This window comes from Podarcis gaigeae, assembly GCF_964106915.1.
Source record: "Podarcis gaigeae genome assembly, chromosome: 6".
Classification (NCBI taxonomy): Eukaryota; Metazoa; Chordata; class Lepidosauria; order Squamata; family Lacertidae; genus Podarcis; species Podarcis gaigeae.
Window position 1 is genome coordinate 84,247,505 of NC_139682.1, and position 72,089 is coordinate 84,319,593.

At 43.1% G+C, this 72,089-nt stretch overlaps 1 long non-coding RNA gene across 2 annotated transcripts; it reads right to left on the reverse strand.

The window, feature by feature from the left end:
- Positions 1-20,229: 20,229 nt before the first annotated feature.
- On the reverse strand, positions 20,230-57,222 carry LOC310847539. 2 transcript variants are annotated; one of them, XR_014565879.1, is made up of 4 exons: positions 57,144-57,222; positions 53,183-53,342; positions 39,816-39,986; positions 20,230-20,477 (listed from the first exon to the last, which is right to left on the reverse strand). It is a non-coding gene; the product is annotated as an uncharacterized lncRNA (long non-coding RNA). The 2 variants fall into 2 exon arrangements; XR_014565880.1 differs by lacking the exon at positions 20,230-20,477 and having other exon boundaries at positions 39,657-39,986.
- Between the last annotated feature and the right edge of the window lie 14,867 nt (positions 57,223-72,089).

Genomic DNA, 72,089 nt, shown 5'->3' on the forward strand with positions numbered 1-72,089 from the left:
TTTATAATGTTCAGATTTATTGGTATTTACACAGTAGCTCAATGCCAGCACACAGTTCAGCCTTCCGCGCTCAATGGGTCAGTTGAGCCCTCTGGAGGGCGGGCTCTTTTCCAACAGGAAATATGCCATTGGCTCCTCCTCCTTTTGTGGTCTTGATGCCAAGCCTGAACTCTGCCCAACCTCCTAGAATGGGGGGATTCCGGAGCAGATAGTCTAGTTTGCCCCTCCTTCCTTGAAAGCGAGTCTGAAAACTGAGTCCCCTCTGCCTGCTTCACGATGTCCTGTGAATTTACAACTTGCATTCCAGGACTGGAGAGGCTCGCTTCACTCTATGCATGTGAAGAAAGCAAACCTCCATCTCTTTCTGCCTGCTCCTCCCCTTGGTCCTTGGAGCACCCGCTGTCACTCTGGGAAGGAACGTTCCTGACAATCAGTAACTGTGACCACTTGCAGTGCCCTGGTGAATTCTAATTATTTGTCAAGTCCCAATCAATGTACAGAAGATTGTACAACGGCACAGACTGTTAAGTTGTGGGCGAACATATCAGACGACACAGTGATTCTTCAAACAGCTCTTGTTTATTCACAGGCCAGAACAGAACTGAACTGAAGGGTTCAGTCAGCCTGCTTATATAGAGCTCCAGTACAACGTTACTGTAACAACTTTCTAAAACTATCCAATCACTGAACGTCACTTTCGATCCCTTATTTGCATAACTATCTACAGTATCCCCCTGCTGGCCCAGGGTGAGAACTTCAGTACATAACACAGACTACTTTGTATTACACAAATGCATGTGTAGTCTGAGAGAAAGCTCATTATTTCATCCATGGGTTCCTTGTTGTAATGGTGGCCAACCAGATGGCAAATGGACTATAAGCAAATAACGTAACAAACATTCATGTCAATTTTTGTTCTCTCTCTCTCTCTCTCTCTCTCTCTCTCTCTCTCTCTGTGCAATTCCTAAGCACCCTGCCCATTCTTTTAGTCTGAGTACTATTTCAGAGGAATGGACATGGCAATCTCAAATTATGCTTCTAAATCCTGGAGCCCCCAACAGCCTGTGAATATCTGCGAAATGGAAGAGGGCCATGGAAAAATACTGAGAAAGAAAGAGATTTGCAGGTTGTCATGAGCACATTCATCAGGGTGCAGATAAGTAAGGATGACAAGAAGGATGGTGAGACAGATTGCTAGTGGTGAGAAATATTAATCAAACAGGACAGCATGGATTCTGTAAGTAATAGTTCTCTTAGAGAATGCTGTGCCTGTCCTCTTTCTCTGTTGGACTTTGCTAAGATGAACCATAGTGGATCAAACCAGTGGCTCTTTGCTGTAGAATCTTCTCTCTGACAAAGTCCTCAAGGGTTATTGGGAGAGCTGAGGAGACCATAGGGCCTTAGACCCATTGAGAGATTTCTTCCTGCCTTCCCTTTGGTATAAAAGTCATATTTAAGCTGATTGTACCCCCAAACTCTCTATCATTCTCCGAAAAATTTGAGTGGGTCATTTTTTTCCCTTCAGCAGAAAGTCCAGGTCTCTTTCCACCACAGGGCATCCAGACTTATCAATTATTATGTTTTTCTGTCCCTTCCTAGTTACAGAACCTTGAACAATTCTGTCCTCTGTTTATGGAATTCCCTTCACTCCTGTTAGCTGTAAATTCTCCCCTTATCTTGTAATCAATTTGTGAGTCTGTCCTGTTTCACCCTCTTACCTTTTCCTTTTGAAGTCAATTGTTCTCAGTTGTACACTGTCTTGCTCTCCCTTGCCCAGCTGTACCCTTCCCTTATATATAGCCTCTAACATTTATCAGATGAAAATAGGGACGTCCTAGTCAATAGAACACTAAGTGATGCATTAGACCAGAAGTATGGCTATGTTCCAACCTGCATATCAGTCTGGGAAATGTGCATCTGATCAGTTCATAACATATTATTTTTGCTTCTTGCTTTGGAGGGAACTGACTCTTCTTAAATAGTCTGAAACCGTGGTTAGGTGTCTGCCTTCCCCACTCTATTCAGCTTTTATATTTTCTAATAATAATAATAATAATACACTCATACAATATTCCTTCCTCTCTAACAATTCAGCCATGTAAAAAGACTGTTTCCCAATATTCAGAGACGTGAGGGGCACAAAACAATATTAACAATGTATTCGTCACCAGGTAATAGGCTTTTCATTTCTCATTAGTTTAAAGCTTTATTTACATCCCATTAACAGTGAGCTTTATTTACTTCATTTGTTTTAATTGCCTATTTTATCATTCTTTAGGACAAAAATCCCTTCCGAGAACAGCCCAAAATGAGGATATGCAAATAGTGGTGTGCCGTGTGTACTTATTTCACACAGATTCATATATAAATAAATGGTGCACTAGAGCAGCTCTGCATGGCACAGTGACAGTAATGCCTTCATTATGAAAGTCTAGAATCCTAAAAGCCACACTTACACAAACGCAATTGCTGTTCAAATTCAGCCAGGGCCTTGGATAAATAAAGGGCCACTAGACATAATCTAGCCTGGGTTTAGATTGGATTTGTTTATCTTTATAGCTTGGCAGATGGTAATTCTCTTGGAAACATCATTAATAATTGCCAGAAGTTCTATTTGGAAAGAGACATTTGTGCACAAGGGTTTGCCTTAATGAGGTTCCACTTGAAAATGAGCTAACATCTATTGAGTTGATGCAAAGGACTTTTTAATTAGTCCTCTTGGAGTGTGTTAGTGTGGTGGCATTTTTTTAAAATGTGCTGTTCTTGACCTCACATATAAATGATCAAATGATGTACACATTCAAGGAAAAAGTTATTTCTTCCCCATCAATATGACTTAGTTGTAGTGCAGACCTGCCCATCTGCCATAAACAGAGCAAATACCCTATGCTGCAGAATCCTAGGATAGTCATCGTTGATACTCTGTTCACCGGACAGTTGTCTGGGCTCCCAACAAGCACATTTTGCCTCTTTTTGCATGGCCAAATTCTGTAATAGGAACAAAGAAATATTGTCTCATACCAAGTGCCATCTAGCTCAGAATTGTCAACATGGCGGTATCTCTACGGGGTTCTGTGGGAATGTTTAGGATAGTAGGAGAGGATATATTGATTAAATATTATCCTTCCTCACTCACGCTAGTGAGTTAGTAGCAGAGCACATTCCCTTCTACAGTGGTACCTTAGGTTAAGTACTTAATTCATTCCGTTCTTAACCCAAAACTGTTCTCAACCTGAAGCAAAGTTCTTAACCCGAGGTACTATTTCTGGGTTAGCAGAGTCTGTAACCTGAAACGTCTGTAACCCGAGATACCACTGTACATAGCGGGAAGCTAGTTGATGGATTTGTGATAATCGTTTGAGTTAAGCAATCCAGTCTGGTTTGAGTTTGAGTTAAGCAATCCAGATTGGATTGTTCCTGGTAAACCTCCTTTAAGTAAAGGGACCCCTGACCATTAGGTCCAGTCGTGGCCGACTCTAGGGTTGCGGCGCTCATCTTGCTTTATTGGCCGAAGGAGCCAGTGTTTGTCATCAGACAGCTTCCGGGTTATGTGGCCAGCATGACTAAGCCGCTTCTGGCGAACCAGAGCAGCGCACGGAAATGCCGTTTACCTTCCCGCCGGAGCGGTACCTATTTATCTACTTGCACTTTGATGTGCTTTCGAACTGCTAGGTTGGCAGGAGCTGGGACCGAGCAACAGGAGCTCACCCCGTCGCAGGGATTTGAACCACCGACCTTCTGATTGGCAAGTCCTAGGATCTGTGGTTTAACCCACAGCACCACCCGTGTCCCTAAATCCCCTTTAGTTCCCTCTTAAAAACAATAATGACACAACAGTCTTCTTTTAAAAGTAATAGTAAAGTTTACTTACATTCAGTTCACAGTACGGTCCTGAAGGCAGGCTATGTCTTGTAGTTAGAGTTACAGAGAAAAGTGTGGGTTCATCCTCTGTGAGGGATGAGCCCATGTGCTGCTGGCTGAAAAAGGCAAAATGTAACAAGGCGAAAAAGGGGAAAGGGAAGGTGGCTGCGTGACCAGCTCTTTTGCCAGGGTCACACCCATCTACCTGGTCTCACACAGGGGGAGGATGTTCCACACCAGGTGTGACAGGAAGTCCTCCTGGCTGGAGCAACATTAGCCTGTGTGTCCACTCTGGGCAAACAGGAAGTGTTGTTTTTGACTGCTTCAGTGACGTTACATCCCAAAGGTTCCAGACCTGGAGATGCTGGGGATTGAACCTGGCACCTTCTACGTTCATGGCAGATGTCCTACCACTGAGCTGCTAGATAGTGCTAACTTATGGAGAATGGGTGCTTTGGAACTAAGCTTCACTTTTGCTTGGGCATAGCTGAAGCATGACAGACCAATTCCAGAGAGGGATGCTGTATGATGTTGAGAAGGATGCCATAATAAATTAAAACAAAAATTATAGGACATTTTCATAGCCTCCATTACTTTGCTCACATGAATTATTTTACAGCCGTCCTTTTAAACTCGAAAAGTGTTGAGTTACGTAACATTTTTAAAAAATCATCACCTGTTGAGATCTTCTCTTTCTTGTTTCTGCTAGCCTTCAAGAAGAGAAGTCTCACATCAGATCAAGAGTGGTGTTTGTGGAGTGATAATAGAACTCTAGGGTGGCACTATGGTCTGAACCACTGAGCCTCCTGGGCTTGCCGATCAGAAGGTCGGCGGTTCGAATGCCTGCGATGGGGTGAGCTCCCGTTGCTCGGTCCCAGTCCCTGCCCACTTAGCAGTTCAAAAGCACATAAAGTGCAAGTAGATAAATAGGTACCACTCCAGCAGGAAGGTAAACAGCATTTCCCTGTGCTGCTCTGGTTCCCAGAAGTGGCTTAGTCATGCTGGTCACATGACCTGAAAACTGTACGTCTGCTCCCCAGCTAGTAAAGCGAGATGAGCGCTGCAACCCCAGAGTCATCTGTGACTGGACCTAATGGCCCTTTACTTTTTAATAGAACTCTGGGGTGGCACTATGGTCTGAACCACTGAGCTTCCTGGGCTTGCCGATCAGAAGGTCGGCGGTTCGAATCCCTGAGATGGGATGAGCTCCCCTTGCTCTGTCCCAGATCCTGCCAACCTAGCAGGTTGAAAGCATGCCAGTGCAAGCAGATAAATAGGTACCGCTGCCATGGGAAGGTAAACAGTGTTTCCATGTGCTCTGGTTTCCGTCACGGTGTTCCATTGCACCAGAAGCGGTTTAGTCATGTTGGCCACATGACTCGGAAAGCTGTCTGTGGACAAACACTGGCTCCCTCGGCTTGAAAGCGAGATGAGCACCGCAACCCCATAGTTGCCTTTGACTGGGCTTAACTGTCCAGGGGTCCTTTACCTTTACCTTTAATAGAACTCTGAAGTTTAACAGTTCCTAGTTTGTTGAATGACCTAACAAAAGAAGGAAGTTTCCAGGTTGTCCTCTGATCCCTGCTTAAGATCAGGGTAGTGTGTGCCTCTTCTTTAGTCTTAACTTCCTGCTGAAATCCTGCAACTATTTATAGCAGAAGTATTCCAGGGTGTTGTTGTTGTTGTTTTCCTCCCTTGTTTTTGTGCACTATAGTGCAAGAGTGCCCCCACTGCCAAGGGCAAAAAATGCAATAATCTTGGGGATATACCACATAAGAATTAATAAAGCAGAATGATGAGTGACTGATCCAGTAAAAATCCACAACAAATATGCTATTGCATTTAATGGCATGTGGGAGAATACATCCTCCCCCCCAAAAAAAAACCCACCAACAACAACCCCACCATGAATCTGGAGAGGTATGAAGTAAAGCTGCAAAGGTATCCTTTACAACATAAATCAAGATCACCCAATATTTGTGATATACAACTCTCACCACCATCAATGACCATACTAGCTGGGACTTATGGGAGTTAAATCCACTAAGATTTGGAGGGGTATAGGTTAGCCATCCCTGGTGAGGGAGAAAGCAGAGGAAGGAAGGCCCAAAAAGGAACCATAGAGGAGTTGTGCCAAAGTTTTGGCCTTGTATAATTTTAGAGCTGAAGGGACGAAGAAGCCCCCTTGTGCCTTGAAGAATTTGAGGATACAATTTGCGGGTTTCCCCCGCTGAACTCCCGATGGAGTTCATGTATAGTTTGTTGGTTCCTGAGGCCTGTACCACCATTCCTAGATACTTGTAGTTTGTAACTTGTTCTAATTTATGGCCTTGGAGTTCCCAGCTTCTAAGCTTTGGTTTTTCCCCAAAAGCAAGTATCTTGGTCTTTTGATAGTTGATTTTGAGACATTCAGATTCACAGTATGTTGCGAGCTTTCTTAGTGCTCTTTTGAGTCCAATGGGGGTTCTGGATAGAATTACCGCATCATCGGCATATAGCAGGACCGAAATATGCCGATTTGCAAGCTTCGGCGGGTGGAGTTCTGAGTCACTGAGTGCAGATACTAAGTTATTTAGATAGAAATTAAATAGTAGAGGGGCCAATAGGCACCCTTGCCTGACTCCTTTGAAGACATCCCTGGTGTAAATGCTCCAGGAGTTTTCATTTCTTTTAGTGTCACAAAATTTGGGTCTTAGATCCAATTCCCTCAAATGGTCCGTACAAGGTAGGCTTGTATGTTTTAGGGCTGCTAAACCCTAAACTGCTGCCACCCACCTGCCACACCAATGCCCAGTGTGCTTCTTTTATTGCTTGCCCCCAGTCACACCTATTGTTTCTGTCATTTAAAATAATAATAATTGTGTTTTCTTCAGCTATTTCTGAACAGCTTTGATAGAGAAGCAGGTGCTTTATAGAAAGGTCTTTCCATAAATCCGATTACAAAGCCTGCGAGTAAGAAGCTTAGTTTCTAGATCAGTCTGTTTGCCAGTTACTTGGTGGAAGCCATTTTGAATGGTAAGTATAAAGGAAGCATACCTCTGACTACCAAATGTTCTGGGACACACAACAGGGAAAGGGGTGTATCCTTTAATTCCTGCTTACGGAAGCAGATTTAGGGAAGCATGACCATTTCAGTCACACTGGACACAAAGCTGGAAATTGAGATCCCAGGGGCCACCACTGCTGCCTGTGAGAAGAAGAAGAAGAATTTCAATTTGATATCTGCTTTATCACTACCCTGAGGAGTCTCAAAGTGGCTAACACTCTCCTTTTCCTTCCTCCCCCACAACAAACACTCTGTGAGGTGAGTGGGGCTGAGAGACTTCAAAGAAGTGTGACTAGCCCAAGGTCACCAAGCAGCTGCATATGGAGGAGCGGGGAATCGAACCCAGTTCACCAGATTACAAGTCCACCACTCTTAACCACTACACCACACTGTGAGCTTCACAGCGGGATAGTGCTGGCTGGATACAGATATTTGGGCAAGATGGACTGAGAGTCCCAAACCAGCGAAGCGATTGTAATGATCTCCAATATCTCCTGTCTCCAATTAAGATCTGCAGGCAAGGCTGTGCTCTGCTTCTACCTTGAAGGCATGAGAGCTTTTTTGCTTCTTACAAAGCAGCAGAATGGAGCCTTAGTATTTAGGCATCCTGACAAATGGGACAGAGAGACGCTCCTTGAGGCCGAGATAGAATTCTTTTGGTCTAGACAGCTGCCAAAATTAGAGCCTGGAAATCTCTCCCGAAAGCTGTCAAATCTTTCTTGGCTTGGGTTAGCTTTCAGTGATCAGAATGAAACTGCTACATGGAGAGCTGAGCTTGATATTTTATCTTTCATTGTGCTGTTACATTGGGTGATAGCTGGTTTAATAGAAATATCTAGGTGACATGGAAATCACAGAGCATGTCTTCTTTGCCTGAAAGTTAGGGTGATGTGCATTTGAAGCCCAATAACTACTCTGCCAAGATTTTAGTGTCCACACCCTGCCTATTCATGGGCCTCACATGCTCATGGTGGACCACAGAGGACCATGTGCACAGATTTCAACCACATGATGCATATTCTCTAATTTTATAGTATCCCTGAAAAAGCAGGGCTCTCACTGCGGGTGGGATAGATGCAGCAGGGACAGGATTGGAAACTGTGCTCTCAATTCCCTCAACCACACATAGATATAAACATCTGCAGAGGGCTAGATGTCTGAAATCATGCAGAGCAAACCCTTTTAGGCATTAAAGGAATGCATTGAGGAGCAAGGCGGGGGGAGATTGCAGCAGCAGTCGCTACCCCAACTCAAATGCTTTCTCTTCGAAGAAATAAATAGATCCCCCACATTTACAACTGCATACAGTGGTACCTTGGGTTAAGAACTTAATTCGTTCTAGAAGTCCATTCTTAACCTGAAACTGTTCTTAACCTGAGGTACCACTTTAGCTAATGGGCCTCCTGCTGCCGCCACGCCACCATCATGCGATTTCTGTTCTCATCCTGAAGCCCAGGATGCATAGGACTTGTTGCAAGGAGAGCTTGGTGTCAACAGCTGTTTTTTTATGCTTCCAGAATCTCACTATACAGTGGTACCTCATGTTAAGTACTTAATTCGTTCCGGAGGTCCGTACTTAACCTGAAACTGTTCTTAACCTGAAGCACCACTTTAGCTAATGGGGCCTCCTGCTGCCGCCATGCCACCATCATGCGATTTCTGTTCTCATCCTGAAGTACAGTTCTTAACCCGAGGTACTATTTCTGGGTTAGCGGAGTTTGTAACCTGAAGCATATGTAACCTGAAGTGTCTGTAACCCAAGGTACCTATAAGCCTAAATCTCAGTGAACAAAAACTCCCTTTTCAATGGCTCCTGAACGTGCAGAGAGAAACGTATGCACCTACAGATGTACACATGGTGGTTCTCCTATTCATACTTTCACAATGAAATGTTGTCATGATCCTACTCCTCCACTCTTACACATTTTCATGCATAAAAAAGGCTAAAGAGGACGATCACACGATGGTATACACACCAAGTGGAGAATTAATCTGCTTCTAGAAGGTACTCAGTATTAGAACATTCCTAAAATTATGAAGGATTCTATAAATACATTTCAGTTCAAAGACAGAATGCATATGTAAACATAGGTAAGTATTTGTTTCAAAAGCATTTAGCCCAATAGCTTTTTACTAAATTTCACAGGGTAAAATGGATGGTAAAGTAACCATCATTAAAAATTGAATGGTCATCAGCTATAAAGGGGAAAACTTAAAATAGCATTGAGCAATTATTAAGCAAAGTTTCAAAAGTGCATTAAAAATGTCAACAGCCTCAGAATTTATTTTGAATCTTCAAAATTCTTAACTGTTCTCCAAAAAATGAAAGCAACCGTTGAACATCCTCTCACCCAGCTTCATTTATTCCTTCATGTTGCTCAGATTTACAACCCCCCTAAAACCAATTTCCAGTGGAGTAATTTTCTTCCAAGTTTAATTGCCAGCTTCCTTAGTGTTGCCGTTTTTAGAAATGTTTTTGGAGATGGCAGAATTCAGGGAGACAATGCAACAAATGACTGAGCCCTTAAGTGATCACAGGAAGAGCAGATGAAAAGTTTCAGCTTTGCAAAGCAGCAAGCATGCAAATGACGACCCAGGTATTTCCAAGTGTGTTCAGTTCTAATTGATTTTTCACTGCATGATCTCAGAAAGTGGCATTCTAAAGTCTTTATCCAGGAATCAATCCAGGTAGTTCATTTGCAAATATATTTCAGAACAAACACATCAAGCCCAGCTCCATTTTTAAAACGGGTTGAGAAACAACATAAATAAAGGTCGCATGGTCCCTAGGGCAGAGGTAGGGTACTGGATCTGGGAGTGAACCAGATCCTTATGTCCCCAAACCCCCACAAACCAAGCTTGAAAGGTGAAGTGGATTTTTTTAATCTTGGAAGAGCAATCCTAACTACAGGAAGCTGACAGAAGTTATACCAGTTTAAAGTGTAGCCAACATAAGTTACCCTTTCTTCATGTGCCTCCTCTACAAGAGGTCTGGTAGATGGCAACACCGGAAAACGCGTTCTCCCTAGCAGAGAGCACGTGTTGCAGTGGGGGATACAAGCCACCTCATTGTTGCTGGGCGGATTTATGGAGGGACCTAGGCAGTGAATTGGTTAATTGGGTCGCTGGGGAGAACTGCTTGTTGCCAATTTTGAAGGAGGGGTCAGAGGTTTTAAATATTGGATGCCCAACTTTGAGCGTTCTCTTGGCTGCTTGCACCGGATCACCCTCCCACCCTCCCTGTATTGGGGGGGGGGTTGTTCGCTTGACCTTGCTATGCCTGTCATGGGGTCGTCTGCTTTGAGGCAGGGGCCTGGTAGGAATTTGTCCATCTGGCTGATTGGCTGGTGCCATTTGGTTTTGCCTACTGCGTAGCAAATCGTCACAACTTGTAAGGTCGGCGGTTAGGCATTGGTTCAAATTGGTTGGTGGAGGGGTAAGTGCCTACCCCTCCAATGGTGTGCGGAAAGGGAATTCTGTTAAAGGAATCCAGGGGCTTGCCATTCTTTTCGTTCTTGTCCCTGGGATCGGACTTGGGCCATGCAAGCACCAGGAGCATGAGGGGAGAAGTGAGGGACTGAGGCCCAGCTTCATTTTCTCCCCAAAATTTGTTTCCCGCACTGGCTTCCACTGGGATCCGGAAGTCAGTTCTGTCCCCTGGGCAAGGACAGATAGTCTGAACCAATGCCTAAGCAACCACTCACTTGGATGTATTTAAATAAAGTTGTGGCCAAAACCGTGCCAAAAACCCAAACCAAAATTGATGTGTGATGTGTGAGTTATTGGGGGGTGGCTTGTGGACCTCGACACACAACAAGCCCTTTTTGCAATGACTCCCCGTTTGTGAAATGCACACCCCAGTGAGGCTCGCCTGGTGCCATCATTATACAGTGGTACCTCGGGTTAAGTACTTAATTCATTCCGGAGGTCCATTCTTAACCTGAAACTTTTCTTAACCTGAAGCACCACTTTAGCTAACAGGGCCTCCTGCTACCGCCGCATCGCATCTGCGCAATTTCTGTTCTCATCCTGAAGCAAAGTTCTTAACCTGAGGTACTATTTCTGGGTTAGCGGATCTGTAACCTGAAGCATCTGTAACCTGAAGCACATGTAACCTGAGGTACCACTGTATATCCAGGCAAAAACTTTCCTTGGTAGGTCTTTGGCCTTTGACTAACTGCAGCCTTTTAAAAGCTGGTAGGATATTTTTGATGCATTTTTCTTTCCTCTTGGTTTTAATATATCTATGTGGGATTTATTGCCTATTTATTTGGTTGCAAGTTGCTTTTGACAAATGCAATAAAACAAACAAATAAATAAATAAATAGCCCCTAGGTTAGACTACTGCTATACATGGTAAATGGGGCTGCTTTTGATGATGGTTCGGAAACTACAGCTTTTGAGGGATAGGCCGGCTCAGCTGTTAACTGAGACACATTAACACCAGTTCTGGCCAAATTGCATTGGCTGCATATTTGTTTCTGGGTTCAGTTCACGTTGCTGGTTATTTATTTATTTATTTGAAGGGGGTGGTAATTTACAGTGGGAAAGCATCAGGCAGACAAAAGGTAATAGTCCCCCCACACTTCTCCATGCCACCTCCCTCTGAATGTGGCATTTCTCTTTTTCAAACAAACCAGGAATGGGGAACCTTTGCCCCACCAGATGCTGCTAAACTACAACCTACAATCCCTGGCCATTTATTATGCTGGTTGGGGCTTATGGGAGGTGTAGTTTAGCAACATCTACAGGACCAACTGTTGGCTGTTTTTCTGAGTCATACAGAGTGATGCAGCGGTTTCATTCTCGAATCCCTAGTGATGAAGACACAAGACTTTGGAGATGACTTCTTATGTGCAGGATGGCAACTATTAGCAAGCAGTATTATTTCTGCAATACAATGCACCTCTCTTCCTTGAGGCCAAGGCTTCTTGCTCCTTCTAAAACTCCTTCGAAGCAGTCCATAATTTATAGCTTTGGACACAGCAAAACAACAGTGAAAAAACCAACCAATCTCAGCAAAACAATGGTGAAAAATAAGAGAGTCTGTGTACTGGTCCAGTAAACGCTTCCGCTGCGCAACCAGCAACAGTTCTCTTTGCAGAGCATTAATTAAGTCCAGTGCAGAGATTCTTGTTGCAGTACAAGCTTCAGAGTCTCAGTAGCAAAGGAATAACGACACAGGGAAGCCTGTCTTTCCAAAGACAGGTTTATTGCAGACAGATAACAGAAACACCTCCGGAGCTTTCAGACATTTTTGCTTCACGCCCCACAGGCAGAGAAAACAAACACTCTTTATATACTGAGCAACTTAACAACTTAACGAGCTTGACTACTTAAAGTCACATGACATTGCTAACTTGCCAGCGTCTTAGGTTTCACACCCTAACACCCCCTCTCGCTGGCAATACAAAAACAAAATTACTTCAGACCCATTTCTTCACAAAAGTTTTCATGCCGCTGAAACCCAAGCGGTTTTGTAAAACCATCAGCTTGATTTTCATGACTGGGACAGTAATTTAATTTAACAATTCCTGCTTTTACCGTTTGACAAACATTTTGAAAGCGGATATCCAAATGTTTTGTACGACCTTTAAACTGCCCATTTTGTGCTAACTTAAGACACGGTTGATTATCACCCCATACAGTGATTGGAGTGATGGCCTTTTCATACATCTCTTGTGCCAAGCATTTGTAAAATTCTAGATCTCTACATAACTCAGATAAGGCACAGAACTCAGCTTCTGTTGACGACAAAGCAATCAGGTTCTGTTTCTTGGATCTCCACCCAATCAGAGAGTTACCAAATTTTATTACACAGCCAGACACTGATTTTCTATCCTTTAAATTTCCCCAATCACTATCTGCCCAACAAGTAATCTGTGCTTGTCCTTCAGCAGATAATTCAAGGCAAAAATCTTTGGTGTATTGTAAATATCTTAACACTCTTTGAATTCCTTTCCATGCATTTACACTAGGTTTTGCAGCTTCTCTGCTGAGTAAGTTAACAGCGTAAGCAATATCTGGTCTACTCCATTGCGAAAGATGAAGTAAGCTTCCCAGTGCTGACTGAAAGATTTCAGCACTCTTGAATTCAGCACTATCCTTGAACTCATTGTCTTTTACAAAACCCATTTCCATTGGTGTTCTAACACCTGCACACTCTGTCATGCCAAACTTTTTCAACATTTGCAATATCTTGCCTTTTTGATTCAGTAGAAAACTGCCATTTTTGGTCCTATCTATCTGAACACCAAGATAGACCTTTACATCACCAAGATTCTTAACTTTGAAGTGTTTATTTAACTCTTTGGCTAGTTTTTTTACTTGTTCTTGTGTCTTTGAAGTATAAATCAGGTCATCTACATAAACAAGCAAAGATTCTTGAGCATCTCCTGAACCTCTGAAATATAAGCAATTGTCAGCCTTGCTCCTGCTAAAACCAATGCCTACCAAAACGTCATTCAAACACTCATTCCAATTATGAGCAGATTGCTTGAGTCCATAAATAGATTTATGTAGTTTCCATACCTGATTTGATTTACCAACTTTCAATCCTGGCGGAAGCTCCATATAGAGCTCTTCAGCCAAGTCTGAATGAAGATAAGCTGTAGAGACATCAAATTGATTCACTTTGAACCCTTTCTGAGCAGCAACTGCTAATAGTGCCCGTAGGGTTTCACTCCTTGAAGTGGGTGCATAGACTTCAGAATAATGTAACCCCTCTCTTTGCGTAAAACCTCGAGCTACAAGCCTTGCTTTGTACTCTGGTTTCCCCATCGCTGTTGTCTTTATCCTGTACACCCACCTACAACTTACTGCCTTGGTACCTTCTGGCAGTTTGGTGATGGAAAACACACCCAGTTCTTTCATAGAATTCAACTCTTTTTGCATGGCCTCACGCCACCTACTGGCCTCCTCCTGGGGTAATTGCTCAATCTCCTCAAAACTTTCAGGTTCGCAATTTGCCAAACCAGCCCAAACACTAATAGCTTGGTACCTTTCAGGAGGTACACCTTTGTTGGCACGCTTGGAACGCCTTAACAGTTCCTGTGATGTTCCTTCAGTTTCCCCCTCTGACCCAGAATCACTAGTCGTCACCTGTTTGTCACTAGTAGTTGAAGAACTTTCTGATTCTGACTTTACACTCTCTTGCTGTACAGGTGAACTTTTAGAGCTAGAAGATTCTGACTTTACAGGTCTCTCTTGCTGTACAGGTGAACGAGAAGAGCTAGAAGATTCTGACTTTACAGACTTGGGTGAACTAAACGATTTCTCACCCTTGTCCTCAGACTCAAATTCCTCAGCCTGTTCTGGAACTAATACCTGCCCTGGGGCCTGAGTTTCGTTGTTACTGTTCACCACGTCAAATAGTATGTCAGGATTTCCATGAATTTTATTCCAACCATCCTGTTCACAAAATTCTGCACTTCTGCTGATTGTGATTTTCGTTTGATTGCCTTCTACATTCACAAATCTCCAACCTTTTGTGTTTGCTTGATAACCACAGAAAAGCATTTCTTTAGATCTAGGATCACCTTTCCTACGTTGTGCCCTAGGCACCAGCACATAAGCACGACATCCAAAAACTCTTAGATGATCAATTTTTGGTTTTTTTCCAAATAGCATGAAGTAAGGAGTGTTGCCTACTGTGCTATTGTACACTCTGTTAAAAGTATAATTCGCATACAGTGCAGCCTCAGCCCAAAACCGCTGTGGAAGTCCAGAATCAAACAGCAAAGCAGCAATGGCTTCCTGTAATGTTCGAAATTTTCTTTCAGCAACTGCATTCTCCTGTGGTGAATAGGGATTGGTAAGTCTATGAACTATACCTTTCCTTTTTAACCACGTCTCCAGCGTGTGGTTCACATATTCCCCACCACGATCTGATTGTATTTTACGCACCCTGGTGTCAAATTTACATTCGACTTCTTCAATCCAATCCATCAGGATGGAAGCTGCTTGCGATTTTTCTTTCAGAAAGAAAACCCAACTGGCCCTTGAAAAATCATCCACCAAAATTTGCATAAATCTCGCACCTCCAAGCGATTTGACTGGCATAGGGCCACACACGTCTGTGTGCACAAGTTCAAAGGGTTTCTTGCTTACTCTGTCAGATCTAGGATAGTTACATGTCTTAACCTTAGCATGTTTACAAGCACAACAATCCAGAAAATTTGGACAGGGTTTAATGTTACACTCCTCAGCTAAATCTGGCATCTTGCTTACATACTTAAAGCATATATGAGCTAACCTTCTGTGTAGTAGATGTGCACAACCTGTATGAGGAGCCTTATTTACACACTTAGCTTGCGCTTCACCTGTTGAACATCTACCTGCTGCTAACTGCTCTTCATCCAAAACAAAAAGCCCATCTTCACAGGGAATTTTAACTAGCTCCTTCCCCTGTTTCGAAATGGTGCACACATCATTTTCAAACTCAACCTTAAAACCACTTTTTACCAGGCATGACACACTCAAAAGTCCATTCTTCATTCCTGGAAGAACAAAAACAGGAAGGTTAGTTTGCAAACAATTAACATAAATTGTGCCTTTAAGGCTCATTTCTCGTTTACTATTGTCTGCTATAGTCACAGTTTTTGCAACTGGCAATGTCTTGCAGTTCTTCAAGCTGCCACTAGATGTCGCTGGAACTAAACTGTGACTGGCTCCACTGTCAATTATCCACTTCAAGGTTTGTTGGCTCCTTTTAGGACTCTGTTGTGCTGCCATTGCAGATAGTCCCTTATCAGCACCTGCTCCCCCTCTGGATCGTTGATTCTTGTAGCTCTCACTTCGTCTTCCCCTGTAGCTCCGGAAACTGACCTTGGACTGTTGAAATTCCTGTTGCTTTTCAGGACACTTTGCTATCAAATGAAACCTGCTGCCACATCGAAAACATGACTTGCAGGCCATAGCAGACACTTGTGAGGCTTCCTTACAGCTCTGCCTGCTAGTTCCCCCACGCTGGGAATTATCTGAACATCCAACCCTTGGGGTATTTGAATTATCAATACGTTTTCGATGATGTTGATATTCTTGCTCACACAATCTACCAGTCACATAATTCATATTCAGCTGCTCCTCTGGCAAAACTTGTAAAGTTAGTACTAAGTTTTCAAACCCTGCATGCAGGCTGCTAAGCAGAGTATAAACTTTAATATTTTCAGGAAAATTCACACCTAGAGATGACAGTTGGTTGAAATACTCAGTCATCTGTGACGTGTGTTCAACCACACTATCCCCTGGCTTCAGTTTCAACTCATACAAAGCACGTATAATGTTCACCTTCTCTCCGGGCGTGGCTCTATGGTGAATTCGCCTAAGAGCTTCCCAAATTTCAAATGCAGACCTTAAATTTTCCACATGAGGTAATTGGGAATCGTCTATCGATACCATCAACATGCATCTAGCTTTAGTGTCCATTTTATCATGTTCCCTGTTCTGAGCATGTGCAGCAGCCTCTTGCTCTGCTGTGGCATCTGCTGCAACAGCCACAAACGGCTTTCGCCTCTGGACATAGTCAGCCCACACTTCTTTGGCTTCCAACCAGACTTGAGCCCTCTTAGACCACTGCACGTAATTAGCAGAGTTCAACTTTGTAAAGGGAACCTGGAAATTTTCCACTGCCATTCTTGGGGTCTGCTGCTACTCCCTCTGTGTGCCCTTGCTTCTCTTTCCCCTTGGGATTTGTTTTACTCACTTTTCAGACGCCTCCAGCCTCCTCTGAAGCCTTTTAAACTTTTTTTCCCTCCGTCTCTTCACTAGCAACCTACCACCGTCCTCTGTTTTTATTAACAAAACAAAAACACAACGGGAGGTCAAGCTAGCCTTTTGCAGCTAATGAAGCTGTAAATCTTCACTTACGCAGCTCTGTCAACTTTCTGCAGCCTCTCAGTTCCTTTAAGAGCTGGATTTACAACCAAGCCGGTCTTCTCTCATCCGAAAGCTGCTTTCACTTTCTCTGCACACAATACAGCTGTAGAAACGTAGAAGGAGCCATAACCTAAGAGAGTCTGTGTACTGGTCCAGTAAACGCTTCCGCTGCGCAACCAGCAACAGTTCTCTTTGCAGAGCATTAATTAAGTCCAGTGCAGAGATTCTTGTTGCAGTACAAGCTTCAGAGTCTCAGTAGCAAAGGAATAACGACACAGGGAAGCCTGTCTTTCCAAAGACAGGTTTATTGCAGACAGATAACAGAAACACCTCCGGAGCTTTCAGACATTTTTGCTTCACGCCCCACAGGCAGAGAAAACAAACACTCTTTATATACTGAGCAACTTAACAACTTAACGAGCTTGACTACTTAAAGTCACATGACATTGCTAACTTGCCAGCGTCTTAGGTTTCACACCCTAACAAAAAAAACCAATGGTATCACTACCTAAAATACAACCATTCTCACTTTTAAATGGAGTTAAATTGACAATTCAGCATTTCTGTGACCTTAATAGGACTCACAAGATTTTGCAGCTGTTACATTACATTACAAATTTCTTTCTCTCTCCCCAATTCAATTTATTCTTTGTAAAATACATTTCCTAACAAATACAGTGAGCACTCACACTTTAAAATGTGGGTGCCCTTTGCGGCATCGCGTACAGTGCTACAGTTCCCATGAAACTTATTAGTAAAGAGGGGGCTGGCTTGCCTCTCAGTGTTATTATTTGGAGGTTTATGCCCAGCCTCAGTAATCAAGTTTCTTGCTGGGAGGTGGGGCCAGCCCCATTTATAAATAGGGGGCGGAGCCAACAATAGCCAGGCAGCCGCTCTGGAAATTCACCCTCCCTTTGTTTAATGTTTTCTTGTTTGCAGGTTAACTTTTTCTTCCTGTTTTGCGGGCGCTTCTGTGTTCTTTGACTGGTTGCTGTTGAAGGACCAGGATTGGCAGATTTTGTCTTCCCTGTAGCAATTCATCACGACTTTGGCAGTTATGGCCTTGGGTGGAATCCTTTAGTCTTTTCTTCCCTATATTGGAGGGGGGGCGTGAAGTGGTGATTCACCCCCCTCCGGCGGTGATTCCAGGGTCCCCTCTTAAAGGGGTTATATATATGGCTGTCACTGGCCATACACTGAAAGGTTGTCAGTGAACTACCCTGCGTGCAGGGATATGGGGTGGGCTGCCTGCTACACTTACGTCTCGCAGAGCACCCCCATATCCCTGATGTGGCTGATGTGCCCCAGTTCCCGCAGCTGGGGGGAGGGAGGGATACACGCCCAAGGCCTAAGCCAAAGTCTTCCTACATTCAGAAGTTTACTAAAGTTGTGGCCTAATTTTAATTCCATATAACGTGGTCAGAGTCTTTATTCCTTTCTTATGATCCCTGGGGGCTGGGGCTGTTGCCGCCTGGTCACACAATTCAAATACTAACACCAACAGTTTCCCACACTTGGTTAAGAAGAATCAGACTGAAATATATTCTAATATCAAACTTCTGTGTAGGATGGCGGGATTCAAACCTGTTCAAGATGAGACATGCTCATTTAACTATGTATATGTGGTTTGCAGTGAACAGCTCACGGGAGAGAACATGATTGAGGAGCTGATTCGGCAAGAATGGCATAAAAATGAAATGAATATTCAAAAGGTAGCAAAAGTTTCACCGGTGTGGAAGTATGTTTGTGCTTTTCTGCAGCTGTTAACTATAGTTCAAGTCTATCACTCCGCTTCATTTTTGAATTAGCATCTTTTAATGCTGCTGATGAAGGGGACGCAGGTGGCGCTGTGGGTTAAAGCCTCAGCGCCTAGGACTTGCCGATCGAAAGGTCGGCGGTTCGAATCCCTGCAGCGGGGTGCGCTCCCGCTGCTCGGTCCCAGCGCCTGCCAACCTAGCAGTTCGAAAGCACCTCCGGGTGCAAGTAGATAAATAGGGACCGCTTACCAGCGGGAAGGTAAACGGCGTTTCCGTGTGCGGCTCTGGCTCGCCAGATGCAGCTTTGTCACGCTGGCCACGTGACCCGGAAGTGTCTCCGGACAGCGCTGGCCCCTGGCCTCTTGAGTGAGATGGGCGCACAACCCCAGAGTCTGTCAAGACTGGCCCGTACGGGCAGGGGTACCTTTACCTTTACCTTTAATGCTGCTGATAAATGTGCCTCAGTGCAGGTGTGACAAGTTATCTCCTATTGTCTCCCAAAAGAAAAAAACCTGGAAAATCCTGAGGTCAGGTACCTGCAGACGGCGTGATTAATTTTCACTCAAAGTCTTGCAAATCCTAAAAGAATCTAGTTCCAATGAAGCCAGTTGTGAGGCAGGTTGTATTCAAATCAGTTCAACAGATGGGTAGCACGCTCAGAAGAAATGCTCACCCCCTACTGACATGTATTGCCATCAGTGTGGATGATGGTTGTGGCGATCACACAGGGTCTCCAGATGTTTGACGGTCTATTGATCCCTGTGCCACCACTGTGATTGCCTCTCCGCTGCCACCAACCCGTTTCCCTCAGGTATACACGGAGACCAGACAGTTGTTAACATTAACAAATAATCAAGTTTATTTTATAGGCATGAACAAGTTTATGGTTCCAGTTAATTTTTCTTGGCAGTTTCTTAATCTTAGTTTATTTACTGTCCTATACGTTCCTAACAACTTCAAACTGATTATCCCAACTATCTGTCTGACTCCACCTAACAGTTTCTCTTACTCTCTCACCACACAACTCGACCAACCCACAGACTTATCCTCCCTCTTCCTTCTCCAATTCCCAACTCTCAACTGACTTCCACACAACTCCAACTCTAACTCTAACTCCTCCCCTTGGGTTCTCACTGGCCAATCACTTCACACTCATTTAACCCTTTCCTTATGACCCACCAAGGAGGCAAATGCCACAATGGAGCACCAGGACCAGTTTCTGCCCCGAGGAGCTTAAAATCTAACTATTATCCCAGGTGAAACAACAGAGCCTTGTTTCTAAAAGCCCTTGACCCAGCTATCATGCTTGACCCCTGCTACAGGGCAAGGAATGGAAAGGCGTTCTCCTGATATCTTACTTAATCACTTCCATATTAAGAATTCATCCATGGCAATGAAAGGACTGTTGCCTCTATTCCTGTTTTATAGATTGCACCACTGGGAAATTATTCAGTCTAGTTATTTTTTTGATCTGTTCCATCTCCCTTTCCCTAACTTAAACCCCTTTATAGTGTCCCAAGCAATTTGTCTCTAACGTGGTGTTACACTTAAATCTTAGTCATCATGCAGACAAAAAGGGTTTGCTTTAGTTCTTTAAACCCATTTGTAATCCCCCCACTCCCCACCCCGGTCTCAAATTCCCCAGATTCATTTTGCGCTACTACAATCCCACGAGTACTGTGTGTTTATGGAAGCTGTGGAACAAAGCTCAGCATGAGAATGACAAAACTAACAATTTTATTCACAAAAGGGAGCCCCAAAGGCAGAAATTATTCACTGCCACCCCTTTCTCACTCTCTCCCGTTTCCAAATTCCTTTTAAGCTGTTTTATCCTTGCTTTGAAGTGAGCATTTTATTCTCTTGGCTATGTCTTCAGATGAAGTCAGCATCATGCTAATGACGGCCCTCAAGCAGGGTCAACTTCCACCAGCTGTCCCCTAAATGTGTTAGCCAGAAATAAGAGAATTGTCATCACTTGGGGCACTGGCTTGCAGGTTGTTGTGACATTGTTTAAAATGACATTGTTTAATGGCATGGCTTAAGCATTTCTCTGAGGTCGGGGCCCTGCCCACTACTGCAATGTTCCATCTAACTGCTCTCCAACACTGGAAGGGCATGTTGGATTTTTCAACTATCGAATTAGAAAATGAAAGGTGCCAACATGACAGGAATTCAAAAGATATTTTGGATAGATTAATATAATTTAGTTTTGCTTGTTAAATAAGATGTGTGTCAAATTGGATAGAAATCATTAGAAATGTTTGCTAAGTACTTGTAGTTATATTATTAATTATTATTATTATTAACTACTACTACAACTACTATTAGCATTACCTGACATTTTCAGAAGGTAAAATTAAAATTCCTTGGATTTCTGAAAACAGTTTATGTGCTTCATCAAATGTCAACTTAACAAGCTAAATGTTGCCCAGTCACAAAAATAATAACAGATTTGAATTCTTCATACAGAAAACATTATTTTTAAGACTCCCTTAATTAATAAATGTGCAAAAAAATAACCCCCCTAATATGACACACCTTACCCAACAGAGAACTGTGACCCTAGGCTTTCTTACCACTATGGTTTACATATGAACAGTTATGATAGGCTACAATGGTGATACCACAACCATCTTTTGGAGACTGGAGAGGGGAGATTAACAGGGAGAGAGACAGAAAGAGAGAAGGACAAAAAATGAGAGCTGCTAAAGATGGCTGGATAAAAAAAGATGGATTCTTTGTATTCACGATGGAGAACCATGACATTCTTGCTGTTCCTTTTCCAGGGCTGTGACACCATGACAGAGAAAAAGAATAGCGAAAATGTTGCACCTAGGCAGGAGGTTGGTTCCAAAGTTGTAAGCATAATGTTATTTTTGTGAGCATGTAAAGTTATCTTTTAGTTATTTGAGGGCACTAATCTGAGGTTTTGCCTCTCCTCTGTGTCTTTCAATTATAAAACACCGCTGGGAAGAAAAAGAAAGGGAATGGGAAGGACCAAAAGGGGAAGACCTTGAAGCAGAAGATCTTCATGGTCTCCAACCTCATCCATGCCATCAGAGGACTAATGATTGTTTGCCAGCCACTAATGCAACACACAATGCAAATGAGTTTTTTGACATCACATGTTCATTTATTGCCCATGATGTGACAGTGTAGTCCAACAGGTAACCTGCTGTTGAGTATTCACTGTAGAACATTTCTCAGATTCCTTGGTAACATTCATCAGTTGCTTGGCAGATACTCATGGAGTTCCACAGTTGACAAAAAGATGAAGAAAGTACTCTTCTTACCAAAGTGATTTTCTTTCTGTTTTTTAATCTCTTTTCCAATTTCTAAAATTTTTCACTCAAGCAGAAAGTTCCAAATTCTTTCAGATGTTGCTCTATGTGAAATTCAGCTACAGCACATAGAAAAATGGGTTGGCCTGTAAATTATGCTAAAACTTTGGGTGAAAGGTTATAAACTGTGCCAAATCTGGATGTTTTCCATACTCAACTCCGTGTTTCACAACTGTTAAAGACTGATAATAGTTTGAGCATAAAAATAGTTACTTGGAATAATTAGATTGCAGAAAATTAAGGTAATAAAAGTACCTGAGTTTTATTTTTATTTTAATCAGAAAGCAAACAGTTTCTGCCAATGCAATGGGAATTAAGTGTTAGTTAAATGCTGCTATCACTTGTTAATAGCCTGTGGTGCAATAAGACCAACTGTGAACAGGTGATGATTACTGTACTTAGCACTTCAGGAGAATGAAAAAAGAATGACGGTAATCATTATCAAAATTACTCCTTAAGTGTCGTGCTGTTAATTACTGTTCAAAGAATTAGCATCTGGTTGAAATTTTGTGTTTTGGAGCTAGGCAGATTTGATATGACAGGGAATGCATTTAAAGAAACCTTAATCATGACATAAACCGTGTTGGGGCTAGATTGGCATTCCAAATTAACTACTCAGTGACTCCCACGCAACCCGGTCTACAACGATATAATAGGAAAACCCAACTCACTGAGATAAACCTGACTGGAACTGTTATAGATAAGGAGGCACAGATCCAGAAATATGGTTAAGAGAGTTTCCACACATCCCAAAGTTGTCACCAGAGTGCACTTGAAGTAGAAGTAGAAGCAAGTCTTCAAGTTCTGGAGAAATGTCAACAGAAGGTAAAATAAGGCATTAAGCCACTGAATATATATTTTAGGAAGGAAGAAAGCATCATTACTATTTGAAAGCACAGTTTAAAAAAAAATGTGCTTGGAGATCATTGCCTTAAGGTTTAAACTATGTACAGTTTAATTTCTATTTTACTAAATTGGAACGGTGGAGGCAGACATATGTGGACAAGCTGTTGTGCAGCAGCTCTTCTTGTATTCATTGCTAAATGTACCATTAATTGAAGGACACAATGGAATGAGTTGAAATTTAGAGAGGCATTCAGCAGAGCCGGATCGAAATACCTATTTCCCATTTCAGTGTAGCTCATGTTTAAATCAGCTCAGTGTAGGGGATATCCTTTGGGGGATGCCTCATCATATAGTTCTCATCTTTAATTTATACACAGCAAATGTTCACATGTGTGTTTCCATTTGCTGCCTTTGATTTACTGCTTCATCATTGTACAATTTAGCTCCCCCTCATTTAGCATGTTAATCTTAATGTATGCGGCTTGAATTTTTTTTTTTTACAGTTTCTCGTTGAATAACATTCACAGGCGGGATGTTCTTAAGAGAAGCTTATCAGCTGTGTTAAGCAATATTGTTCAAAAGAACCTAGCGGCGCAATGCAGATCAAACAACAGTCCCATTCAGGCATTCAGACTGTGTGTTCGATCAAATTACATAAGAAGAGCATTGCTCTATCAGACCAAATGCCTATCTCATCCTCCATGCTGTTTGCACAGGGGCCAATAAGATGCCTCTGGAAAGCCCAGAGGATATGAGCACAAAAGCTTTCTCCTGGTTGTACTAGGAGGAATATCTAATCAGCATGAGACATAGAGAGCTTTATCCTCCAGGGATTTGCCTAATTTCCCTCTAAAGCTTTGATTGCATGGACAGAGCCCACCATGCATGCAACTGTATCATACCTTCCAACATTTCTCCAATTAAAATAGAGACATCCTATTCAACAACAGCAGCAGCAACAACACTCTGGGTGGCTTTCAGCACATATATAAAACATAATGAAACATTAAACATTCAAAAAAATCCTTCAGATGTCTTCTAAAGATTGCATAGTTACTTATCTCATTGGCTCAGGGGTTGCATAACTCCATACTCTCCAAAATTTCTCTGATGAAATTAGGGACATCCTGGCGCTGTGGTCTAAACCACTGAGCCTAGGGCTTGCCAATCAGAAGGTTGGTGGCTCGAATCCCCGTGACGGGGTGAGCTCCCATTGCTTGGTCCCAGCTCCTGCCAACCTAGCAGTTCAAAAGCATGTCAAAGTGCAAGTAGATAAATAGGTACCGCTCTGGCGGGAAGGTAAATGGCATTTCTGTGTGCTGCTCTGGGGTCGCCAGAAGCGGCTAAGTCATGCTGGCCACATGACCCGAAAAAACTGTCTGTGGACAAACGCTGGCTCCCTCGGCCAGTAAAGCGAGATGAGAGCCACAACCCCAGAGTTGTTCGTGACTGGACTTAACTGTCAGGGGCCCTTTACCTTTACATTTAAGGATAAACAGGACATTCTGTGATTGAATCAGAAACCATGATGGCTTCTGTAAATCTGGGGCTGTTCCTCAAAAATAGGGACACTTGGAGGGTCTACTGTATGAGTGAAGGCTTCATTCATATAATTAATAAGTGCATGGATGCAGAATTTGGGGGCCTGCCATGTTCTCCTTTTATGTGCTGATTTCAGCAAGTGGGCTGCCCTGAAGAATACAGATAACCATTTGTTGTTGTTTACTCGTTTAGTCGTGTCCGACTCTTCGTGACCCCATGGACCAGAGCACGCCAGGCACTCCTGTCTTCCACTGCCTCGTGCAGTTTGGTCAGACTCATGTTTGTAGCTTTGAGAACATTGTCCAACCATCTCGTCCTCTGTCGTCCCCTTCTCATTGTGCCCTCCATCCTTCCCAACTTCAGGGTCTTTTCCAGGGAATCTTCTCTTCTCATGAGGTGGCCAAAGTATTGGAGCCTCAGCTTCACAATCTGTCCTTCCAGTGAGCACTCAGGGCTGATTTCCTTAAGAATGGATACGTTTGATCTTCATGGGACTCTCAAGAGTCTCCTCCAGCACCATAATTCAAAAGCATCAATTCTTCAGTGATCAGCCTTCTTTATGGTCCAGCTCTCACTTCCATACATCACTACTGGGAAAACCATGGCTTTAACTATACGGACCTTTGTTGGCAAGGTGATGTCTCTGCTCCATGGACAAACTCCATGGACAAAGGCAACAGACTCCATGGACAAAGGCCATAAATCCCATACCTGCCAAATTGGGTCCTGCATTTCCTGGGCCCTTCTGATAGACCTGCCAGTAGGAGTGGCCCTGTGTTCAGTAGCATGAAATGGGGAATCCCTCTCATGAATTATATTTGAGAGTTTGAGAGGAGTTCCCTACCAGGACAGACTTGTGTGCTCAAGACATTGATTCCATAAATCATATTTTGTTGCATTGTGCGAAGTATGAGCAGGCCAGGGCTGAATTGATACTACCCTTGCTGGTACCTTTCCCGGGAAAATCAGAGGCTCACTATGTCAGGTTCCTACTGGAAGACCGGACAAAAGCTAGAACGTTGGCTGTGGCAAAGTTTTTATCGGTGGTTGCAAGAACAAATGAGCCCTATATTCTAAACAAAATGTTTGATTAACCTGGAGGTAGGCTGTATGAACTGTGTATTGATTTGTAATGTTTTGTTGGGTCTATGGACTGTAATAAAGATTGTTGTTGTTGTATATTTGAAGGCAGCTGAAAACACATTTCTTCATGCAGCCTTTTGGTGGAAGACTGCAGGATCTTTGGGCTTATTTTAAACTGCCGCTGAATTGTTTTAATCATGGAACAGGTTTTTGTTTTGTTTTTTGTTATTGGTGTTTGATTTTATTTGTTATTTCATGGTATTGCCAGCAGTCTCATACCCCGGCATTGTTCAGGAACTCTTAAGAAACACACACAAAATGTGTAGTTTTGAAAAATTCAGTCTGCCATCTTGATTCAAAATGTTGTCCAGTTGTATCAAAACATAAATGAAACCCTGCTCCATGATCTCAGAAACAATCATGAAAAATTTGGCCACATAAGTAGAATGTGCAGAATGTACAAAAAAACTTTCCAAACATATAGTACATGTGCACTACCCTGAGATCCTTTTGGATGAAAGGCAGTCTGTCAAGCAAGCAAACAAACAAACAAACAAATGTACATGGTACCTCGGGTCAAGTACTTAATTCGTTCCGCAGGTCCTTAACCTGAAACTGTTCTTAACCTGAAGCACCACTTTAGCTAATGGGGCCTCCTGCTGCTGCCACGCCGCCGGAGCACGATTTCTGTTCTCATCCTGAAGCAAAGTTCTTAACCTGAAGCACTATTTCTGGGTTAGCGGAGTCCGTAACCTGAAGCGTATGTAACCTGAAGCATATGTAACCCGAGGTACCACTGTACTACATTCCAGAAGTTGCCCCTTGCTCAAGTAATCATCTGTTTGCAGGTGAGATAAGGCTCACTTCAAGAGGAATATCATAGAGCTGGAAAACACATCAAAAGAATAATAAAAATGATCAAGGGCTCAGAGAAATTTCCCCACAATGATAGATTAATGTAGCTGGTGTTGTGTTTTGTTAGTTTAGGAAATAGCCTACTAAAACAAGCTGGCATGATTAGAGTTTTATGTATATACAGGGTGGCGAATAGCAGATTGTTCTCCCTTTCTCATAAGGCTAAGACACAGGGTCGACCAATGAAGCTGACTTGAAGAAGGTTCAGGACTGACCATAGGAGCTACTTTGTCACACAAGCACTGATTAACTTGCACCCTTCCATATTACTCTACAACAGCAAAGGAGAATGTGTGGCTCTCTAGATTTTGCTGGACTTCAACATCCCAGATGTCTAACCACGATGGCTGTAGGTGATGGACATTGGAATCCAACATCATTGTGGGTGATACACCTTCCACATCCACAACAAGATGCAAATGGTAGCCATTGGCTTATATGTCTTTAAAAGGAAATCCAACAAAATCATGGAGGAACGGTCTTATCCACAATTACTAAATAAAACATAATTGAGCAGAGTCAACATACCTCAAAATACAAGGAAAGCTTCCTAGACAAACAGTCATACCTCGGGTTACAGACGCTTCAGGTTGTGCGTTTTTGGGTTGTGCACCGTGCTGAACCCGGAGGTACCAGAACGGGTTACTTCCAGGTTTTGGCACTCGCACATGTCCAGAAACACTAAATCGTGCTTTGCTCATGCGCAGAAGTGCTGAATCGCAATCCTCGCATGCACAGACACGGCACCGCAGGTTGTGAATGCTGTGGGTTGCGAACGTGGCTCCCGCACGGATCACGTTCACAACCCAAGCGTCCACTGTATCTGGCTGGCAGCTGGTAAAAACAGAACGTTGGACAAGGCAAAGTGAAACCGACATCACAGGCACCAGTTCCTAAAGGGCGAGGTGAAACCCTCTTACTCCTAATCTTTTTCACCTTGCGCTCCCTAAGCTAGCCTGATACTGTCAGGTGCAATGAAGGATGTTGTCCCATCAACAGTGTTTGGAGTAAGAGAAGGGCAACCAAGATGATCAAGGGTCTGGAAACCAAACATTATGAGGAGCAGTTGAAGGAGCTGGGGCATGTTTAGTCTGGAAAAGAGGAAACTGAGAGGAGATATGATAGCCATCTTCAAATATCTCAAGGGCTGTCACATGGAAGAGGGAACAAGCTTGTTTTCCCCTGCTTTGGAGATTCTGACTAAATATATGGCAAAAGTTTCTGACAGTAAGAGTTGTTGGACAGTGGAACGGTCTCCCTCAGGAGTCTGTGGACTCTCCTTCTTGAAGGTTTATAAGCAGAGGTTGGATGGCCATTTGTCATGGATGATTTGGCTGCTATTCCTGCATCAAAGATGACCTATGTGTCCCTTCCAACTCTCCAATTCTATGTCTTGTCATTTTCTGTATGTGGAATGGAGCAGGACTACCATCTTGTCCTTTGCATCCTGCATTAAAATGTTGACCTGGCCCTGGCTGCAGTGGCTGGGCCTTTGAGCAAATCACCAAGGCAATTCCTTATGTCCTTAAGACAGAGGTGAACACTAGAGACTGGACTAGCACAGCAGTGGAGTTGACATGACTGCAGATTAACAGATACAACTTAAACAGACTCTAGCCTCTGTAGACGTTTTGCAAAGATGTTCATATTTTCCTTTGAAGTGATATTGAGCAGACCATGTATAATGTGTTTCTTCTACAAGCTGGTGCTATCTAGATCAATGAATACACCAGGGGAAGAATTGGTTAGCCTTAGCTGCTTCGCACAAAATTGCTATTTTTTCTCCTTCCCTGAACAGATCTTTCCCCCTGTAACAAGTTGAAAGCATGCTTGAGACATACGCAGCTCCAAAAAGACTGACAATGTCACTTTCAGATAAATCAGAATTATGAAACCACCATTTAAAAAGAGTTTAACCTGGTGTATTTCCTTGAAAGTAGATTTCCTGCATAAATCATTGGCGAAGGGGCTATTTCACAAATTTCTCTGTGCTAATGGGGTCTACAAATGATGAAATATTGCTTCATATGGTGTATCAATCAAGGCTATTTGAAAATATAAAGCATTACCACCTCCTTCCTTTGTAATTCTTCAGTAGATGTTTGAAGTCAGATCCCCTTTGGCTTCTGTCCCATATTTTCATTCAATCCCTTGGTGTCTGTGGCTTTTTTTTCTTCTTTTTTTTTTGAAGTGTGCAATTGCTTTTGCCAGCTCTCATGCATTTATGTATATGGATCTTATCAAGGGACTGCAATCCCCTTGTCTTCATCATGATTTGCGTTAATGAAATGTTTCCTCTGAAGATGACAACTTCATACACTGCATTTTTAAAAAGAACTGATTGGTATGGGACCGAGATGCCTCACCGGCTACTAAGTACTTGAAGAACTCTTGTACTCAAGCCTTCCAGAAGCCTGTCTATCAAGATTCAGATGTGGTGATCAGAAAGCCACAAGGGGATTGCATGGACTCGGCGCTGATGCCTTAACGAAATCCACAGGAATGTTACAGCTACAGCTACAAACCACTTAAGAGCAAGTCGTTAGTCCATCTAAAATGTCATTGACTTTACTTTGCTGGGGAGTCACGACTGGGGAAAGAAAGAGAGGGAGAGAGAATCCAACTATTGGCTGCCCTTGCTGCTTTCTCATGAGGAGCCTTGCTTGTGTTGTAAAGGATTTCTATAGTTGTCCTCTGGCTTCAGAGGGAAATACTTCACCGGAAAGGAACATGGGAACAGAGTATATTCTGTTATTGCTGTAAGAGGATTCGTTGGCCACTGCAACAGACACACAACACAACACCAGCTACCCCATCCAAGGAAGGCAGCTGGCACGGAAATTGCCCACTCACAACAACAAAAACCAAAACACAATATACAGGATTCTTCCAAGATCCTGTAATTAGAATGAGTGCACTTCATATCATTTAATGAAGATCTGTTGGAGGGCAAGCCTGGTGGCAGCTGCCGTGGTAATTCCAGTGTGGTGTAGTGGTTAAGAGCAGTAGTCTCGTAATCTGGGGAACTGGGTTCATGTCCCCGCTTCTCCACATGCAGCTGCTGGGTGACCTTGTGTGACACTTCTTCTTTGAAGCCTCACTCACTTCACAGAGTGTTTGTTGTGGAGGAGGAAGGGAAAGGAGAATGTTAGCCGCTTTGAGACCCCTTACGGTAGTGATAAAGCGGGATATAAAATCCAAACTACTCCTCCTCCTCCTCTTCTTCTTATTCTTCAGTAGTGTGCATTAAATTTGCTGCAGTCAAGAAAACCTCGTTGTTGGATCTTGGGATCAAGTTGGTGGTCCAGTCCACCATGAGGTGATCTACCACCTATCTCAGCCCCTCAACCTGATAACCATATATTTAAGGAGGAAGACCATGTGAGCGATCTCCACTACGGATTTTTGAAGAATGTGGCCTTTGTGAATTCCTATATGAACTGATCTAAGCTGTGGCTCCAGAATTAACAGGCATATCATAACTGGCTTTCACACATTCTTGACTCAAAAAGAAAGACAGAAAAGAAAGCATTTTAAAATATGCATTTTGAAGTTTAAGTGCCCATTTTCATGCAAATTATACAGAAAATTCGGATTATCAGAGAGATTGGATTTGCAAATAAACACATGGGAACCTGTCAAATGATTCATCCATTTTTTAAATGGAGAGGTGCTCGTGTGGGGGAAGTGGTGTTTTCTCTTTCGTATCTTGCAGTGGTATATACCTTCTTTCCTGAATATAGGGATTTAAAGTTGCATCAAAAGCAGCATTATTTCATGATTCCATCAGCACTAGGATTTTTGGTTGTGCAGCACCACTTTATTTATTCCATTTATTATTATTATTATTATTATTATTATTATTAATAGTAATAATAATAATAGTAATAATAAATTTTATTTATATCCCGCCCTCTCCAGCCGAGGCCGGGCTCAGGGCGGCTAACAACAATAAAATAATACAACATTCTAAAATCGTTTCATTAAAAAATTACTTCAAATCAAATTGGTGGCAGCCATTGGGCTAGAGTTCTGTGAAGATTGCCAAAGGAGGGAGTCAGGCTGTGCTCTGGCCAAAGGCCTGGTGGAACAGCTCTGTTTTGCAGGCCCTGCAGAAAGCTGTCAAGTCCCGCAGGTCCCTAGTCTCTTGTGACAGAGCGTTCCACCAGATCGGATCTGTGAGGTTGTCTTGAAGTGTTCCAACGTCGCTTCCAGGTCCTCCGTCTTGTTGCGCAGATGGTCCAGGTTCTCTCCCTTTGCCAGCATACACTCCATGTTCTGCGTCATGATGTTCTTGACACCCTCCACCTCATTCTGGAGGTTCTTCACCTTGTCGCTTGCCATCCCGGGGGCACTTCCACCCTCCATGAGCCCGTTGAGTGGGTTCCCCAAGCAGGCGCTTCCCGGTCCTCGGCGAGCTCCCCAAAACTTCCTGCTTCTCTCTCACTCCCCGCCAGCGGCCGCCTTTCCCTCCAAGGAGCCCTCTGCTCTCCATTTTATCCTTACAACAGCTCTATGAGGTTGATCAAGCATAGGCAAACTCGGCCCTCCAGATGTTTTGGGACTACAACTCCCATGATCCCTAGCTAACCGGACCAGTGGTCAGGGATGGTGGGAATTGTAGTCCCAAAACATCTGGAGGGCCGTGTTTGCCTATGCTTGCAGTAGATTGAGCTAAGAGACAGTGATTAGCCCAAAGTCACCCATTGAGCTTCATGGGTAGGGATTTCAACTGTGGTTTCCTGGGTCATCACACAACATTGCCTCCCCTCCCTACTGCCCCATGAATTACTAAATCCTTGCACTGACAGAATGCATTAGTTGGATACTGCCCTTACTTCAGAGTAGGCATGCGGGTGAATTGTATTATTAGTAACATGATTGTCAGGTGACTAATATTACTGCTGCAGCTTGGGACACTTGCCATGCTGAAGCTGGTTTTCGGCAGCAATGACAGCAGCATATTAACATCAGAATCAGGAAGGCTAAAAAGCTTTCCTGAATCTCACTTGCCTTTTCTGTGCTCCCCTATCAATGTCTCATCCAAAGCCGCTCTTAGCTTGGAAGGCCCAGAGGGGCTCATATTGGATAGTTTTAATAGAAAAAACAAGAGTAAACAGACGAAGGAATTATCTGAAGTGCAATTTAATCAAAACTTTGGTGGGAAGCTTATTATAGCTGTAAATCAGTTTGTGTAAATCAGCCCACATGATATAAAAGAAGATATTTGTCTTTCAACCGAGCAGCTGAATGTATTGATATTATTTTACATTTTAATAAAAAAGTTAATATATAGCTGCTATTAATTTCAGCAGTTTGATTATGGCAATAACATACAGAGTGAAGCAAGGTGCAGTAAATTATCTGGAGAGTCAATAATCAGAGCTTATAATGGCAGTCCGAATTTGGGGAGGAGGCACATCTTATTGGAAAACCCCATCTTAGAAGTTTTTAACATTATCTAGACTTTCTCTTAAGGGACGTGGGTGGCGCTGTGGGTTAAACCACAGAGCCTAGGACTTGCCGATCAGAAGGTCGGCAGTTCGAATCCCCATGACGGGGTGAGCTCCCGTTGTTCGGTCCCTGCTCCTGCCAACCTAGCAGTTCGAAAGCACATCATGTGCAAGTAGATAAATAGGGACTGCTCCGGCGGGAAGGTAAACAGCGTTTCCGTGTGCTGCTCTGGTTCGCCAGAAGTGGCTTAGTCATGCCGGAAGCTGTCTGCGGACAAACGCCGGCTCCCTCGGCCTATAGAGCGAGATGAGCGCACAACCCCAGAGTCAGTCACGACTGGACCTAATGGTCAGGGTTCCCTCTACCTTTGCCTTAGACTTTCTCTTGGTTAAATTTGAAGTAGAGTCTCAGTTGTTGAGTAATTGTACAATAGTTGCAGAACCAGCCTAACAACAGGAAGTCTAAGCGTGTGGCAGATTGGATTGGAATGGCAGAATTCCAATTGGACCAAGCTAATTGAGAAATCCATTAGTGTGGATTATAGCAAAGAAGATCAAGGTATACAGTACCCATCACTGGACTAGCTAGGGAAAGATGGGTGGGTGGTGGAATCTGAAGAGACAAAACAATAAAAACGAAAAACAGTTCATGGCTATAAGTAGAGTTAGAGGTAAGGAGAAGAGGAAAAAATAGAGAAGGTGAGGCAAGGAAAAGATGAGACAGAAAAACATTTGAGAATCCAGAATGTGAGAGTAATGGGAAAACAGGAAGAGATAAGAACTGCCTATGGTGCACTGACAATGAGCACTCACAGTTTACGTTGTGGGTGCCCTTTGCGGGTTCACGTGTGGTGCTACAGTTCCCAGGGAGCTTGCTGGCAAACATGGGCTGGCTTGCCTCTCAGTGTTAATTTTGGAGGTTCACGCCCAGCCTCAGTAATCAAGTTTCTTGCTGGGAGGTGGGGCCAGCCCCGTTAATGCTGTATTGTTTTTAACACTCGATTGGGAGCCTCGTACTGTGGCTGGAGAAACTCAGCCAGATGGGTGGGGTATAAATAATACATTATTATTATTATTATTATTATTATTATTATTATTATTAAATAGGGGTGGAGCTGACAATAGCTAAGCAGTAGGCTCTGCTGATTCACCCTCTGTACCCTCCCTTTGTTAAATGTTTCTTGTTTGCAGGTTAACTTTTTCTTCCTGTTTAGCAGGTGCTGCTATGGTCTTTGACTGGTTGCTGTTGAAGGACAGGGAAGAAATTTTCCTGCATTGGCAGGTTTTGTCTTCCCTGTAGCAATATGTCACAACTTTGGCAGTTATGGCCTTCGGTGGAACCCTTTAGTCTTTTCTTCCCTATAATGGCTGTGTGTGTGAAGTGGTGACTCATCCCCCTGCGGCAGCAATTCCAGGGTCCCCCTCTTTAAGGGGTTACATAATGGGTGTCACTGGCCATACACAGAAAGGTTGTCAGTGAACTACCCTGCGTGCAGGGATATGGGCTGGGCTGCCTGCTACACCTACGTCTCACAGAGCACCCCCATATCCTATTTCCCCTGATGTGCCCCAGTTCCCCCAGCTGGGGGACTGGGAGGGATACACGCCCAAGGCCTAAGCCAAGGTCTTCCTACATTCAGAAGTTTAATAAAGTTGTGACCTTATTTTGATTCCATATAACATGGTCAGAGTCTTTATTCCTTTCTTATGATCCCTGGGGACTGGGGCTGCCGCCACCTGATCACGCAATAACATCTCTTTTGCACAGATGGGAAACCTTATCAGGTGTTTGGGAATATTAAATTGTGGGTGAACATATCAGACGACACAGTGATTCTTCAAACAGCTCTTGTTTATTCACAGGCCAGAACAGAACTGAACTGAAGGGTTCAGCCAGCCTGCTTATATAGAGCTCCACTACAACGCATCTGTAACACTTTCTGTAACTATCCAATCACTGAACGTCACTTTCAATCCCTTATTTGCATATGTGGACCTGAGTGTAAACTACCTACAGTATCCCCCTGCTGGCCCAGGGTGAGAACTTAAGTACATAACAGGGAACCATGATTATGGAGCAGGGAGGAAAAAAATGCATCCATTCTTCCTTCCCACTCATGACCTATGTGTGTTGATTTAAGAGTAGATGAATAGCACTTAGGTGGGTAGGCTCTATTCAAATCTTCAGATCAACATTTGAGAGTTGGGAAGAGATACAGTGGCTGCTACCCTGCTCCATTTCCAAATATTTATCACCTACAGGTCATGCCATGCCAGCTCAGTAAGTGGTGAGGAAGGGAGAGAGGGAAGTTGGAAAAATGAATTTCTCTCAGGCCTTTGGCTGACTGAACATTCTATGGTTTTTAAATGTGTTCATGGGAAGCAAGTTATTGGTTTGTTTTTTGTTCTTTTTTATTACGTATTTTGTGTTCTGATTTTGTATCTTTATGCTTTGAATTGCCCTGTGAACTTTGGATAAAGGGTGGTATACAAGTTTTAATAAAAAAATTAAAATAGTAAATGGATGGCTAGATGAAAGTGGAGAGTTGGGGGGGAAGGGGCTTAAAAAGTGGGTGATGTTTCTGATGTCAGAGTGACTCAAAATTAAGCCACATTATTTCCTGATTTGGGAAAAACATCTGATTTGGGGAAAACAGCTTCTGAGCCAAATTGATGCATAAACATGGGGAAAGTTGCACATTTCAATCTCTGAAAAGTCCACCCAACACACATACAGTTTTTTTCAGACCCACCATGCAGGCCAATGTTGTTTTATGTAACTTCCACAATCAGTTTTGAAATAAGATGAACCTGGTGGACTAACAGTGGCAGTTAAACACACGTGTAGAAAGAATCTAAAAAAGGAAAGTTCAGTCTTCACTTAGTGGAACACAGAATTACAGTCCCATAATACTGAGTGCATCAAAGATGCAGGTGCATTATACTATAAAAGAGAGGAAGGCATTTTTTTAAAAAAAAATTGTAGTGCTTACTTTCCTTAGTATAGTGTTCCCTGATGTTCTAGCACTTGAATGCCTGGAATGAATGGAATTGATTGTTTTTAAAAGTACATATCAGTCATACTTACAGTTAAAACAGCACTCAAAGTCATACTCAGAAATTACAAAAAAAGTTGAACAGTAAAATCCATAAAATCATTCTACCATTATATCAAAAGAGAAACAACTTACACAACATCAAGCTGCATGTCTTTAAAGGAAAATTTCCAGAAAGTCTTGGCAGATTGGCAGAGATAGATGCTGGATTGCTGTGGGTAGGGAATGACCAGGGTGCGAGGCATCTGTCCACAGTCCAATAAAAGGAAAGCTTGGGGTTAACTGTTTCCAAGGGTGCTTAACTCTGAGCCTGATTGTGGCCATATCACCTTGTGGCACTAATTGTCGAGCATTAATGAGAATAGGGACGCGGGTGGCACTGTGGGTTAAACCACAGAGCCTAGGACTTTCCGATCAGAAGGTCGGTGGTTTGAATCCCCGTGATGGGGTGAGCTCCCGTTGCTCGGTCCCTGCTCCTGCCCACCTAGCAGTTCGAAAGCACGTCAAAGTGCAAGTAGATAAATAGGTACCGCTCCAGCGGGAAGGTAAACGGCGTTTCCGTGCGCTGCTCTGGTTCACCAGAAGCAGCTTAGTCATGCTGGCCACATGATCCAGAAGCTGTACGCCGGCTCCCTCGGCCAATAAAGTGAGATGAGCGCCGCAACCCCAGAGTCAGCCCCGACTGGACCTAATGGTCAGGGGTCCCTTTACCTTTAATGAGAATAGGGCATTGTGTGTCCTCACCTTCCTTACTTACGTGGGGATGCAATAGGAAGGATCCTGGTATGTGCTCTGGTGGGGTGAAGCCACAGTCCTGGGTTCCTGGCAACAAGGTTGCTGCCACTTACCTGGAACGTGAGGTAACAGGGATGCTGGCATGGTGTGGGTTCACTGGATTTGTTCCACCAGTATGTCTGCACCATGAGAACCTCCCCATCACCTTGTCCCTACCTGCTCCCTCCCTTCCAAGAAGCTAGTGTTGTGGCTGGTTGAGTGAGATCCTTCTGGGTAGGGTACCCATTCATTTTTAGACATTTCAACAATGCCTAGGATAGAGTTTTCAAAGCAGCAGCCCCCTCCCCTCATGCAGTAATGAATTAAGCTGTGGTCTCAACCAGGCATTCCTCTTGTGCTTGATTTTAGGAGACAGGAGGGACAGGGGTCAAAAGAGCACATGGTCAGAGGTATAGCTGCCAACACCTTTTCAACGCCAGCCAACTACAGAGGCAGAAACCAATCCCACATCACATCAAAAATGTTATTATAAAACTAGCCTGGGAAATGCCAGCAGAAAGGATCAGAAGCAGCAGCATCCACACAGGTGGGGTGGGGGGGACTATCATCATGTGCATCAGAAGTGATATTATTTTTATAGAATCATAGTTGGAAAGGACCCTGAGGATAATCTAGTTCTAGTCCAGCTCCCTGCAATGCAGGAATATGCAGCACTGTGAGACTGAAATAACTGAACACAGATACATAGGAAGTACCTTTGAGCCAGATCATTGACCCATCTGGGAGAGGATCGTCTACAGTGACTGTCAGTGGCTCTTTAGGATTTCAGACTGAGAGATGCAAGGAGCTTTCTGCATGCCAAGTGGTTGTTGTTAGAGGCCCTCCCTTCACTAAAAGACCATATAACACCGGTCTTGAAAGACCTACACTGGCTCCCAGGACGTTTCCGAGCACAATTCAAAGTGTTGGTGTTGACCTTTAAAGCCCTAAACGGCCTCGGTCCAGTATACCTGAAGGAGCACCTCCACCCCCATCGTTCTGCCCGGACGCTGAGGTCCAGTGCTGAGGGTCTTCTGGCAGTTCCCTCACTGTGAGAAGCCAAGTTACAGGGAACCAGGCAGAGGGCCTTCTCGGTAGTGGCACCCGCCCTGTGGAATGCTCTCCCACCAGATGTCAAAGAGAAAAATACCTACCAAACCTTTAGAAGACATCTGAAGGCAGCCCTCTTTAGGGAAGCTTTTAATGTTTAATAGGTTATTGTATTTTAGTGTTCCGTTGGAAGCCGCCAAGAGTGGCTGGGGAAACCCAGCCAGATGGGTGGGATGTAAATAATAAATTATTATTATTACATTATAATTATTATAAAATGTACCAGGCAAGTAGAATTATAGTATCAGAGAATTGTAGCGATGGACAGAACCTGAGGCTCACCTAGTGAAACCCCCTGTAATGCAGGAATTCTGCCCACAGCCATCCCTGGTTGGGCTTGAACCACCAACCTTCTGGCTAACAGCCAGGCACACTAACCCACTGCACCACAGGAGTAGAGCCATCTTCTTGTCACTTTTGGTTTCTTTTTTCTTGTTGCGTGTTTCTGCAAAATTGAAGTTTCGTTGGAGAGCAAAATAATAGGATTCATATTGGGGCTTCAATCAGCTACACAGAGTTGTTCACAGATGACCTCCATACTAACCAGCCTATTTGACTTTAATGGAAAATTATCCACTTAAAAGAGAAATGAAAAGCAATATTCTGCTGACAGCTTTGGAAAATGATAATAATTCATTAAGCCAGAGGATGGATTAATTTAGTTGGAAACCTTCCCCACCACCACCACTTTAACTCAGGTGCTCAAGTTTATTTTTCAAACCTAATAACAACTGTATGTGCAGCAATTGAGAGCTACAAATTGAGATAGTTGATTTTCTCCATAAGATTATATCCCTCTGCTCAATCTTCTCCTTCCAAACTCAACAAATTTCTACAATGCAACACAGATTTTACTTATTTTTGCCACCATTTTTTTTCTGAAAGTGGAAGTTGAAGCCAATTGCAAGTCCTTTGGCAGGTGAACCAGCTCAAGCAATGTTGGGATACAACTTAAATAACTGTAGCAAAATTACTCCAGAAAATCTCTTAAACCACTATTTTTTAAAAACAAAACAAAACAAAACAACAACCGTGTGTTTATTAGGTATCTGCATCACTTCTGTGTGGTGGCAAAATAGTGGAGCAAATCGGGGTGATTCAGGAGTCATTCTTCCTCCCAAGTTGAATTGCAATGTCAATAACCCATATCCTCCTAGAAATTCATGGGAGTTTTACACTGTAATTCCCCCACTATTTGTTAGGATGAAGGCAGGAGCCAGGAGCAGGTTAGCAAGATGGCAATGAAGTTAACTCTTTATTGAAAGGAGAGGAAAAAACCAGCTCAGGCCTGCTGAGCACAGCAACTCTTGCCAGTAGGTCTTGCCCCCAATGAGACAGTTGTTGTGTGGTCTGAAGGTTCCTGCCTTCCCACCACTCTCTAAGGCTCCTCCTCCTCCCCTGGGTTCTTCACAAGCAACCTGAGACTTCTTCACCTTGTCTATCTTTGCTCTGCCCTCTTCATACCTCTGCAGGCTGTGGGAGGCCAAGAGGGAAAGGAGCTGGTCACTGCAGGAGGGTAAGTCCCTCTCTGGCTTCTTAGGCACAGCCTGCTACATCGTTGCCTCTTGGCCCTCCTCCTCTCGAAGAAGAAGAAGAAGAAGAAGAAGAAGAAGAGGAGGAGGAGGAGGAGGAGTTTGGATTTGATATCCCGCTTTATCACTACCCGAAGGAGTCTCAAAGTGGCTAACATTCTCCTTTCCCTTCCTCCCACACAACAAACACTCTGTGAGGTGAGTGGGGCTGAGAGACTTCAGAGAAATGTGACTAGCCCAAGGTCACCCAGCGGCTGCATGTGGAGGAGCGGAGACGTGAACCCGGTTCCCCAGATTACGAAACTACCACTCTTAACCACTACACCACACTGGCTCTCTTCCACACAGCCTCTTCCTGCTCACTAAACCCTTTTACCTCTTCAGCTTTCGACACTTCCTCCTCCCCAGTCTGCTCTCTCCTCTCCCTCTGACCACTCGTCAGTGTCCCACCACCAATCCCCTGGCTCTGAGCCTTCTTCTCTTGGGAGTTCTCCATTTCTCTGCATCCATGACATTTGCATCCTGTGATGAAATGTGGTGTGGTGTGGGATGCTAGCATACAGTTCTTTCCCACTGTTTTAATGGGGGAATTATGGGGGGACGCTAAACCAGTGGTGTAGCGTGGGGGATACTTGGGGGGCGGCCGCACTGGGCGCAAAATCTGGGGGTTAGGGTTAGGGGGCCAAATCCACGGGTTAGGGGGCGCAAATTACTTGCCTTGCCCCGGGTGCTGACAACCCACGCTACGCCACTGCGCTAAACCCAGCGGTCGGAATGGAATTTTGCATGACATGGTGGTATAGGTGGCAACCATTTCATGTGTGGGTTCCGTTCCTGGCTGCTTGCACATCAGCAAAACATGTATAAGCATGCATAAGATCTGTTACGCTCTGTCCCCATTCTTCCCCCCTTCTGCCTTCTTTTAGGTCCAAAAGGACCATGACGTTGACTAATGTTTGACAATTGGACACGCCTGAAATTGTTGTGGCCTGTATTCTTATCAAAAAGCCACCGTTCCATAATTCAACAGGTAGCAGTGGTACCTCGGGTTAAGAACTTAATTTGTTCTGGTGGTCCGTTCTTTACCTGAAATTGTTCTTAACCTGAGGTACCACTTTGGCTAATGGGGCCTCCCACTGCCACTGTGCTGCTGCCACGCGATTTCTGTTCTCATCCTGAAGCAAAGTTCTTAACCTGAGGTACTATTTCTGGGTTAGCAGAGTCTGTAACCTGAAGCGTCTGTAAACTGAGGTACCACTGTAAAAGTAATGTTAGAAACCATGCATAAAAAACCCTTAATCTTCCTAATTAATACTTAATACTTAAATAAACATTTTCTTTTTGCTTTTTTTTTTTAATTTTCTTTTTGCAGTATGAGATTGTAAATTCTTTGTGTATGTGTGCAATTTAAATTAATAAAGATTTTTTTAAAGTAACACCTAGACACCTAGACAGAAGCACTAGCATTATAAATTGTGTCCAAGAAGGAAAACCAATGCAATAACCCCCATGTCTGAATGCACCCGTTGTGGTCATAATAAGTGTAGGCTTTACGGGTGGGAGTTATGCTGTTAGAAACTCACAATGGGCAAACAGAGCCTATGGTCTGTTAGTTGCTCATACCTGTGTCGGCAAGAATTCTGAAAGTAGGACTGCAAACTCTCCGTCTTTCTTCCTAGAAAAGGTCCTGCCGAGCCACTGAGAATTCTCCCGATTTGTCTCCCTTCTCAGCAACTTCTTCAGTCTGGCAGCTGCCAGAGCTCAGAATGAGAGGCCAGGCTACTAATTTAAACACTGGGAAAAGAAACCACATTTACTTTTTGAGTGACAGATTGGATATTTATTACAAAATTGGATACCAACTGTCATGCTGAGATCCTGGATTTCTGATGTGATTCTGATATTGCTGTGAGGTGCCAAAATATCTCTGGGAGTTATATATGTCATTTCCTGGCCTCCCCCCCCCCCAAAAAAAAAAAATACTAAAACAGCTCAAATATTGAATGTATAGCTTATGGGTTTTTTTTAGTAGAGGGAGAGAAATTCAGAAAATTTGGAACAATTGCTCTGCAGATGAAATTTCTAAGGGTGCATTTGTTAACTAGGTAATGGAAGATAGTTACTGTTTTGCTGTTGCAATGGCACATTAACTGTATTCATTCTTGTGGAATAATAATAATAATAATAATAATAATAATAATAATAATAACAACAATTATTATTATTATTATTATTATTATTATTATTATTATTATTTATTATTATATATACCCCGTCCATCTGGCTGAGTTTCCCCAGCCACTCTGGGCAGCTTCCAATCCAGTGTTAAAAACAATACAGCATTAAATATTAAAAACTTCCCTAAACAGGGCTGCCTTCAGATGTCTTTTAAAGAGAAGATAGCTGCTTATTTCCTTCACATCTGAAGGGAGGGTGTTCCACAGGGCGGGCGCCACTACTGAGACGGTCCTCTGTCTGGTTCCCTGTAATCTCACTTCTTGCAGTAAGGGAACCGCCAGAAGGCCCTCGGTGCTGGATCTCAGTGTCCAGGCTGAACGATGGGGGTGGAGATATTTATGAAGATAAATATGATCTTCATAACAATCATGACTGTTACATCACCATCACCATCAATGATAGTGATGCTGATAAGGCTGAAAAGTAGAGTTGTACACACATACAACCTGGGAACCCAAAAAGCTGGATCCAGCCCCAGAACAATTTGTGGTGGCGCTAATGTTTAAGGTTTATAAACCCTAATTAAACATTTGCTGGGAGGGGGGCAAGAAGGATACACTGCATCTCCTCCCTCCCTCCCTCCCTCTTGCTGCCTTCACTACAGGGAAGACCCTCTCAAAGGAGCACCTAGAAGTTTGCAAGATTCAATCCTGCTGGGTGCTGCTTTCCAAGTGCCTTCCCAGCTGCTCAGGAGAGGATTCAGCCATGATGGGATCTGCACAGAGACCCCAGCGCGGTCTCTGTGAGGAACATGCTGATGAAGTAGACCCCTGCAGCCTGCTTCATCAACCGACAACACCAGATTGCATTGGGTAACCCAATCTGGGTCTCCCAAAGGTTCTCTCAGCCCATCTCAGCCCAAGCCTGGATCCCAGAAAATTGACCTTCAGTTTGGGATTCATCAGAATGTGGTACACATCATGTTGATGATCTCCTTGACCAAGCTTCTACTTAGTGGCCCAGTTGTCCCACCAGGTTCATTAGCCACCACCGATCATTGCTAGGTGTCAGGGATTCCTGGTCCCTCAGCCTCACTTGTCTACACCATGAGTATCTGTGTCTAAGTTTATTTAATCATTTCTGCCCGCAATTCTCTCAGAACACTTTTAAATCAGCTAGCAATGCATTTGGTAGTTTTGGACATGAGGTGGAGTTCACCACTTGAGACAGTGGGTGGGCTGTCACATACTTGACAGGTCACAACATATAGCATTTGGCTTGATGAGTCAGAAGTTCTGGTGAGTCAGAAGGTGTGGGCTTGTACTACATCTAAGGGATTGCAGCATTTCTTGATATTCTCAACTGTGATGCTGAAGGCAACATATATAAACTTTGGACAAAGGTAGAAAATGAAAACAAGGTGCAGTAAAATGGCATTGACAAAAAGTGGGTGGAATCATTGGTGGCCATACAATTGAAAATCAGGCAGCAGAACACAAAACAATATCATATGGGGGAAAGGAAATACCTTCTTTTAATGAAATTTGGGTTGAGCTAAAGGTTATGTTGTTGCTACAGTGCTAAATTTGAACAACCCACTTTCCATTTTTAACACCTATTTACCTCAGAATGAGTGGCCTTGATAACAATCAAAAAATCAATAAGAAATCTGGTATTCAAAAAAGAAAAGAAAAGAGAAATACAGAGTTATGAAATATAGGAAACATGCATAAGGACATAACTCACTGATGACATTTAATAAGGGTTTAAACCTTCAAGCGCCAGCCATTTCCAGCCCCATCACATAGTGGTTATAGACATGTATACACTCTGACAGAACTCTAGAAAATTCGGAGAGGATGTCAGCTTTTCTCATTCATTGTAGGATCACTTACCAACCTTAAGGTTCCATCATATCCTGCATTATTCAAAACCCAGTACAGTCATACCTCAGGTTACAGATGCTTCAAGTTGCAGTTTTTTGGATTATGGACCTGCCAAAACCCAGAAGTACCCTAATGGGTTACTTCCGGGTTTCAGGGGTCGCGCATGCACAGAAGCACCGAATCGCAACCTACGTGTGCGCAGATGCGCCACTGCGGGTTGCGAACGTGCATCCTGCATGGATCACGTGTTGGTGTTTCGCAACTTTGACCTGTGGCAGGACCTTAGCCAGACCTTAGCAGAGCGTACGCAGAGTTCCAGAAAGCAATCAGTTACAGGCACGATGGATGAAGCAGGAGCAAAATGCTGCTACTAGTAACTTGGTTACATAGATGTGTTTATTATTTACAGCAGACTCTACAAGTTACTATATACGAGAACAGACACATGGATCTTTGCGTGGACAGGCGGAGTCCCCAGATCCTGCGCGGTCCCCCCGTCATGTGGAATAACGACTCAAGACAACATGCTATGGGATTAAATTGGCCACAACTTTATTAAATTTCAAATGTGGGTAGACCTTGGCTCAGGCATTGGGCGTTCTTCCTCCCCAGTCCCCAGCCAGGGACCTAGGGAACATCAGGGATATCCAGTGGGGGGAGGGATGGGCCGGCTCTGGAGAACATATGTTCAAGCAGAGATAGCCGCCCCCGTTACGCCGCCACCGCAGGGGAGAGCAATGACGACCTTTCGGCGTACGGCCAAAGCCTCCCTTCAGAAACCCCTTTAACGAGGAACCCTGGTATCACCGCCGCAAAGAGGAAGATGGACTAAAGGATTCCGCCCAAGGCCTGATACCGCCAAAGTTGTGACGTTTTGCTATGGGAAAGGCGAAACCTGCCAATGCAGGGAAATTCCTTTCCGGCCCTTTAACAGCAACCTTGACGTAGCAGCGCCCACATACCTGTGAAGAAAAGTTAACCTGCAAAACCTGTGAGGAAAAATTAACCTGCAAAATAAGATATTAACTGAGGGTGGGTAGGGTGGGAGAAGCTCTGGAGCCAAGTGAGGATTCCCAGGTAAGATCCTCCCTCTATTGTGTGGGCAGGTAATCCCTCCCCTACCTGGCCTGGTCTCCTTGGCAACACTTCCCCCAGGTGGGATTGGGCAACTGACTGAGGTAGGCGGAGACCTCCAGGTATCCCACCTGAGGGAAGGCAAAGCCAAGCCTATGCTGTTGGGGCCGCTCCAGATCTAGGGGCTGCACGCGTCCACGCAAAGGGTGCCCCCCGTTTTAAGCGGGGAGTGGTCATTACTAGCTCTGTCTTAAGAAATTCCAAACAACTCTCAGAACTCACACTGACCAACACACACTCCAGTCAGTAAGGGCCATAAGTTATTATGCCTGTGTGAGACCTTAACCAAAGGTAAACCTGTTTCCAGGGTCCCATATCTCCAGGCAGATAACTCCTCTCTGCTCAGTCATCCTTGGCTGTTGGCCAACTCTTAATTGACGCTGTGTGAAGCTGCACAGAATGGCACATAGTCAAAAATCCCAACATCACGTCCGCAATCCGAGCGTCCACTGTAGTGACAATCAGTGGATGTGGAGAGAGGATGGAGAAATGTAAACTATGATGATGTCACAATATAGGTAAGGGCACAATCCTAGTTCTACATCCACTGGGATGAGCAAGTTAGGATGTGACAGATCTATAGCTTAGCCAGCAGGTTCCCAGCTCAGTTTGGCAAGAATTTGGTCAGATAACTGGCTCTAAAAAAATGGCTAACCTATAAAAATTTATTAGAAGAATGCAATAATAAATTAAGATTAAAGAATTATGACACTTTAAAACAAATTGGCATAAGTTGGCTGCAATATTATCAACAGAATCTTTGAGCAAGATAAAATAAAAAAGGGGTTTGAGAAAATAATCTCTGATTTGGTCTAAGAACTTCTCTCAAATAACAAAAAAGAATCTGTCTAAAATGTACAAATTATTATTAAAATTGCATCTTAAAGATGTAATGGTAAAATGGGCACAAGACCTGGGATATAATATAGAATTAGAAAAATGGGATAACCTCAGGAAAAATGATATTAGATTCACAGCTTGTTACACAATTAAAGAAAATTTCCTTAAAATGATGTACTGGTGGTATATGACTGCAGCAAAATTGGCTAAAATGAACAAAAAGATTAGTAACAAATGCTGGAAATGTAATCAAAAAGAGGGGAGTCTTTTCCACATGTGGTGGACGTGTCCCAGAATAAAAATATTCTGGGACATGATATATGAAGTAATAAAAAAAAATGATTAGACATACATATTTTTTAAAAGCCAGAATTATTTTTATTGGGAATTTTCACAACAGACATCCCAAAGGAAAATAAAAGAGTCTTTCTATACACAATCATAGCCGCAAGGATCATGACAGTGAAACATTGGAAATGTAATACAAGTCCCACATAAGAAGAATGGCTCTTAAAATTAAGTGAATATATAGAACTTGCCAAATTAATGGATCTAATAAGAAATCACTCAAAAGAAAGAACAAGGAGAGAATGGGCTGTCGTTATTAATTACATGGAAAAAGAAGGCTTCCAGAACATCACCTGGCTTAGCATAGACTAAATCCCCCTGACAGTCAGACTGTCTCTCCAATATTTACCATTTGAATACAGTTATCTGGAAAAAAAATGATTTGCTAAGTATGTTCATCGATAGCAGGAAGTCAAGATACGAATAAAGGAGGCAAGCTGAAGCTGTTTTAAAAAGGCTTGAACTCCCTATGTAGAAGTTGATATGAATTATTATTAATTTTTTAGGTTATCTATTTTTCCTTTTTCATTCTTTGTTTTGTTTCTTCTCTCTTTTTTATTCTTTACTTTTCTTTTTAGTTTTATTTATGTATATTTTATGTATTTATGTGTTTGCAACTAATAAAAATCTTAAAATAAAATAAAATAAATATAAACTAATGCTCTGTTCTCAAAAGGGGATTCCAAGAGGGCGCGGGGGGGGGGGGATTAGTGTTTCTAATTAGTTGCAGGTCCTTTCTGTATTCAGTCCAGAAGAGCCAATCCCTTAGTTGTCGTCTATTCAAGCTCAAAGCAGAACTCAGTTCTGAAAGAGATATGGTTTTCAGAGTTGGTTACCATCCGATTCCATATACCACAGAGCAGGAAAATGCTCAATAGCCATACCGTGGTATCTCGGGTTACAATCGTTTCGGGTTATGTGTTTTCAGGTTGCGGAGCGCAGGAAACCCAGAAGTACCAGAAAGGGTTACTTCCGGGTTTCACCACTCTCACATGTGCAGAAGCGCCAAATCGCATCATGCGTGTGCAAAGTGTCACAAATTCTCTGCGGTGCTTTAGCAGAAATGCTCAGAGTTCCAGGCTCTTCAGTGCAGTATATTTATTGTGAGCTATATATACAAATATCTACAGGCTATAATACACGAGCAGTTCATATAGTCAAACAGAGTACCTGGCTGCACCTTAAGGCAAATAGGAAGACCTTTCTATCTCTCTCTCTCTGACCACACTCCTCTACACCAACCCCTTACTACTGAAGGTTTCCCTTTTAAACCGATGACAGCCAATCAACTGACAGCACATTACTGCTGAGTCTTTCTGACCCAGCACTTCCATAGAAAGTATTGCAGGCTGATTGCATCTGCCAGTTGCATCAGCTAGCAAACTCAAGCCTACAGACTTACTATCTCATAGCATTCTGTGAATCCTGCAGCGCAGATGCGGCGCTGCAGGTTACGAACGCTGCAGGTGCCTCCGTCACGAATTACATCCGCAGCCCGAGACTCTACTGTAGTAGCATTTTTAAAAATATATATATATTCACTGAGCACAGTCCCCTCTCGCTGGCCACCCAGATTCTGTACAATGAAGAGCTTTACACCATCTTAACTGAAGATGGCATGAATTATGCTGGTTTCCCATAGCTATGATTGTTTCCTAAGTGTGCTAATAAAATATATGGATAACGGGAAGACATGATATAGGGGGTGTAGATCTCTACTACTGTCATTCTGTTGCTAGGGATGGAGGAGGAATCGGTTTAAAATGGATTTATACATGAAAATTTGTGGTTCTGATGCAATCAAGTTTTGCACACATTCGTTTGTCGTCACATTGAGTGCCTGTTTATGTCTGAGCTGCATTGCCTGGGTTGTTGTTATTAAGTTAAAAAACCCTCAACTAATTATATGCAAAATTATATGCAAATAAATTACATATATGTGTAATACTTATCAAGGAATCAAGTCCCAGGTTGTACTATATTTCTACAGTGTTATATTATAAATATATCAATACACTTTTTTAGAGTTTCTCTCTGTTTATGCACTGGTTAGTTTAGGAAATCTGGTGTGCATATGCATATAATCAGTGCCAGATTTATGTATAAAGCTAAACAAGCTATAGCTTAGGGCCCCACTCTCTTGGGGGCCCCCAAATAAATTTAGAGGGGGGGAACTGGATGTACATTTCCAAAATATAAGATAAAAAAACAAATAAAATAAAACCTACATACAGCAACAGTGTTGTGTTGTGTAGGCTCCTATGATTTAAGTCAGGCATTGGCAAACTCAGCCCTCCAGATGTTTTTGGACTACAACTCCCATCATCCCTGACCACTGGTCCTGTTAGCGAGGGATGATGTGAGTTGTAGTCCCAAAACATCTGGAGGACAGAGTTTGCCTATCCCTGATTTAAGTAATGGGCCCCACCTGCTCCCTAAAATTTCACTGGTTTTAGATATCTATTAGCTCCATAAATTACCATATAGCATATATTCAACACAATAAACAGCCACAATTTGTTGTTGACAAAGGACAGCTGGGCATATACCTTTAGTAGTTTAGGGCATCATCAAACCTAAATCCAGCCCTGCATATAATTGTTCATATTTTCAACAGAACTGGGAGGGTTTGTTGCTTGTCAGAATGAAGGATTGAGATGAGACTTAAGAAAAATATATATGCAGATAAACTCAAAAGCCGGCAGGCAGCAGCACTGCCTCCGAGACAGAAGCAGTGTAGCTCTGCACTGCACAACCAGCCAGCCAGCCAGGAACCCTTTTTGGGGGGTGGTGTGGTGTTTGCCCGTTCATTTGAAAATGTCTGTACAGGGGGAAGAGAAAGGGTTAAAATGTAGACCAATAGGAAAGCCGGAGGCGGAGCCTACCTGTTTATAAAAGGGCTTAGCCCAACGTTTGGGTATAGGTAGTTGGTTGGTTTTAATGGGTTGGTTGGTTGGGAAAGGCAGTTGGAAAAGCAGTTGGCAGGCAGTTGGAAATAGAGAGACAGTTAGGGCAGTGGGTTCTTGTGTGAGGGGAGGTATACCTGAAGGAGGGTCTCCACCTCCATTGTTCTGCCCAGACACTTAAGTCCAGCCTTCTGGCGGTTCCCTTGCTGCGAGAAGCCAAGTTACAGGGAACCAGGCAGAGGGCCTTCTTGGTAGCAGCACCCACCCTGTGGAACACCCTCCCACCAGATGTCAAAGAGAAAAATAACTACCAAACTTAATAGGTTATTGTATTTTAGTGTTTTGTTGGAAGCTGCCAAGAGAAGGGCGGAATATAAATATATTATTATTATTATTATTATTATTATTATTATTATTATTATTATTGAGACAGGAAAAAATAAGAGTAAGAAGGTAAAGAGTAACAACATTTGGAATGCAGTTAAAGTTTGTGTCTTCAATAAACTACATTTTTCTTTGTTAACTTAAGAACCTGACTGAGACTAAGTGATTTACCAGGGAGGACCTGGCTGGTGCAAGCGGATTAGTGGTGTACGGTTCAATAGTCTGTGAGACGACCGGGAGCTCCGTATGAACGCCACAGGGGGCTTGGATGTGGAGGCAGTGCGTCCCTGCCTCCGAGCCCGAGGCCCTCCCTGCAGAATAGGGTGCCTCGCTGTCTGCAGAGAGGAAGAGGGAGCTTCCACCGCCAGCCACCGCAATGCAGATGTGCGATGTGACATACACATGCCTTCACGTTGTAGCCTTTCAGACCTTTTCCATGGGTTGGGTGAGCGTTGCTCCCAGGAGGGAGGGAGGAGTCAATAGACACCGAGGGTTTATTCCTGCTCTCCGGAGCAGCAGAAAGGCACTGCGTGATCGTTCACAGCAAGCGCACTTAGAGAGCAATTACATACAGCTTATATCCCTTGTAGGTCCCCTTTCCCCCTCCCCAGGAATCCAGCCTCGTGTGTGTTTGTACATGTAAGTTTACATCCTTGAGCCTCCTTGCGCATGAACAGACCTTCATGTTTCTGTACTCTTATCTTGGAGTAGAAAGGTCACCCATCTATAGTAGTACTCCTTACTCCTGGCACCATCCCCGGACTGACAGGCCTGTCTTGCAAGGTCTGTGCATCATCGTGGTCAGGATATTTACAACCGGTAAGATAAGACCATCCCATCTCCGCTAGGAACTGACAAGGCCATCCATTATGCCTTCAGGAACTGATAAAGGAGAAGGCTTTGTTTATACAGCTGGTTTGTGTTATACAGCTCAAGCTAATGGATTTAAGCTAATTATTGAAGAAGAAAGAATTAGGGAATTTTGGGGCTGGGGCCCTGTTCAGGTGACTGCACACTGAACAGTCAGGTTTGGGTAACCTGTTCCTTCAACGTAATGTGTGTGACGTCACACATACTATGTGCTGGCATGTGCATGTGAAGTTGCACATGCATGTTGTGGCAGCAGGCACCCTCAATCCTGAGGGTGAGTTGGCCCTCCTGGTTGGAAGTGAACCTAAAGAACATCTATTCCAACCACCTGCAATTCAGGAATAGACAGCTGTCTCACACAGGGATCAAACCGGCAACCTTGCCGTTATCAGAAGCGTGCTCTAACCGACTGAGCTGTAAATCCTCCTGCATCTTATACTTAATCTTTCTATCAGTCCATGGTTAGGCCTCAGCCCAGGCGCATATTGTAGAATATCTTGAATCTGAAACCCATGTGTTCTTTAAAAATGTTAAGCAAATGTGGAGTTCTTCAGATTTTACTGGTGTGGGGAAATACACTTTAATTAAAGTTTCTAAAGTTGTAGGGGGTGGAAATCCCAGCAAGTATATCAAATGTACTTTTGCAAATGTAGCCCTAAGGACAAGTCTAATTACTTTCTTTCCCACCGTTTTCATCTTTCTGTTTGTTTTGTTGATAATGTTCCACCATCTGATGACATTAACAGAGAGCAAGCCTGGTGACTCATTCCATGGCTCAGCTAGGGAGCCTGATGCTGTTCAGAATAGAGGGGGGTGCCTATATATATATATGTGTGTGTGTGTGTGTGTGTGTGTGTGTGTGTGTGTGATAGATTATCTGTGCTATTCTGCTGGAACTCCCACTGTGGCAATCCTTGTTGTGCACCCACAAGAAAAATTCAAATAATACACTAGACCAGAGATTCCCAACTTCTGTATTCTTGAGACACCTCTGTTGTGCCAGATTACCAGTTGGTTGAAACTAATATTTGCAAATTCTCCACATTTTTATCCATTTAGTTAGTCTACTAGGAGCTACTGGGTATGATTCCATGGTTGGAAATACTCAGTGAGAAGGGAGCCCAAGAAGGAGGGGAGTTTCTAAAAGGAGAAATATTGAAGGCCCAAATGCAGACGTTAACAACAAGAAAGAAAAGTGGGAGGCATCTCAGGAAACCTGTGTGGCTGCATAAGGAGCTTACAGATGAGCTGAGAGTTAAGCAGGACATGTATAAGAAATGGAAGAAAGGGGAAATCACAAAGGAGGAGTATACACAAGTAGTCAACACTTGCAAGTGGGAAAGTCAGGCTGGCTAAAGCTCAGAATGAGTTTAGGCTTGCAAGAGAGGTTAAAAATAATAAAAAGGTTTATTTGGCTATGTCCGAAGTAAGAGGAGGAACAAGCAAGTGGTCGTTCCTTTGTGTGGGGAACATAAAGAAATGTTATTGGGTGACAGAGAAAAGTCAGAACTACTCAACACCTACTTTGCCTCTGTTTTCACCCCAAAGTGACACCCAACCTGGTGATAACAGTACAAATGATGTAAGGAGGGAGCTGTAGCCTAAAATAGGAAAAGAGGCCGTAAGGGGACACCTATCTACTTTAAATGAATTCAAATTTCCAGGGCCTGATGAGCTGCATCCAAGGGTACTAAAGGAGCTTGCGGAGGTAATTTCAGAGACTTTGTCTATTATCTTTGAGAATTCTTGGAGAACAGGTGAGGTCCCTACAGGCTGGAGGCAGGCAAATGTTGTCTCTATCTTCAAAAGGGGGGAAAGGAAGATGCGGTTAACTATCGACTGGTGAGCTTGACATCGATACCAGGGAAGGTCTTAGAACAGATAATTCAACAGTCGGTGGCCTCTCACTACCACCAGGGCCTCTCACTACCACCGCTTCGCCACCACACAATTTCTGTTCTCACCCTGAAGCAAAGTTCTTAACCCGAGGTACTATTTTTATTTCTGGGTTAGCGGAGTATGAAACCTGAAGCCTCTGTAACCTGAGGTACCACTGTAACTTACATAAAGGATCAATAAATGTGTCACCGATTGTCTATAAACCTTTATAGGTTTCTAGGGGTCTTGGCACTTAACCAGGCTTTGTGCTTACTTGCAATGAAGCACAAGAGCCATGATAATGTTTTTGGTTGGCACACTTATTTATGGTATGAAAAGGTGAAAGTATGTAATTTATAAATCATGTAATTAGGAAAAAAATTGTATAGATTATGGAATAAATACACAAATCTATTAGAGGCAAAAACACCACTTTGGCTCTAGCCATTGGAAACTATAGCAGTAAAGAAAAAGAATATGATCAAAGGTCTGGAAACCAAGCCTTATGAGGAACGGTTGAGGGAGTTGGGTATGTTGAATGTTTATGATGTTTTAATGTATTTTAAATCTTTTGTTGGAAGCCACCCAGAGTGGCTGGAGAAAGCCAGCCAGATGGGCGGGTATAAATAATAAATTATTATTAACCTGGAAAAGAGGAGACTGAGGTAGAATCTCCACACACATTAAAAACATTGTGAAAATGCTTTTTTTAAAAAAAAAATTGCTTTGCAAAATGCACTGAATTTGCTATAGCTCACAGTGTCACAATTGTATATTGCACTTTACAATACGTTCAGAACATTTTATTTGCAGCTGTACAGCTGAGTCCTGAGAGGAGATACGATAGGCATCTTCCAATATTGTAAGGGTTGTCTCATGGAGGATGGAGCAAGCTTGTTTCTCCTGCTCTAGAGGGTAGGATCCAGACTGATGGCTTCAAGTTAGAAAAGAGATTCCAACTAAACATCAGGAAGAATTTTCTGACAGTAAGAACAGTTCGACAGAGGAATGAACTCCCTCGGAAGGTGCTGGATTCTCCCTCCTTGGAGGTTTTAAAGCAGAGGTTGGATGGCCATCTGTCATGGATGCTTTTGTTCAGATTCCTGCATTGCAGGGGGTTGGACTAGATGACTGTAGTGGTCCCGTCCAACTCTACCATTCTCGGACTCACAGCATATTTCATACGCCGAATGGGAGACGGTTTTGTCTCAGCACTAATTATAGTGAGTATTCTCTGATGCTGGAGATTAAAAGAAAATAAAGCAGCTAGAAAAAGTAATTAGTCTCCATGGGTAATTCTTTACAGTGAAGGACTATCTCATCATCCTCATATTAATCCTAGGAAAACCTCGAAAAAGCCTTTAGGGTCATTGTTTGACTCAGATGTGTAGAACTATAGCAAACAGCATGAGTCCACATGGTCCCCAGGTGAACCACATCTGCACAACAGTGTTCCAGGTCTCTGAAGCCCATATCAAGGAATGACTGGGGGTTTCCAGATCCTCAACTCCTCTGTTTTTTAAAGCACCCTGCAGCAAGACCTTAAGGCTTCAGATCCAGCTATAACACAATGGGAATCATAGCTCTCCTGATGTTGTCAGACTCCAACACCCACCAGCCCCAACCAGCATTGCCAATGAAGGGTGATGGGAAGCATAAGCCAATGGCATCTGCAGGACCACAGGTCCCCAATCTACATGGCAAATCTCCCATTACCATGTGCCAAAGAAGAAGAAAGAAGAAGACCATGTGCCAGAGCGGAAGGACAAAATGTTTGTTTTCTGATCTTTCAACCTATGACCCGGAAGACTGGGAATTTGCAACAGACTCATGCACTCCCTCTCTCCCCACTTCCACACTCAGGTTTTACTGCTGACTTTCTCAGTCTGGCAAACTATGCCTTACCATTAACATCCAAACTGGGAAGTCCCTCTTTCCCCAGTCCCACAACAAATGTTCTGTAGAAGGGCCATGTCTTTGCGCCATGGAAAATCAGGCAGCCATGCATATATTAACCTGCTGTATCTTCATGGTGAGGGAATGGGGAGAGTGCCTCTGACATTGATGTGACTGAATCTGAGCATGTGAGGTGATGGGAACCTCCCCAAACTAGACGAGAGACAGTGGGTGCAATCTTCCTTTAGCTTTTCATCAAGTAATGATATCCACTGCTACTTTATTCAGAAGATACCGGTAACTTCACATGGTTTATTAATTTTAAATATCCATATTCCGCTTTTCTCCCCAACAGCAGGCCTCCAAGGTAGCTGGCAATAAGAGGAAATTAATTCCTCAAAAGCAAAACAAAAATGTACAATGTCAGTGGTGACTAATGAAGGCATATGAGGTGGAAAGTGTTATTAAATGTTTTTAGCCCAGACCTTAAATGGGCAACCTGCTTCTGTTGAGGGCCACATTCCCTCAAGAATAATTCAAGGGACTATTTTGCTGGGGGGGGCACATACTACTCTTTCCCCCCTCTCCTTTTGCCATCTCATCTCCTTCTCTCTTTCTCTATTCTTCCTGCCATCTCCTTCTCTCTTGCTTTTTGACATCCCTTTCCTACCTCTTTCCACCCATATGAGATCAGGTCCTGCAGAGAGGGATGAAGGGTTACTTTGCTGATCTCATCAAGTGCCTTTTGCCTCCAATGGATTGTTTCTCCTCAGTGGGAACTGCCACATTCATCTTGCAGTTTCATTTGGTGAAACTTGATGTTGGCAATTCTACCCAGAACAATTAGAAAAAGCAAGTCTTCAGGCAAGTTTTCAAAGCATACCTCTTACAAATCAGGGTGAAATGAAAGGTGTGATAATCACTTACAAAAACAGTAGTTACAGGCTTTAGAATTTGATTCATATGACAAAATAAAAGTCCTATGAGTCACTATTAAATCCAACATGAAACAGGGAAGAGAAGCACAATGAAATTAAATGAATTTAGAATTGGAAGATTATTAATGGCAACTCTGTATCTCTATTGCTAATACATTCCTAGGCTGCATAATGATAATAATAAGAACACCCTCTCATTCTGAGACAAAAATAATAATAATGGAGAGGTCATTTTTAGGATGTGGGATTAATTTTGAAGCTGGGGGACATGGAACATCCTGGTGCTCCTCTTGGCTCCTGCAGCTGATGGCCAAATTTCCTATGTGCTCTATCACACCACATAAAAGTCACTTCTGGAAATGTAGCAGAAGTTTAACGTTCATTTCTGTTTTAATTTTTTTTGGGGGGGGGGACTGTTTGCAACCCCATTAACTTGGAAAATCATGAAGTACACATGGAGGAGAGAATATGCTTGTTTTCTCCTGCTCTGGAGGGTAGGACTCAAACTAATAATAATAATAATAATAATAATAATAATAATAATAATAATTTATTATTTGTACCCTGCCCATCTGGCTGGGTTTCCCCAGCCACTCTGGGCAGCTTCCAACAAAGATTAAAAATACATTAAAATGTCGCACATTTAAAACTTCCCTGAACAGGGCTGCCTTCAGATGTCTTCTAAATGTCAGGTAGTTGTTTATCTCTTTGACATCTGATGGGAGGGCTTTCCATAGGGCAGGTGCCACTACCGAGAAGGGCCTCTGCCTGGTTCCCTGTAGCTTTGCTTCTCACAATGAGGGAACCGCCAGAAGGCCCTCGGCGCTGGACCTCAGTGTCTGGGCAGAACGATGGGGGTGGAGATGCTACTTCAGGCCTTCAAGTTGCAAGAAAGGAGATTACGACTAAGCAGTCAGAAAACTTTCTGACAGTAAGAGCTGTTCAGCAGTGAAACAGACTCCCATGAGAGGTGATGGGCTCTCCTTCCTTGGAAGTTTATAAACAGAGTTGGATGTCCACCTGTCATGAATGCTTTAGCTGAGATGCTTGGATTGCAGGGGGTTGGACTAGATGACCCTTGGTTCCCTTCCAGCTCTAAGATTCTATGACTCTATGTCTGAATTCCCAATTCGTTCAAATTTTGAGTAGGAGGTTTTAAGCCTCAATATTTAAATGCTTCATCTCTTGATTGTTTGGGTTCTTGACAGGCATCAAGAATGAAATAACCTGTCAACTGTCGAGCAACTCCCCAAATCCCACACACATTTAAATTATGGAAGGAAATGGCTTCCTTTCCCACTGGTTATTTACCAGTATTTGAAATAATGGGGTGGAGGTGGCAGAGAATGGGGGGGTGGCCCTGAAATCTTGTTTCCACTTAAGGGAAAGTAGAATAAAGTGCTGAATGATATTTGTTGCCCTGCACATTGGAAGGACACTCTAGCAAATATTAAATCTTCCAATCTAGATTTATTTATATCCTGCATTCAAATAAATGGAAAAATTCCACTGATGTTTGATGGAGTTGAAAAAACAACTTGCACTGGAAATGTCTAGTAGTTTCTGTAAGAGGCAAGCAAATATGATATTAGCAATGTTTTGGGGGGGATTCTTCCAAAATATTAGTACTAAGCTACATCAAAGCAGATAATTATAGGAACAATTGTGGAATTTAGATTAGCTTTAGGCACTTTATAACATAAAATGATGAGTGAGAAAAATGAATTTTGTTGATTAGTTAGTATAAAATATGAACAAAAAAATAGGTGGTCAACTGTCAAATTGCATGCTAACGTGGCATGCTATCTATCATGTGCTATAAGATTAGAAGTACCAGTGAGAAGTCAAGCTTGCCTGGTGTCTGCCCTAACCACACAATTCTACTTCAATTCCACTCATGTTGACTTCTGGTTGGAGTGAATGTACTGCAGGACAGAGGTAGGTGCCAGCCCAATACTTTATCTTCTACCCTAGCAGTATAAACCAGATTTGGGAGCTACAGGCTATGGTGTGGCTAGGTAAAAAGGTAAAGGACCCCTGGACGGTTAAGTCCAATCAAAGGTAACTACGGGGTTGGGGCGCTCATCTCGCTTTCAGGGCGAGGGAGCCAGCATTTGTCCAGAGTTTTCTGGATCGTGTTGCCAGCATGACTAAACCAATTCTGGGGCAAAGGTATATCGTGATGGAAACCAGAGAACACGGAAACTCTGTTTACCTTCCTGCCACAGTGGTACCTATTTATCTACTTGCACTGGTGTGCTTTTGAACTGCTAGGTTGGCAGGAGCTGGGACAGAGCAACGGGAGCTCACCCCATCATGGGGATTCGAACCGCTGACCTTCTGATCAGCAAGCCCAAGAGGCTTAGTGGTTTAGACCATAGTGCTACCAACACCCCACAGGGTGTGGCTAGGGTGTGTTTGTTGTGGTCCTCCAGGACTCTCTATCTGGCCCATGAGATTCTCCATAGGCTCTACACCTCACCAGCATTTAGTATTTCCTGGCTGGAACTTGTCCTTGAACTTCGCTAATGGTTCTTGCTTGGCTATATGGAGGGTGGACAGGGGCCTGTCTGCATATGTGTAAGGGCAGAGATTTTGTGCTGGTTTCAGGAGGTCAGCAGAAGCTGCTGTGAACCCCTCAGAGATGTTCCAAGCGAAAATGTCCAAATTAGCCCTATAAATTTAACTTTGGGCAAAATATGGTGGCGAGAACGGGCATGTACATATAGAACTAGTTCCAACTGTTGCAATGAAGGAGTGATTTCTTCTGAGTAGACATATAGAATTGTTCTATATCTTGCATGTCTCCTTCATTGCAACAGTTGGAACTAGTTCTATACTTACAGTACATGTTGATAAACAGGGATCTTTTTTCTCCTCCACACACCTTCACGTTTTCAATTTTCTTCTTCATTTGTCAGTACGCTCCTGGGGGAGAGGGGCTCTGCACATTTCACAGTTTATGCATCCTACCTTTCCCCATCTGACAGAAACAATCTATGTCAAAGTCATTAGCTGCCATAACATTTTAACTGTCTCTGTGAGGTGAGGGCCTCAGATCTGGTGACAATAATTAAAAAGGCAAATACAAGGAGGAAAAACCTGAACTGTAACAGGCAAACTATTATAATGGCAGATTGCTAATTACTTACAGCTCTTTATTGATGACACTTTCAAGAACCATTAGCCACATTCCTTTGTTTCATTAGTTTCATTACAGTTTATCTCCAAGAAACATGTCTGGAGATGTTTTTTAATTGTCTTTCTAAAATCAGATCCATTTCAAAGTGTTTATTGAGTCTCCACACAGGAATGCGGCGATACCCACCCATAAACTAGGTGCAGTCAATGTGAGATGTGAAAGAATCAAAGATTCAAGAAAGAATCAAAAACCACATATGGGATTATTGTTTGGAAGAGAGAGATGGGAAGGAGATCGCTTGGAGTAAGGAATGTGAAAGTACATGGAGGTCAGAAGCAACATGGCATAATGGATAAGAATGATGGATGGGGAGAGAGAGGGAAGTTGTTGGGGGTGAGGTTAGGTGTTAGGAGATTAATAGTTCTTTTCACATTAATCCAAGACTCCAGTTTAGTGTGATTTCCCCACCCCATAATTTATCAGATAAGCAATCTGTTGTTAAATTTGGGTAATTGTCAGTGAAACTATGCTGAAAGGGTTTGGAGGCTTACTCTTGTCACAATAAATTGTGGCACTTTTGAACTCATAATCCAAGGATAGCAAACATATGATGCTCCAGATCTACTTAGTAACAATCAGGTAGTGGACCAAGGTTCCACAATAGCTGTTGTCACCATAGGAACCATTCTACTGAGTAGCTCTCTGGAAAATATATTGGAGGGATTTTTAACCACATAAATGTCATGTAGAATTTTGTGTTCTGAAACTTTCACTATTAGTTACATTAGTAACAGATTCCCAACTTCTAGCTAAAACAACTTATTAATGATTTCTCCTTTTTTTTGGTGGTGGTGGGGAGAGTAATCATAAGTCAACATGTGTTAAATTCGAATTCTAATCTGTTTTACTATTTGTGATAAGAAACAGTGCAGGTCACTTTAAGCACTGGCTGATTCTCATCAGAGCTATCAAATAAAAAAAAGGTAAAAGGTAAAGGACCCCTGGATGGTTAAGTCCAGTCAAAGGCGACTATGGGGTTGCAGCGCTCATCTCGCTTTCAGGCCGAGGGAGCCAGCGTTTGTCCACAGACAGCTTTTCGGGTCTTGTGGCCAGCATAACTAAACCGCTTCTGGCGCAACAGAACACCATGCCGGAAACCAGAGCACACAAAAGCGCTGTTTACCTTCCTGCCTATTTATCTACTTGCACTGGCATGCTTTCAACCTGCTAGGTTGGCAGGAGCTGGGACAGAGCAACGGGAGCTCACCCCATCGCAGGGATTCGAACCGCCAACCTTCTGATCGGCAAGCCCAAGAGGCTCAGTGGTTTAGACTACAGTGCCACCCGCGTTGCATAAATAATATGCATATCGAATATGCAGAGGGTATTTAGGAACTCACAAGAGGGGGCTGAAGGTCTGATATTAAAAACTCAGCAGGAAATGAGGAGAAGAGTTGGGGATAGACAGAGGCTGCACTCAGAGAGGTGACCCAGTGACAAGAATGGTCCTTGACTCCTTTGGAAATAAGGGATCCACCAGGTTGATCCTAAAGTAAGAATATAATCTAAGGATCTGAATGATCGCTAAAGTTATTCAGGCTAACTGAACCAAAACATGACAGTTTTTTTAAGTGTTTGTTCAAATTGTGCAATACTTTAAATCTGCATTGAGAGAGGTGCTTAATTATCAACAACCTTGTTTAGACAGGAACCACACACAGAGAAGCAGCATTCTATACAGGAACCCCAGGACTCATGTAGCTGAACCCACTGCCAAAAGATATGGAAAACCAGGGATCCTGCAGCTCCGTGATTTTGGAAGGCAGAGTTGGAGGTTGCATTCAGTTCTCTGTACTTTCCCCTCCAAACCACTGCCCGATCTGATTCCTTTTCCTTTCGTCAGCTGAGCTGGCCCATGCATGGGGCAGGCCTGTTATGTACTGAAGTTTTCACCCTGGGCCAGCAGGGGGATACTGTAAATAGTTATGCTAATAAGGGATTGAAAGTGATGTTCAGTGATTGGATAGTTACAGAAAATTGTTACAGTTACGTTGTACTGGAGCTCTATATAAGCAGGCTGACTGAACCCTTCAGTTCAGTTCTGTTCTGGCCTGTGAATAAACAAGAGCTGTTTGAAGAATTGCTGTATCGTCTGATATGTTCATCCACAACTTAACAAGGCCGAGGCAGCTGCTTCAGGTGGTGGAACTGCAAGAGATACCATCCTCACAGGCAACCCACCGACTGCCTCCACCACCGCTGGAAAAGCAACCAAACAATTAAACCCCTGTGTTGCAAGCAAATTATCAGTTGCTTTTGGATATTACTGACCATTGGAAAAGCGACAATGGCAGCTTCAGATGAGAGCTTGATAAAATCTCACAAGATCTCATGAGAGATTTGCAAGATCTCACCAGAACCTGCCACTGCCATTTTGTGGTCACTGCTGTAATACCTGCCAAAGAGAGGCTTTGGCAGGTGTGGAGTGACACCTGCCCCTTTGCCTCAGGTGGTGATATAGGACATACTGCCCCTGTTTATCAGAGTACACGTGCCAACCTAGCTGGTGCATATTGTATTGGGCTGGAGCCATTAAACAGAATAATAATAATAATAATAATAATAATAATAATAACAATAACAATAACAATAACAATAATAATTTATACCCTGCCCATCTGGCTGGGTCCCCCCAGCCACTCTGGGCGGCTTCCAACAAAACACTAAGATACAATAACCTATTAAACATTAAAAGCTTCCCTAAACAGGGCTGCCTTTAGATGTCTTCTAAAAGTTTGGTAGTTGTTTTTCTCTTTGACATCTGGTGGGAGGGCATTCCACAGGGTGGGTGCCACTACCGAGAAGGCCCTCTGCCTGGTTCCCTGTAACTTGGCTTCTTGCAGCCAAGGAACCACCAGAAGGCCCTCGGTGCTGGACCTCAGTGTCCGGGCAGAACGATGGAGGTGGAGATGCTCCTTCAGGTATACTGGACCGAGGCCATTTAGGGCGTTAAAGGTCAGCACCAACACTTTGAATTGTGCTTAGAAACGTACTGGGAGCCAGTGAAGGTCTTTCAAGACCGGTGTTATATGGTCACAGCGGCCGCTCCCAGTCACCAGTCTAGCTGCCGCATTCTGGATTAATTGTAGTTTCTGGGTCACCTTCAATGGTAGCCCCACATAGAGCGCATTGCAGTAGCCCAAGCGGGAGATAACCAGAGCATGCACCACTCTGGTGAGACAGTCCGCACTCAGCCTGTGTACCAGATGGAGCTGATAAACAGCTGCCCTGGACACAGAATTGACCTGTGCCTCCATGGACAGCTGTGAGTCCAGAATGATTCCCAGGCTGCACACCTGGTACTTCAGGGGCACAGTTACCCCATTCAGGACCAGGGAGTCTTCCACACCTGCCCGCCTCCTATCCCCCCAAAACAGTACTTCTGTCTTGTCAGGATTCAACCTCAATCTGTTAGCCGCCATCCATCCTCCAACCGTCTCCAAACACTCACACAGGACTTTCACTGCCTTCACTGGTTCCGATCTGAAAGAGAGGTAGAATTCACTTGCAAGTAAGTCCCATTGACCACAGGGGGACATTTCTGAGCACGATATTTCACTGTCAGTGTGATCCTAATAGTCTGAGATTTGGTGCAAGAGAGTGAATTCTCCATTCCTCTCAGTTAGCAGTGATACCAACATTTTATTCGTTGAGTTTCTATTTTTTTCTAGCGATAATGGTAAGCCAACTGCAGCAATGTGGGGGAAATTGTTTTAAAATTATCAGTCACCATTTAGCTGACTTCTGTCATATATTCCTCTCCTCCAGTCTTAACTTTCAGCTCAAGCAATAACTCCCCTGAAGAAAAGGGGCATACAATGCTTTTTGCGACTGTCATATATCCAATTTGCAGTCTTTTCTTCTCAATTCCATGAAATTTTCACTACTGACATCCATTTGGAAAGGCGCCCCCCCCCCAAGTTTTTGTCTAAATAATTGTGATATTTTTCTCCGTACTAATGAAACATTCAATATATATTCTGCTCAACATTCATCTAAAACTAAGGTCAGTCTACGCGAGGAGGAGGAGAACATAAAAAAGCTGAGGGAAATATAAAGAGTCCAATAAATTATAAGGATTAGCTTGAGAACAAATAACAGGGGCTAAGAAAGTGGGTGGCCATATTTTGTGTCTTGACAAGTCTGTTACCTAGGAAACAAAAGACCAAATGATTGCTTAAATGACCCTATGCCTGTAGATTTAAATTGATGAAATTATATAGGGCTGCAATCTACAACGAACATGGAAATGTATTGTCAGAGCCACTATTTATTAGGTGAAATAAAAAAATAAAAAATTGAGAAAGTAATTTTCAATCTGATGAGACTGGGATTTTTGTCTCTGCAGCATTTATTGCCTAAGTCTTTATTATCAGACCCCTGATCCAACCAAGCAGAGGAATTAAAAGCAACCAGTCAACATATCCTGCTGATTAATCACCATTTTTTTTTAAAGACTTCTGTATAGGAAGCTAATCACCAGCTGAACTCCAAGCTCTCAGCAGCAGGAAGGAAGTTGATTCCAGCCGACATCCAGATGGTATCAGTAGGACATCATTTTGACTTGTGGCAAGAAGTTCATTAATCCTCCTGCGACTGCTGGACTTCCAGCAAAGGTAAGCCAGTATAATTTTTATCCAAGAAAAACCACGGTGAGCCCTCGCAGTAAACGGCAAACAGATATTGCTCATTAATTTTACAACACAGAAGCCTAGTGATGCATCGCCCACAATCAGTATAATAACCTTCTGTGAACCTTCTGTGAACATATGAGGGAAACCACTAAAAAAAGGCAGAAAAAGAATAAACTTTGCACCTGTTGGATGAAGCAATCTGAGGTGTTTACACAATTCCCACAACAATCTCCAAAGATAGTGGCCTTTTACACAATGAAAATCTTCCAAATTGGCTGCATAGGTAGAGACTAGGGCTGGGTGACACTTGGTTTTCAACCAGCTAAACATTATCACCAGCTAAACATTGCAATAAATTGATATATTGCAATGTCTGAAATAAGGATGGAGCTATGTAGAGGCATTGACTGGCTTCACGGTTTTCCCACATCTTGATTTTAATTTTTTTTACATAGCACACAAACATCATGATTCACAATACAGTGGTACCTCGGGTTAGAGACACTTCAGGTTACAGACGCTTCAGGTTACAAACTCCGCTAACCCAGAAATAGTACCTCAGGTTAAGAACTTTGCTTCAGGATGAGAACAGAAATTGTGCGGTGGCGGTGCGGCGGTGGGAGGCCCTATTAGCTAACGTGGTACTTCAGGTTAAGAACAGTTTCAGGTTAAGAATGGACATCCAGAACAAATTAAGTTCTTAACCTGAGGTACCACTGTATATATCACCAGATCAAAAATTATGAAACCAATATCATGATATGGACTTTGAACCAGTTTTGAACAATATAGTGTTGTATCACCCAACCCTAGCAGGGTTCCATAGAAAAATGTTCTTGAACTAAAAGCAGAAATCTGTTCATTCAAGACAATCCATAATTCCTTGTTTGATCATTTTAACTCTGAAAAGGCATTCTCTCACACAATGTAGAGCAGGAATTGGGACCCCATGGCCCTCCAGCTATTGTTGGACTCCAACACCCATCAGTCCTAGCCACCAGCAATGGTGGGAGTTGGAGTTGCAGATTCATTGAGCAGTTGTAGTGGGATCTTTTTGTAGAAGCAGACAACACTAGCTGCTTATTTTTTATTTTTTTAAAACGTTTTTTATTATTGTGTTGTATAAACAAGAATGTTATACAAATAAGTATACTAAGTTTTCTCATGTCATTTGTATATCACAAAAATACCATAATAAATTTGGAAAAATGTGTACAATGTATGTTTCATTGTGGTTTATTAGTTTAGTCATGTCCGACTCTTTGTGACCCCATGGACCAGAGCTCGCCAGGCACTCCTGTCTTCCACTGCCTCCCACAGCTTGGTCAAACTCATGTTTGTAGCTTCGAGAACACTGTCCAACCATCTCGTCCTCTTTCGTCCCCTTCTCCTTGTGCCCTCCATCTTTCCCAACATCAGGGTCTTTTCCAGGGAGTCTTCTCTTCTCATGAGGTGGCCAAAGTATTGGAGCCGCAGCTTCAGGATCTGCCTTCCAGTGAGCACTCAGGGCTGATTTCCTTCAGAATGGATAGGTTTGATCTTCTTGTAGTCCATGGGACTCTCAAGAGTCTCCTCCAGCACCATAATTCAAAAGCATCAATTCTTCAGCGATCAGCCTTCTTTATGGTCCCGTTCTCACTTCCATACATCACTACTGGGAAAACCATAGCTTTTACTATACGGACCTTTGTCAGCAAAGTGATGTCTCTGCTTTTTAAGATGTTGTCAAGGTAATAATGAAACTGTATGTTTCATTATTAGTGGTCAATGAGTTATTGGTTTAAACAATTAGGAAGAAGAGCACTAGCTGTTTATGATCGCAATACCAAAGGTTTATTTAGACTAAAAACAGTGACACCTAGAAAATCATATTGGCTTGAAAGACTAACTCAGAAGAGGTGCAAATTCAACCTGTACTAGAAATTCTGTGATAGCTTGATGGTGACACCTGATCTGGAACTGAACAATGAACATTTTCAGTGGTGCTAAACAGCGTTTCACATTTTCTGTAGAATTATTGTCATTCCTTTCCTTTGGGAAATATTAAATATATTTTTTTCACTTGCCCTTACTCTCAATTGTTTTTACTTGCCCTCTGTGACATTGTCATAGTCAAGTCTGATGACTTAGTACGTTGACATCATCTCACCTGTTGTGTACTTCCTTAACTGGATGGATCACCTATATGCCTATGAAGCTGCCCTATCCTGAGGATAGAGCCCTATCTTGGACATTAGTCCATTGATCACAGTGTTGGCAAAGGAGAAAAGCAGGACTAGAGTAACAGCAGCAGCCACCATGGAAAGAGCAACAATAGCACCAAAGTCTAGATCAGGGTTATTCCTAGTCTTTACCCCAAAAAATAAACTAGAGATTTTTGGGCACCGCTCCAATTTGATCCAAGAAAGGAATGTAAGGATGCTAAGCATCTGAGAAGGTTTTTTTTTTTTTAATTAAAAAAATACAGGTTTTTAAAACATAAGCAGACTTGAGATAATGAGAAATAAAGTATTGCCATCGCCCGAAGTCAGGGCAATAGCTTACATCTCTTTTATCTTACCTGAGAAATGGAAAACTGAGTCTCTCTTTTCATCATTTTGGTTTATATCCCCCAGTAATATGCAATGCCAACCTCTCTTCTGCATTCTCTGTGGCTTTTGTTAATTATGTGATCACTTTTTATCTTCCACTTAGGGTACTGGCCTTTGTTTTTCAGATATGGCTTGGGGAGGTAGAAATATTCCACCAGGTCTCACTAATTGCTTCTGCTCTTCTTTGTGTTTCATTATTTTTTCAGTGCTCGGAGTTTACTTTATTCCGGTGTTTGTATATCTTATTTCAGTTATTAATTTTGCAGGTGAAGCTTTGCTTTTATAAACAAAGTTGGGATGTCTGAGTGCACAGGGACCTAGCTGCTCTTTAACTGCAAAAATCACCTGCTAGTTGCTATAATGCCTAACTTCTAACATTATCTTCCCACAAATCCAGCTTATTATAATTTAAGTGAGCGAGAAATGAGTTCATAAACACTTCTCAGCCTTCTCCTGTGGATGACCCTTCCTTGAGGGATGCAACATACACACTTGTTTTCAGTTTCCCCATGATGATCATGTATGGGATGCAAAGAAATTCAAATTAAGCAGAAACGATGGTGTCCTTATGATATATGGCTCATCCCCAGGCTGTCACCTTAAAAGGAAATTAGTCTGACTTAATTAACTTTTAACACTTGTTTATTCCCTAGGATTAAAGACGTTTCTGATGCACAGCCTAATACACACAGGTCTTGATTAGATTCTAACACACGGTGTCTGACACATAGTTTTAACACACAATCCTTTATTAAATTCTAACACTAGCTTGAGCTGGAATTTAGGGTTTCTTACACCTACAAACCCTTAACAATCTTGGTTAAAATGTAAACAGAGAAACAATGCTCAAGACAAAGTTGCCTTGCAGAGTATGAGATGACTAGATGGGAGGTGATATAAGTTAGAAGTTGGTGGACGATAACTTCCATAAAGTAGTATGCAGAACACCTGTTCTGGGTTGCTGTTCAAACCGAGCTGATTTTATTGGATTGCACAAAAGAACAAGAGAATTGCATTTAAATATGGCAATTTCAGTATGCAAGGCTGAGGTGGAGGAAATGAAACTGGCTAGCAGCCGATATCACTGGCTCCAGAAGTTTGGCAGGAGAGAGGCGCAACAACAAGAAGATACCTCCAATACTGCCCAAGGCAGCCCTTCCATTAGTATGCAACTTGGCCATCCTCCACAATTCCATTCGACCTACCCATGCCATTGGTCTTGGCAGTTCCAGCTCGATAGTCATTGACTTTGTGAGCATTGCAGCTGGTCTTTGGTTCAGATGAAGATCATTTAAAAATTAAACAGAATTACATTGCCCTCACCTGTTTTGAAGCACGAACCACAGCAAGGAACCACAGCTGTCAAAAATGGAGCCAGCAGTGTCAGTACTTGGGAAGACATTTCAGTAGAAATAGAAGAGGAAATGAAGGGTATTTTGTTCTACTTCAGGGTTTGCCAAATGTGATTTCTGTCACTCTACATCTAATGGCCTTGGATGCCAGAAGACTCTGGAGATTCTTACTCTCTTCACCTTTTGTTGACCTCTGACACCCATTCCTCTCCTGTGTCTCCTTCTTCTTCCTCAAGGATGTTCAATATGTCCACAGCCTGTTGGGTTTACCAACTAATTTGTGGGCAGGAACCTTCAGCTATGAGGACCATGGACAAAATGCTATTTTGGTGTGCAGCTTCCAGCATGATTGGGCCTCTCTGGCAGCAACAGTATTGTGACCTATGGTGGGTGACTGTGAGCAAGAATAGAGAAATATAGGGAAATCTGTCCATTTCAGTTTCTCCCAATTCCTCATATTTCCAACAAATTTGTAACTTGATTTCTTAACAAGTCCTCGTGAAAATTAATCAGCATTTCGGAGTGAATTTCTCCTAATAATACAATTTCTTTTGCTTGCAATTTGTCCTGGGGCTCTGACTTGTGGACACAGTACTTGGACTCTCACCTTGATTATTCCCAACAGCTTTATTCAGAAAATAATATTTACATGGCTTAAACATAGGTCAGGCTGCAGATTACATGGTTCAAGAGTTCAAAGCAGAGCTCTAAGCTAGGAACATGCTAAGATGTTTTTTCAACATGTGACATGCCCCCATTGCCCTTCTTTTCAAGAGCAGGACAGGAAAAGCCATTCACACATTTTATCTCTGGAGCAATGGGGCTGGGGCAAGCAAGCAGGCTGGGTTTGTTCATGCTTGTGCATTCAACAGAGCATTCTTGGAAATGGAGGCAAGGTCTGGCACCCAACTCAGTGTGTGATCCAGGCTCAGGCACTTCCCTAGTTCCCAGAGCGATTTCACTAGTAAGAGGCAGGGCAGGAGGTGGTTCAGATGATTCTCTCTCCTCTGCTGGGACATCCAACACCAGTGAGATGGATATGCCTCCTGATAGATTACTTGGCTTCTCCCCAGCATCAGCCTCTGCGCTCTCACCCAATTCCTTCTCCCCCTCTTCCAAGTCCTGCTAAGAAGTCTCATGTCAGGCTTCAGGGAATCAGCTTCCTCCACCCCCTCATAGCAGTAGATAAGCAGAACAAAGGAAAAGGAGTCTTCTTACCAGTTAGAAACTTTAATGATCACAGTGAGAGAATAAAGAATCCATTTCCTAGGAATCGTGGTGCTCCCAATTAAGAGTTCCACTCATTTCCTGCCTGTAGTCACCCATGTCATGACTGCGTCTTGTAATCTGAGCTCGTAACCTCTGTGCTTTCTGTTCTGCCAGCTGATTAGCTCTTCTTGTCCTTGGGCAGAGTGGAGGAAGGTAGACTGATATTCATTCTTCCATACTTTCCATTCCACATGTCTTCAAATCCTGGGGTGGATGTTGGAATCCTGGTCTGGATCAAGGAATGGATCTGCCAATTGTTTGTTTGTTTGTTTGTTTGTTTCATTTTTACAACCTTTCCCTTTTAATTCTGCTTTCCCTTTCAGTTCATCATCAACCAATGTGACCACCTATCCAATGGTAAAGGAAGCCATGCCTTGCCAAACGGGCACGGATTCTGTGATACATTCATTTCAGTTGTTGTTTAGTTGTTTAGTTGTGTCCGACTCTTCCTGACCCCATGGACCAGAGCACGCCAGGCACTTCTGTCTTCCACTGCCTCCTGCAGTTTGGTCAAACTCATGCTGGTAGCTTTGAGAACACTATCCAACCATCTCGTCCCCTTCTCCTTGTGCCCTCCATCTTTCCCAACATCAGGGTCTTTTCCAGGGAATCTTCTCTTCTCATGAGGTGGCCAAAGTATTGGAGCCGCAGCTTCAGGATCTGTCCTTCCAGCGAGCACTCAGGGCTGATTTCCTTCAGAATGGATAGGTTTGATCTTCTTGTAGTCCATGGGACTCTCAAGAGTCTCCTCCAGCACCAGAATTCAAAAGCATCAATTCTTCAACGATCAGCCTTCTTTATGGTCCCGTTCTCACTTCCATACATCACTACTGGGAAAACCATAGCTTTAACTATACGGACCTTGGTTGGCAAGGTGATGTCTCTACTTTTTAAGATGCTGTCTAGGTTTGTCATTTCAGTAGCCTTTCTTAAAAGTTCTAAAAGGATCTGTAACAGAAGTGCATGTTTTGGTTTACAATTTGAAATTCTACTCACTTTCTCTGTATTTGCCTCTGCTCCATCCAAATTATAGCAGCTCAGAAGACACAGCAATTAAGGCTTTCTGTGTTTATCCACATTACTCTTTTATTCTGTGACAAAAGGCAAAACTTCAAACCACGCATAGCCGTTTTGAGATCATTAGTAGATCGCACCATGACAGTTTCTTTACTGCTGCAGTATCGGCAGTGAAATGAAATTACCTGACCTACCTGGGGATGTGCAAAGCACTGTTATTTACATATGTAGCCTCTTCTGCCAATCTCAAGTAGGTTTTAGCACTCTACAAGTATGCTGGTAAAACATGCAGTAAAAATAATGACAGCCCTCAACTGACCTATGCTCCTATTGTTCTTACTCCATAAATTCAGTCAGTGAACTGGAACAGTCAGAGAAGGGAAAAGTCTTGTTTCTGCTGTCAAGCTTCTCAACTTCATATCCCAAAGACACAATATTATTTACCAAGTTTATCATTTTATAGTTGACTGGCCTACTGGGAAGAAGGAGGGGGGTGGACCAAGCACAGTGCTTCAAACAATTGATGTTTGAAAATGTCCGAAAAAACAATAGCTCATTTTTGTCAAAATGGACCACAAGCAAAGTGAGCAGAATGGATGCCCACTATGAAATATGATAATATTTTCACCCAAACTTTTGAACTCCCTGTTTAGAGATGTTTATTTTGTCTTTTCCTTATTGGCCTTCAACCTCAGGTTTGAACTCTTCCTGGTTAGGAAGACTTTGGAGCATGGATAGAAAGACTATGACCCTTCTTACCAGATATGTAAGTATGTCTGTTCACACATACATGTGAAGCTGTATCTTGCATGCATTTTGACAGAAAATTATAATTTGGGGGATTAGCAATACTGTTCTTGGGAACTTCACTGAAGACAACTAAGAATAGCAAATGAGATTCTGGGAGCTAGTGTTTGCCACAAAAATGTTGCTATTGTTCCCTACCCCTGCTCTAAAGTACAATATACCGTATTTTTTGCTCTATAAGACTCACTTTTTCCCTCCTAAAAAGCAAGGGGAAATGTGTGTGCATCTTATGGAGCGAATGTAGGCTGCACAGCTATCACAGAAGCCAGAACAGCAAGAGGGATTGCTGCTTTGACTGTGCAGCGATCCCTCTTGCTGTTCTGGCTTCTGAGATTCAGAATATTTCTTTTCTTGTTTTCCTCTTCCAAAAACTAGGTGCGTCTTGTGGTCTGGTGCATCTTATAGAGCAAAAAATACAGTAAATGTTCCATATTGGTATTGTTTCATAAAGGCAGGAAGAAGAGTTAATCTTAACAACACTCTTGTTTGCATTTGAGTACCCTCAAAACAATATTGCTACCGGCTCTGTAGGTTTCAAGGCATTCTTTTTCACGTATAACATCCAGCCAGCTGTAAATGCTTTTTCATTGCCACCAGTCATATGGTGTAACAAGAAACAGATTACCAGCTGGTGTACTTAAAATCCTAGGGATGGGTGGGTCAGAGTCTGGCTATTTTGTGCTCACCTGCTATGAAAAATGATGTGTCTGGGGTCCTAGTGGTATATATTTAGCAACCGCATCCTCTTTCTTCATGGTACTTTAGTACTGGACACACTGAGTTCAATCACAGCTTCTGAGTGTGTTCACACATTGAACCCACACTTTACAATTGAGGGTCACGAACTTTTTCACTGCAGTGAAACGGAAAGGAGGTCCATGGATAATTCTGTCCTTCTCTTCTCAGTCAACTAATCAAAATAAGCTTCCCTGAAATGGATATGTTTCCTTCTGAACCTGCTCTCTCTTTACTGGCTCATCATGCAATCCTACGTACATTGAAGTCAGTCCCATTGAGTTCAGTGGGGCTAGTGCAAGGAAAGAGGATATAAGAACCCATAAGGGACAAACGAGGGAAATATTTTCGTTGGGTAAATTAATACTCCATCTCAAGGAAACACTTTACAGTCGTACCTTGGTTCTCGAACACCTTGGTACTCGTATGTTTTGGCTCCTGAATGCGCAAACTTGGAAGTGAGTGTTCTGGTTTGTGAACGTCTCTTTTCTGATGAGAGCGGCTTTTGCATCTCTTTTGGAAACCAAGGAACCAGAGTCTGGAGGAAGAATGGGGAGGCACACAATGCCAGATGCTTGAAGTCCAGTGTGAAGTTTCCACAGTCTGTGTTGATTTGGGTAGCCATGTCATCAGCTGGTGTTGGTCCACTGTGCTTCATTAAGTCTAGGGTCAATGCATTCATCTACCAGGAGATTTTGGAGCACTTCATGCTTCCTTCTGCCAATGAGCTTTATGGGGATGCTGACTTCATTTTCCAGCAGGACTTTGGTACCTGCTCACACTGCCAAAAGTACCAAAACCTGGTTCAATGCCCATGGGATTACTGTGCTTGATTGGCCAGCAAATTCACCTGACCTGAACCCCATAGAGAATCTATGGGGCATTGCCAAGAGAAAGATGAGAGACATGAGACTGAGCAATGCAGAAGAGCTGAAGGCTGCTATTGAAGCATCCTGGTCTTCATAACACCTCAGCAGTGCCACAGGCTGATAGCATCCATGCCACGCCACATTGAGGCAGTAATTGATGCAAAAGGGGCCCAAACCAAGTACTGAGTACATATGCATGCTTCTACTTCTCAGAGGTCCAATTTGCTCTATTTGCAATCCTTGTTTTGCTGATTTCCTTTAATATTCTAATTTTCTGAGATTGTTAATTTGGGGTTTTCATCAGCTGTACGCCGTGATCATCACAATGATAACAAATAAAGGCTTGACATATCTCGCTTTGCATGTCATGAGTCTATCTCATATATTAGTTTCACCTTTTAAGTTGAATTACTGAAATAAATGAACTTTTCCACAATATTCTAATTTTCTGAGTTTCACCTGTAGGGCCTTTTTTATGCAAAGCAGATGCTCTACCACAGAGTTTCCCCCAACTCTTATTAGCCCCTGCCAGTATGTCAGGGATGATGGGAATTGCAGGTCTACTGAAATATTTATTCATAAAAGTTAAAAATAGAACACTGGACTATAATGCAAGGATACCACTAGAACATGCTTTTCCAAACTTGGATATCCAGCTGTTTTTGGACAACAATAACAACAACTTATTATTTATACCCTGCCCATCTGGCTGGGTTTCCCCAACCACTCTGGGTGGCTCCCAACAGAATTAAAAGCACAATAAAACATCAAACATTAAAAGCCACCCTAAACAGGGCTCCCTTCAGATGCCTTCTAAAAGTCAGATAGTTGTTTATCTCCTTGACATCTGATGGGAGGGCACCACTACCGAGAGGGCCCTCTGCCTGGTTCCCTGCAACCTCACTTCTCACAGGGAGGGAACTGCCAGAAGGCCCTCGGAGCTGGACCTTAGTGTCTGGGCTGAGTGATGGGGCTGGAGATGCTCCTACAGGTTTCATCATCTCTGACTACTGGTCCTGTTAGCCAAGGATGATGGGAGTTGTAGCCCCAAAACAACTGGAGATCCAAGTTTGGGAAACCTTGTACTAGAAGCTACTTCCAGTGCTGTGTTGAAACTTTTCCTCCGGTTTCTTGAATGCTTTCTTTCCCCCTCAAAACAGGCTTCAATTTTTCTGCTTCATTTGCAGGCTGCTTTAAATTTGTGTTAGGCTTTCCTCATCACTTCAGCAAATGCAGGGTTGAGCTTACCTTATCATTATGAGGTAGCCGAAGGTGTTGTACAGATTTTTCTGCCCATTAAACATTTCTCCAGGGCTGTTCAGCCTTTCCAGCATAGCACAAAGCTCTGGGGAATAACATTAACATTAGACACCTCACAGGGCTGCTGTTATTAAGGAGTGGCTGTCCTTGCTTTTACACTGGCAGCTCATGTCCCCTCCTCCCTCCCAACCACATAACTGGGTGAGGTCCCCAGATTGGATCAGGGTACAGATCCAGGTTGGGCTGACTTGTCATAGAGCATCCTGGTTTGGACTGGAGCCTTTTCAAAGTGCTTGATTGGGCCCTGAATTTGACCAGGGTCCCTATCCACAACCTTGATAAGTACTACCGCCCCCCCCCCTGAAAAGTTCTGATCTTCATCTTGCTCTGCAGTGTCCCCATGAACCCAGCTTATCCCCATCTGGTTTCTTAATCTCAGCGAGAAGCGAGTATCCCACCCTAAGTTCCACAAAAAAGAGCAGTCTCCACATATTCTATACATTATTATATGTATAATATTATATGTATACAAAACTCCATGTTCCCAAAAGTAACTGGTACAGTAACTAGGAGTGGGGAACCTTTGGCTCTCTTGATGTTGGTAAACTGTAACTCCCATCAGCCATAGCAAGTAAAGGAAATGACCAGGGATGTTGGGAGATCTTGTTTTCCAGCATCTCAAGGGCCAATGCTTTCTCACTCCTTTCGGAGCCTTGGAAAGGGAGCGGAGAGCTCAAAATTCAGTGCCACTGAAACCAGTGCCCAAAATCCCCTCACGGGCTTCTTCTGGGGGTGCATAGCACCCTTGTGCTTCCTCCCTTCACCCCTTGACGATCGGACCTCTCTATGGGGATCAAGGTCCATGCTCTGCAACCATTAGCAATAACCCAGAAGTTGGGCGAA